This window comes from Dama dama, chromosome 10 (genome assembly GCF_033118175.1).
Source record: "Dama dama isolate Ldn47 chromosome 10, ASM3311817v1, whole genome shotgun sequence".
NCBI classification, from domain to species: Eukaryota; Metazoa; Chordata; class Mammalia; order Artiodactyla; family Cervidae; genus Dama; species Dama dama.
In genome coordinates this window covers 8,956,242-9,028,330 of record NC_083690.1, presented here as the reverse complement: position 1 = coordinate 9,028,330, position 72,089 = coordinate 8,956,242, and the positions used below count along the sequence as shown (strand labels likewise).

The window sequence follows — 72,089 nt, the reverse complement described above, 5'->3', positions numbered from 1 at the left end:
CATAGCCCCTCTGGGTAAGGCGCTAGCTCCTCCAGCTCTTTCAACCAGCGCTGAGGGGCTGCTGGGCAGTGTCTGAAGGGTCATTTCCAGCTTCAGATGATAGCTCTGGTTTAAGAGGCTTGAGCAATTCAGCCTCTGCCCTTGGCAATATCTTGAACTCAAGGATCAATAGTGTTTTATTTTGTTTTCTCTTTCCTCCGCTGACTCATCATCAGTGGTAAGAACCGGATAGCCCTAGAATTCTTGATCATAGGAATCTGTGATAGTCCTTCTTCCAAAAAAAAAGCATCTGCTTATTGACTCAAACTTGTATCAAAGTGAATTGTTGGAGACCTATTTCAAAAGGCAGGGAGTCTTCCATCTGTGCCCATTACCTCGGGCTTGATACCTATTTTGATTCATTCATATCTTTGTCTTGGGTGAGATCAACCCTGAATATTCATTGGAAGGACTGAGACTGAAGCTGAAGCTCCAGTGCTTTGGCCACCTGATGTGAAGAGCTGCCTCATTGGAAAAGACTCTGATGCTGGGAAAGACTGAAGGCAGGAGGAGAAGGGGGTGACAGAGGATGAGATGGTTGGAAGGCATCACCGACTCAATGGACGTGAGTCTGAGCAAACTCGGGGAGAGACTAAAGGACAGGGAAGCCTGGCGTGCTGCAGTCTATGGGGTCGCAAGGAGTCGGACACAACTTAGCAACTGAACAGAAGCAACAACCCTTGGTTTTGCCTGCACAGAGTGAATTCCCTCTTCTTTAGGTGACAGTCCATGGCTCTTCCCCAGGAGAAGTGTTCCGTTCCCTGTGGCCTCAGGGGGGCTTTCAGTTGAGTGTGCCCCATCCACCCCCAGCCACGGGCAGGCCCGTGATGCAGGCTGGCCAGCCGGAGCTTTCTCCATCTCCAGCCACAGCAAGTGATGCAGGGAGAGGACCAGGACCAAGTGTGACCCTTGGGGGTTTATACCTGCACAGGACAAAGGCAGGACTCTTCCTGCCAGATCAGAGGGTGATGAGTGTTTTCTGTAAAGATCCAAGTGTTAAGTGTTTAGGCTTATACCATCCCTGTTGCAGACACTCAGCTTGCTCTTGTAATGAAAAATACAATACAATACACTGACAATACAAAAATGGATGGGTGTGGCTGTCTTCCCATTAAACTATTTACAAAAACAGGCAGGCTACTGGATTTGGCCTGTTGCCAGTTTCTGTTTTAAACTAAAACCATTGGAAAGCAGGAATGTAAGACCCACTTTGTGAAAAGAGCCATGTTAAAACCAACTCAGAAGGGAACTTCCCTGACTAACCAGTGGGGAAGACTCTGTGCTCCCAGTGCAGGGGACCCTGGTTTGATCCCTACTCAGGGAACTAGATCCCGAAGGCTGCAACTGAGAGTTCACGTGTTGCAACTAAAGATCCCAAGTGCTGCAACTCAGAGCCGATGAAACCAAACAGATATTTTAAAAAGCCAACTCAGAGGAAAATAGAACTATGAGTCAGAGAGAACAAACTCCAAGAGCCATTACTGACCCCTAGATCTAGCCATGCCTGAAGGAGGCCATCCTTTGAATAGCCAGTTATGTAGTCCAATAGTACCCTTTACTGCTTAAGGCAATTTGATATGGGCTTTTGTCATGAAAGAAAATTGTTGACTCCTATAATTCTATCTCCAGTAGTCTGCTCTTGGAGCTCTAAAGTTGTAAAATGCCCGAGTTGGAAAGACTTTAGAAGCAGGAGGAGGAAAGGGGCTTTAAAAAATCTTAACTTGGAGACCTCCATGGAGCCCTGTCGCCTGCCAGAAGCAGGGAGGCTGATCCCACCCACCCACAGCCCACCCAAGCCCCCAAGCACTCTTTTAACCACTGATTGAGCAACTCGGTTTGCTAGAATCATACCCCGATCTAGAAGGGACAGGAGAATGGACACTGATTGTCTTATAACTTGTATGCGCAGTGTGTGTATAATATATGTGCTGGGGACATGTAGATAGAACATTTCATGCCATCCTTACAACAGCCTAGAAATAGGATCATTATCCTTATTTTGCACTTACGGAATCAGCAGTATAACTCATCAGGGTTAAGTGATTTGCCGAAAGTAACCAAGACAGTACTTGCAGGAGTAAGATCGTAATCTCAGCTCTGGGGGCGCTCCAAAGTCCAATATTTCCCCTCAGTACCTTTGCCATCTTCCCTAACAAGAGACTGAGTGTGGGGCTTTGTCCCTGGCGGAGAAGCAGCACGTTCATAATAAGCCCACACTTCACACGGATGAAGAACGGAATAAAGGAAAACCAGTGACACCTGCCATCTGGTTCACCAGCAGCGTTATAAGCCAAACCTGGCCCATTAGCTGTAAATACCCTCCCCAGCTCTCCTTTCAAGTAAATTGGTGGGGTTGTATTAGGAAATTTCTCTTTGCAAAATGCTAACAATGCAGTGGTGCTTAAGTTTTATGTGTGTGAGATTATGACTAGATACATAAAGCGGGAGGAAAGAGTCTGCAGCTGACAAGAGCTGGGTACACAATGATTCTTTTTTTTTTTTTTTCTCCCAGCCTCATTCCCAAACAGCTCTCAAGTGGAAGAGTTTCTTTATGGAGGAAGTTCACAGTAAAACTGCTGACTGTAAGCTGGTTCGTGGCACCTGGACGGGGACATGGAGAAGCCTGGTGGTCTCTGCTCTTCTGGGGAAAGAATCAAAGAAATTGGGAAGTTATTTATTGATGCTCAGTTGCTCAGTCTCTGAGACCCCACGAACTGTAGCCTGCCTGGCTTCTCTGGCTACGGGAGTTCCCAGACAAGAATAATTGGAGTGGGTTGCCATCTCTTTCTCCAGGGGATTTTCCCGACCTGGGGATCAAACTTGAGTCTCCTGCATTGGCAGGCAGGTTCTTTACCACTGAGCCATCTGGGAAGCCCCAATGGAAACACTGCAACTTCCTTAAAAATAGTGACGGTCCTACCAAATCCATCAGCAGCTTGGGTGTGCTTCCCTTGTGCTTAGGGCTGACTCTTGGCCCCCGGAGTTCTGGCTGCAGGGTGTTGCGTGGCAGGGCTGTGACGTGAACTCAGGTTCTGGGACTGATGGAGAGAAGAAAGGGAAGCGGAAGAGAGTCAGGGTGCTCTTTTTTCTCTCTCGCTCTTCCTTGGCAGACAGTGGAAGAAGGAGAGGAAGATCAAAGGCACACGCAAGAAGGAGGGAGACTGACGTGGAGTGACAGAAATGGGAGACGAATCAAGGGGCAGAATCAAAAAAGAGAGAAAGATGAGAGTGTTCAGACCAGAGTCCTGAGGACAATTGAAAGAGGCACAGAAATGCCCAAAGAGAGAAACAGATACTCAGACACACAGGGGTAGGCACAAACACAGACAGGGAGAGATGAGTGTGTGCATGCATGCACATGTATAATCAGGGAGAGAGAGAGAGAAGAGAAAAAGAAAGAGAGAGGGAAAATGCAAAGAGAAACATACAGTAGAAAGAAACAGGAACCTTTCTTAGTGACTGTAATTGTGACATCCAACCTGAGATAAGAAGGCAAGCCAACCCCATTTTCAAGCCTTTTAAAGCTTGTTATGCACCCAGAAGTTCAGCTGAATGGGAGAATGTTTGAACACTTACACACAGCCTGCCCACAGCCTGAAGAAGCTCTTCAAGGGGCAATGATGTCCCACTGGCATCCTGTCCACGGTCCAAGAATCTGGACCTGTGGCCCTGGCCCCGGCTGATCCATTCCAACTGAGAGCCGAGAGCCCTAGACTCCATTAGACAGACGCTCTGCTGACGCAGCATGAGTTTGCACCAACCCACTCATGCAACCGGGGTGTCCAGGAGTGCCTGCATTTCGGGACACACCAACACCCCACAGCTGCATCCCTGCACCTCACCTCAACCTCTGATGTGACAGTCATGCTTCCTTTGAACCAACATCCTGGTGGACCCACCATGGCCCCTGTTGGCTCTGTGACCACACAGCGGCCTGAGAGGACACCCACGACTGGAGAGAGTATCCTTCCTTTGACATAAGAGGGTGCAGGGTTTCTGTGTGCCTGAAAGTTTGCGTCATTCTTTTCCTACAAAGGGGATGCCGTCCTGGAGATTTTTCCATCTTTGTTCACGTGAATCGACATCGTTGAATGACACAGTTTAATGGGAAGATAAGGAAATCTTTTCACACCAAGCCCACTGCCATGCCCCCTTAGGAAGAGTCCTGGGTTCCTTGGTGAATGAAGAATTAAAAAAAGAAATTTATTCACTTCTATTGATTTTTTTGGGCAACATCTCAGGTGGCATGTGGGATCTTAATCTCCAACCAGGGATGGAACCTGTGCTGCCTGAATTGGAAGCAGGGAGTCTTAACCCTTGAACCACCAGGGAAGTCTGAATGGAGTGTCTGTGTGTGAAAGGTTACCTTGGTCAGATTCTCAGGTTCAAGAGCATCTCTGCATGTCCCATCCACCAGGAACCTAGTGGGGGAAGGAGCCCTTATGATACCAGTTTTCTCTTGATCACTGCTTTGCAAAAGCACTGTATCATCTCACCTTGCCCTTCTCTCTCCTTGTCTTGTTTTCCTTCTGTTTCACACATCCAGACTCTCTCACTTGCTCTCAAAATTAAAAGGGACTAGCAAATGCCTGGGCAGCCCTGACATGCTCGGGCAGCATCAGACACTCCAGTCAGTCTGGGGCAGCTTCTGCCAGGGGCAGTCAGCCTGGGAAGTTTGGAAGCCCTCACCCTCTGTAGGCTGCTGATAAGAATAACATCGGGTAGCATGTAGCATCTTTAGATTCATCAGAAAGAGAAAACACAAAAAGATGTTTCTGTTTGTAGAAATAAAAAGAGATCAGTGAAGGGCAGTGAACTGATAAGGTATCCGAGCAGGTTCAACAGGAAGATTTTGTCTTGAGTTAATTGAAGGTAGGGAATGAGTGTGTTAGCTCTGGAGTTGGGTGCAAATATGGGCTCCGTGACATTGAGACTCTTCCTTAAACACTGAGACTTGTCTTCCCCCTCTGAGAGAGATGAGACGTGAGATTCTCAGCCCCTACCCCAAAATTTGCAAGTGAGCACTGATGGATGAGAACCCTCCCTGTCCCATGTTCGTCATTTTGGAAGCTCTAGCTTTGGGATCTTGGACAAGCAACTCTGATATCTCTGTGCCTTGCTTTCAAAGAGCCCGCCTGCCAATGCAGGAGATGAAGGGAGGCAGGTTCAATCCCTGGGTCAAGAAGATCCTCTGGAGGAAGGCATGGCAACCTACTCCAGTATTCTTGCCTGGAGAATCCCATGGACAGAGGAGCCTGGTGGGCTACAGTCCATGGGGTCACAGAGTTGGACATGACTGAAGTGACTTAGTGCAGTCTCCTTAAATGTAAAATGAGATGACTGCTGGTACCTACCTCATTAAGTTATTTGAATTTAGCAATATTGAAGCACTTAGATTAGTGCCCAGCATATAGTATGGGTCCAGTAAATGTTAGCTAGGGCACTGAGGTTATCATCAGGACTCTTGTCTAAACTTGTGGAGGGCAGAAGGTGGTGGTGGGTTATGGGCTTGAGTAGCCTCACTCTGGGTAGGATGGGAATACAACCAGGGTTCTTTCTTTTTCCAGTTCTCAGCTTTTCCCTCTATGTCTGTCAACCTTTTTGCCTTTCTGAGAATGGTTTTCACTTGCCTCCATGTGACATTTTTGTAGCTTCTCCATCAGAGAGGGTAGAACTCTACCTCCAGCCCCAGGTAGAGATATCCTGGGAAAGAGTGATGATTAATTTGGCTTTCACCTTGTTCTCACCTCTTGTATCAATCACTGTGGCTAGAGTGGTGAGGTCCCGTGATTGGCTCAGCTATAATGACAAGACTGTTTGAGATCCTGTGATTGGCTCAGCTTTAATCACATGACTGCTCTTGGGGAGTGAATGTATGGTTGAAATAAAAGCAGTTATTTTTCCAAAGAAGGAAGGTGCTTCAGAGAGAAGTAATAGATTTCTGCCATCGTTGTTGTTTTTTTTTAAAAGATCCCTGCATATTTTCTGGCATAGAAATAGGTCCTATACCAACTGTCCTCTATCCATTGGCCTTAACCTCAGGGATCCTTATCTATAAAATGGGAATCTCATAATACCTGTAGTAAGGATTGAGTAATTTACATTTAGAACCTAACAGTGCAGGCACATAGTAGGTGCTTTATAAATGCCTTTGCTTCTCTCTTTTCCTGTAGCCAGAGATGCAGGAAGACCACCATCTAAATAACACAGAGCTCCATGAGCAAATCTTCAGGAGGGCTACCTTCCTCCAGGATCTAAGAAACTCTAAAGCAAATGTAACTGGAGAAACACTGCTCTTACCACTTAGTAATTAGGCCCCGATTGTTGTTTATCTGTGCGTTGTACTGTAACTCCCTCTGCCCGAGGCTGGTGCTAGAGCTTGGAAAATACAATTTCCTCCAAACTAATTTAGTTTTAAGAGGAAAATGAAAGTTTAAAGTAGTTTAATGTTTCGGCAAAACCATAATGGCTGGGGAAGATTGGACGATGTGAACCAATAAAGCACCCTAATTCTGATAATAACTCAAGGATTAACTCTTCCCCACATCAAAGCCCATCCCCACGCCGACACTCCACACAGATCCAGCAGATGCTGGAACAACCACTCGTCTTTATTTATTTTGAGTTATTTAAAAAATAAACAACTTCACTTTTGATTTTCGTGGAGCCCTAAGGACACAGCTGTTACTGTCATTTATGTAGCCCTGTGGTCAGACCCGAGGCGATGCCCCCAGGATTTATGCATTTTCATTCCATTCACATGCTTTCCTCAGACCAATGATTTGATTCACAGGGTAAGAGTTCCATCCTTGGGTTGAAGGTATTTGTTGAAAAGGCCTGAGTCACAGCATGGGCTCTAAAAGGCGAAGCCTCTGGGAGCCTCAGTTTCTTATTTATAAAATAGAGGCTGAGAAAGATTTGTAGGGCTGTTGTGAGAATTAAGTAGGAACCTTTATATGTACCTGGCCAATGAGAGAGACGGAGTACCAAGAAAACCAGCATCCCTTCGTTTGCTGAGTACACACCGTGTGGTTACTGTCCTTATGAAGTCTGAGGATTCATAAAGCGCTAAGGCATGGGAGGGCAGGTTTGAGCACCCGTTGACTTCTTTGTTTTTTTGGATGAGAGAGTTTTTAGGCTCCCCCCTCCATGTTTTCCAAGGTTTTCAAAAAATATATTAATTGGTCGTACCAGGTCTTAGTCGTGGGAAGTGTGATCTAGTTCTCCAACCAGGGATCGAACTCAGGCCCTCGGCATTGGGAGCATGGAGGACCACCAGGAAGTCCCTCAAGTTTGCTTGTCATTAGTTCCTTCCTCTAGTTTCCCCATTCTCTCTCACCTACACATGCATGGGTGCTCTCTCTCTGTGGGTTTTTGTTTTTGATCGTGTGTTTCAGTTGTTTAAAAAGAACTTCCGTTCTTTGCTGGTGACCTTTGTAGCTATGACTCCTGCCACCAGACCTGATATACTCTGTGTTTCAATCAGTTAACATTTTATTTTGTCTTTTATGTTATTTATTTTATTATTTGGCTGCCAGATCTCATTTGTGGCATGTGGGGTCTAGTGACCAGGGATCAAACCCTGGCTCCCCCTGCGTTAGGAGCACCAAGCCATAGCCACTGGATCACCAGGGAAGTCCCAACATTTTTATTTTTAACCAAATTCCCAAAAACCCTTTCTCTCTTTTATGCATGTTATCCTTTATTGTTTAGATATGTTTTCCCCCTTCATTCACCTGAAAACTCCTATTCATTCTTCAAGTTCAAACTCTTATTTAATTTGTTCTACACTCTTCCCTGACTGCCCAAAGTTCCTAATTTCCTTCATTGTCTTGCCATAGCACTGTGTTTGTATCTCTATGATAAACCATATTTTAGTTTTACAACCTCTCCTCACATGGTTTGGGTTTCCCAGGTGGCTCAGTGGTAAAGATTACACCTGCCAATGCAGGAGATGCAAGAGATGTAGGTTTGATCCCCATGTTGAGACAATCCTCTGGAGAAGGGAATAGCAACCAACTCTGGTATTCTTGCCTGGAGAATCCCCACGGACAGAGGAGCCTGAAGGGCTACAGTCCATAGTGTTAGTAGAAAGAGTCAGATACAACTGAGGGACTGAGCATGCATGCTCACATGTTTTCCTGCAGCACGAACTGGATATGTCTTCCTGGTGTTCAGGTGTTTGGTCCATGTCTGCTCAGTGAAAGATTAGAGTGTGGATGGGAAACCCATTACATGCATGCCACAGCCTTCCGTTCCCTTCTCATGGCAGACATCACTAATCGATGGGCCCAGGCTCAGGGCTTGTCTCAATCTAGGGCTTCAGCAGACACTCTCAATCAATTATGTTAACATGTGTAACATTGAACTAGAAGAAGGATGGATTTTGGGAAGAGGCTTACAAGAGTATTGGAGGATGTTCAACTAGATATATTCCATTACTTGTCTGGCTCTATAAACACTGTTCATCAGTTCAGAGATGGTCAGAAGCTTAGGGAACATTTCTGTTTTCATTTTCTTCCTTCCTTTCATTTTTCTTCCTGCCCATGCTGCTTGGCTTGTGGGATCTTAGTTTCCCGATCAGAGATCAAAGCTAGGCCCATGGCAGTGAAAGCGTCAAGTCTTAACCTCTGAACCATCAGGGAAGTCCTGAGAACATTTCTTTAGAGCATTTTCAGACTCTGTGCGGAGCTGGATTTACCCCCAGAATTGGCTGTTGTTGTTCAGTCGCTCAGTTGTGTCCAATTTTTGCAGCCCCGTGGCCTGCAACATGCCAGGCTTCCCTGTCCCTCACTGGAATTGGAGAAAAGTGATTTTCTGCCTCCCAATGGAACAGAAATGGAGAAGGAAATGGCAACCCACTCCACTATTCTTGTCTGGAGAATCCCAGGGACAGAGGAGGCTGGTAAGCTGCAGTCCATGCAGTCGCAGAGAGTCGGACTCGCCTGAGCGACTTCAATGGAACAGAGCAGCACTGTCCCCTTCTTCCTGAACCCAGCAGGTCTGCAAGCCACAGGGCTGCTGGGGAGAGGCTTTTCAGCATGAACATTGAGCTGTGGCTACAAGGAAGTCTTCCCATGTGGGTTTGTGGGCGGTGGGTGCAGATCACTGTCATCTGCAAAATGAGAGGAGGAATAGCCATGTTGAGTTTGGTAAATTTCTGGTTTGTGGGCTCAGGTGGAGAGTCCTCACTAGAGGTCACTTTAAGTGGAGTTAGTTTCCAACAATCAAGCTTGGGGGGAAACATTTACCATTGTGCATGTGTGTTTAGTTGTGTCCAACTTTTTTTGACCCCAGGGACTGTAGCCTGCCAGGCTCCTCTGTCCATGAGATTTTCCAGGCAAGAGTACTGGAGTGGGTTGCCATTTCCTACTCCAGGGGATCGCTCCAACCTAGGGCTCAATCCCTTGTCTCTTGCGTCTCCTGCATTGGCAGACGGATTCTTTACCACTGCACCACCTGGGAAGCTCTATGTACCATAACTTGATCATTAAAAGGAAATGTGTTTGCCATCAGGGAAAGGGAAACTGGAACCACAGTGAGACACCACTTCACACCCACTAGGATGGCTTCTATAAGAACAACAGACAATTAACAAGTGTTGGTGAGGATGTGGAGAAACTGGAACCTTACTATGTTGCTGTGGAAACGTGAACAGATGCAGCTGCTTTGGGAAACAGTCTGGCTGTTCCTATACGTATGCGTGCTCAGTTGTGTCCAACTCTTTGCAACCCCATGGACTGTAGCCTGCCAAGCTTCTCTTGTCCATGGAATTTTCCAGGCAAGAGTGTTGGAGTGGGTTGCCATTTCCTACTCCAGGGGATATTCCTGACCCAGGGATCAAATCCGTGTCTCTTGAGTCTCCTGCAATGGCAAGTGGGTTCTTTACCACTGGCAGTTCCTCTATAGGTTAAACATAGAGTTACAGCAGGATCCAGCCACTCCATGCCTATGAATACACCCAAGACAACTGAAAATATATGGTCACACACACACAAAAACTTGTATGTGAAAGTTCATGGAAGCATTACTCATAGTAGCCCAAAAGTGGGAACAACCCAAATGTCCAGTGATGAACGAAAAAACAAAATGGGGTCTATAAATAGGATTGAACATTATTCAGCCTCAAGAAGGAGTGAAGTACTGATACATGTCCCAATGTGGAGGAAGTTTGAGTACATTATGCTAAATGCAAGAAGTCACATGAACCCACATTTTTTATGATTCCATTTGTATTGGTCAAATCTATAGACCTAGATAGTGTATTCGTGGTTGCCTGGGGTTGGGAGCAGGAGGGGTTGAAGAATGACTATTGAAGGGTACAGGGTTTCTTTGTGGACCATACAAAATGTTCCGGAATGATATAACAGTAATGGAAGCACAACTTTGCAAATGCACTAAAAACCACTGAACTGTAGACCTTAAAAGGGTCAGTTTTATGGTATGTGAATTATATTTTTAATTAAAAAATTACAAAAAAGTAAAGGTGATCTAATTTTGTGGTCCAAGAAGCTGAGGTCTGAGATGGCTCTATGACATGGCAAGTCACTATTTCGAGGGGAATTCTTGACCTTCCCATAACAACCTGGCTGGAAGCATGGTCATACTCCAATAAGTGTTCTTGGATCCTGACTCATGGCTTCCTACTCAAATTCTTCTTTTCTATCAAGGCAGAGTGCAAACTACTTCTACTGGGGATTCAGATATTGTCTGCATCTTCTTCTGAACACATTATGTGTTTGTGTTAGTTGCTCAGTCGTGTCTGACTTTTTGCGACCCCATGGACTATACCCGCCAGGCTCCTCTGTCCATGGAATTCTCCAGGCAAGAATACTGGAGTGGATTGTCATTCCCTTCTCCAGAGGATCTTTCCGACCCAGGGATCAAACCCTGGTCTCCTGCATCTCAGGCAGATTCTTTACGATTCTACAGGGAACACATCATACATATACATATACATGTATGTGTATACATATATGTATACATATATATGTATGATATGTTATATATGTTGTATATATACATGTATGTATATACATATGTGCTTCCCAGGTGGCGCAATGATAAAGAATCTTTCTGCAGTGCAGGAGATGCAAGAGACTCAGTTTCGATCCCTGGGTTGGGAAGATCACCTGGAGTAGGAAATGGCAACCTGCTCCAGTCTTCTTGCCTGGAAAATCCCATGGACAGAGGAGCCTGGTGGGCAACAGTCCATGGGGTTGCAAAGAGTTAGACATGACTGAGCATGCACACACAAACACACACACACACACATATATTGTGTGTGACTGTATTTCCTATGACACTTGTACAACATTTTGCATTATTAACAAATGACCATGTTGGACTGTGTGCTCCTCAATGGCAGGGTATCTACTAAGACTCTGCAAGTGATACAAAGCCAGCTTCACTCTCATTAGGGAAAAAAACCAACCAACCAACCAGTTGTCTAGAGACTAAGGAACTTACAGATACAGCTCCATGGAGGACTCAGTTCTCTCTTTCCAGATTTTGGCTCCGTTTTCTCAGCTCTTCCTGCAGATTTATCCTCCATCCTCTCAGGTCAGCTCCAGTGCTGAGTGAAAGCATGGTCTTCTCTCCTGTGAGGCCCAGCTCGAGTCCCAAGGTCAGTTCTGAAACCCTCTTCATGAGCAAGAGGATGGGGGTGCCCTGAATTGCTGACCCTGGTGCTGAGGGGGATTCAGATGGACCCCAAGGTTTAAGAACAGAAAAATGGATGGTTTTCAGAATAAAATTGTGATAGTGTTGCCAAAAGAATGGGACATCTATATGGAACAATAAGAATTAACCAACGCCCACTGTGGTTCATTTCTTTCTTTCAGTTTTTTTAAAAGGTTTTTTGGATGTGGACCATTTTTAAGTTTTTGATGAGTTTGTTACAGGACTGTTTCTGTTTCATGTTTTGGTTTTCTTACCTGTGAGGCATATGTGATCTTAGCTCCCCGACCAGGGATCAAACCTGCACCCCTTGCACTGGAAGGCAAAGACTTAACCACTGGACCACCAGAGAAGTCCCTGTGGTTAATTTCTGTATTGCCAGAACTTAGAACAGGACAGGCATTGAGCAAACATCTATTAAATTAAAAAAAGAACCCTGGAATAGCAGCTTCCAAATAAAAATCTGCAAGACATAATGGGCTGAAGTGGGAAAACATGTGATATTAAATCCTCAGGGTCTTTGGGGTATATGTCTAAAAAGCTCAGGCTCTGATTGCTATTTGGGATATTTCTTTTAAACTATTGAAGGTGTTCTAGATACTCTGAAAGTCCAAATCAGTGGGTCCCAGTCTTTTTGTTTAGTGACATAGCTACTCTTTTAAAATTCAATGGGAACTATAGACTCTTTTGGGCTTACCTGGTAGTCCAGTGATAAAGAATCCACCTGCAAGGCAGGAGACTCAGGTTTGATCCCTGCGTTGGGATGATTCCCTGGAGAAGGGCATGGCTACCCACTCCAGTATTCTTGCCTGGAGAATTCTATGGACAGAGGAGCCTGGCAGGGTATAGTCCATGGTGCTGCAAAGAGTCAGACATGACTGAAGTGACCGAGCACACACACACACACACACACATGCAAAGATGCTTTCCTTAGAAAATTTTGCATTAAACAATAATTCACCTGGGATTTTGGGAGTTCCTGGACCCCAAGGAGCCTGGGAATAATTACTGACATTGGAATTTGTATATTTCTTGATTCCCCATTGTTTTAAAAATCGTTCCTCTTGGAAGTACCCTGAGTCAGGACTAGAGGGCATTGTATACCTAGAAAACACACCGGGCGCAGTGTGAAAGCTCCTTAGATTTTCACACAAAAAGGCATGTTCACTGCTCAGTTAACAAGTAAGTCCTCCCCTGCTCCCAGGAGGGAATGAAGTCTGCCCCCTGTGAAGAAAGGGATGGGGAGACAGGGAGAAGCACTGCCTAAATGTTTCCCTCATTTGTATGTTGATGAAATGTCGGCAGTCTCCCCAGAGTTCAAGTGCCTGGTTTGGATTGATTTCCCAGCAAGGATCCTGGTGTGTTGGGAGGTGCAGCATATTGGAAGCATACGAGGTTCAACATCCCAGCCTTGCCTCTGGCTCCCCGTGGGACCTCCGGGAGGCCCGTCCCTTCTCTGTGCCTCTGCGCTCTCATTTGCAAAATGAGGGAATTGGATTAGCCACCCCCAGATAATTACAGGATGTGATGCCTCTCAGGTTCAGATGTTTCAGGAGTGGTGGAGAGATGGGAGGAGAGAGAAATGCAGCCAAGGAAGACTGTGGCTAGACTCGGAAATGAACATATCAGGAGGTCCCCCGAGGATGGGGCAAAATGATAAATCCAGCGAGTGAGTTTGGAGAGCTAAAGGAGAGGACCTCGCTTCAATACTAAATGGTCGGTACATGAAAGCAGTCGGCTTATTTAAAAGGATAGCACTGCAGCAGGCAGCCTCTGAGATAGCCCCAGTGTAATCTACTCACCCTAGTGATTTACTTCTAACCAACAGAATAAGGAAAAAGTATAGGAAGCCACTTTGGAGACTGGGTCACAAGAAAATGGTAAATTCCATCTTGGACCCTCTTTCTTTGCCTCTAGCTTTCTGTTCTGATTAAGCCAGCTGCCATGTTGAGAGCTGCCCCAGGGAGAGGACTCTATGGCAAGAAATGAAAAAAGGCTTCCAGCCAACCATCAGTGAGAAGCCGAGGCCTACCAACACCTCCCTCCCCACCACCGCCACCCAGCAGCTCACAGGAAACTGAGGCCTGCCAATAACCACATGGATGAACTTGAACTTGGAAGTGTGTCCTCCTGCATTTGAGGCTTCAGCTCAGATTGCAGCGTTGACTCACAGCTTGATAACAGACTCCGAGAAACTTAAAGGCAGAGGCACCCAGATGAGCCATACCTAGATTCCTGACCTACAGAAACTTTGAAATAGTACATGTTTGTCATTGAATGAATGTCATTGAATGACGCTGAGATTTAGGACAATTTGTTATCTAGTGAGAGATAACAAATGCAAGTATTAAAGTAGTGATTTTCTAACTGTTCTCCTTCCTAGCAGGGTGACTTGGCATCTTTTCACTACTCTAAACCTTGTTCATCTGTAAATGGTACCTACGTCAGAGGATTGCTGTGAGGTCTAAAGGAGATCACACATCAAAAGTGCTTGCACGGAGTTGGGCACATGGGCAGTAAATGGCAGCTATCATCATCACCACTACCACCATAATCACCAAAGGAATTATTAGCAGAGGGGTGGAAGCTAGTAGGTATTTCCCATTCCTTTTCTAGTAACAGATAGTATCATTCCATGCAAGTGACTAGCCAGTCAGAGGGCCCTATCCTTTGGCAAAAATGATTGGCCCAAAGGGTAGGGGTTGAACTGAAAGGACCAATGAGAACAATTTCCCAAGATTTACACAAAATTACTGGGAGAGAGAGAGAGTCTGGGAGAAAGTTTCTGGCATGGGGCAGGATTTCTCGAGGCTCATTCCTTAGAGAGAAATCCTCTAACCTTTCTCCAAAACAAAAGCTATCAGTAATTTCCAGCAAAGCTCTTTGATATTTATTTTATTTCCATTAGAGTTAAATTCCAGTGATTAATGAGGTCTAAAAAAAAAAATCCCCAAAGAAATAAATACAACAACAGGAATGGAACCAGATGAACGCCCTCCTCTACAGTCTATCTGCAAATAATCTCTCATGGTTTAATTGGCCTTTTAGGTAAAACCTCTCACTGTTGCAACCGAAACTGGTTCTTTTTGCTTCAGAGAGCGCTCAGGGCTGATTACCTCTGAGGAATGAGACCTGAGGGCAGATCCTACATGAGGCCTTTTATCTGTCCTGGTCCTGAAAGCAGAGGTTTCACCTGGGATGGATGGGCAGGAAAATGTTCATCTCGCAGATACCCTGGGAGTCTCTTAGAGACCTTAGTGATACTCCCGATTGTCAGGCACTGATCTTTTCCTTCTGGGTGGCCAGGATGGGTAATGGCAGGCTGCCAAGAAACACACTGATTTATAGAATAATCCAACTACAAATTACCTCCTTGGAAATTAGAAAAAAACAATTTATTTGTGAGCAGTTTTTTTTTTTTTTTTTAAAGGGGTAAATCAGGAGTTTGAGTTTGGACACACTGAACTTGAGATACTGAAAAGAACTCCAAGTGTTATTATGGAGAGGCAATTGACTGGGTGAGTCTAGTCTGCAGGTCAAGGGAGAATCTGGCTGGATGGACACATTTAGGAGTGACCCAAATGTGGACCTTACCTGCCTCTTGAGAAATCTATATGCAGGTCAGGAAACAACAGTTAGAACTGGACGTGGAACAACAGACTGGTTCCAAATAGGAAAAGGAGTACGTCAAGTCTGTATATTGTCACCCTGCTTATTTAACTTATATGCAGAGTACATCATGAGAAACGCTGGGCTGGAAGAAACACAGGCTGGAATCAAGATTGCCAGGAGAAATAGCAATAACCTCAGATATGCAGATGACACCACCCTTATGGCAGAAAGTGAAGAGGAACTAAAAAGCCTCTTGATGAAGGTGAAAGAGGAGAGTGAAAAAGTTGGCTTTAAAGCTCAACATTCAGAAAACTAAGATCATGGCATCTGGTCCCATCACTTCATGAGAAACAGATGGGGAAACAGTGGAAACAGTGTCAGACTTTATTTTTTTGGGCTCCAAAATCACTGCAGATGGTGATTTCAGCCATGAAATTAAAAGACACTTACTCCTTGGAAGGAAAGTTATGACCAACCTAGATAGCATATTAAAAAGCAGAGACATTACTTTGCCAACAAAGGTCCATCTAGTCAAGGCTATGGTTTTTCCAGTGGTCAGGTATGGATGTGAGAGTTGGACTGTGAAGAAGGCTGAGAGCCGAAGAATTGATGCTTTTGAACTGTGGTGTGGGAGAAGATTCTTGAGAGTCCCTTGGACTGCAAGCAGATCCAACCAGTCCATTGTAAAGGAGATCAGTCCTGGGTGTTCATTGGAAGGACTGATGCTGAAGCTGAAACTCCAGTACTTTGGTCACCTCATGCGAAGAGTTGACTCATTGGAAAAGACCCTGATGCTGGGAGGGATTGGGGGCAGGAGGAGAAGGGGATGACAAAAGATGAGGTGGTTGGATGGCGTCACCTACTCGATAGACATGAGTTTGAGTAAACTCCGAGAGTTGGTGATGGACAGGGAGGTCTGGCGTGCTGCAATTCATGGGGTTGCAAAGAGTCGTACATGACTAAGCAACTGAACTGAACTGAACTGAAATGTGGAGGGGGCTTCCCAGGTGGCGCTAGTGGTAAAGAACTGGGCTGCCAGTGCTGGAGACAGAAGAGATGCAGGTTTGATCCCTGGGTCAGGAAGATCCTCTGGAGGAGGGCATGGCACACCCACTCCAGTATTCTTGCCTGGAGAAGCCCATGGACAGAGGAGCCTGGCAGATTACAGTCCATGGGGTCGCAAAGAGTCAGACACAACTGAAACAGCCTTGCATGCATGCACGCAAGGGTGTGGAGGTCATAGGGAGCCATGGCCCTGGCTGAGATCATGGAGGGAAGGAAAATGCTGCTCCTCCTGACCTTGACGTTGAGAAGGTCATACTTGCCTTTGGTAGGTAAGCTGAGCAGATCCTAGGATGCCCCATGGGCATCAGTTTTTTTTTTTTTTTTTTTAGGTTACCTAGGAAACAACTCCAGTCTTCCAACCATCACTGTGCTTCTGACTGTTAGGAGGGAGTATATCCCAATGTTAGGAGATGAGGAAGGACTCATCACTAGCTGTGATGATCAATTTTATGTGTCATCTTGACTAGGCTGGGCTTGCAGACTGCTAGGCTGCAGTCCCTAGGGTCGCAAAGAGTCGGACACGACTGAATGACTAAACAACAACAAGGTGACATCCAGAGAGATGGTAAAACAGTGTTCCTGGGGGTGTCTGTCTGGGGATGTCTCTGAAAGAGATTAGCTTTGGATTCAGTAGGCTGAATAAAGATTTTCCCTCACCAGTACAGGTAGGCATGGTCCAATCCACTGAGGACCCGAGGAAAGCAAAAAGGTAGAGAAAAGTTGAATTATCTTCTCTCTTCTTGAAGCGGACTCTCATCATTTCCTGCCCTTGGACACTGGAGCTCCTGGCTCTTGGGCTTTCAGGCTCCTGGAATCACTTTTGTCCCTGCCCCCTGTCCCCTGGTACTAAGGGTTTTGACTTTAGATTAAGTATGATACCCATGGGCTCTCTGCTGGTTCTCATGCCTTTAGACTTGGACTGAATTATACCATTGGCTTTTCTGGATCTTCAGCTTGCAGGTAACTCCATAACTGTCTGTCTGTCTCTCTATCTTTCTCTATATATATCCTATTGATTCTGTTTCTCTGGAGAACCCTGATTGATACAGATTCTGGTGCTGACAATGGTCCTAGTGCTTTCCCAGTGGCTCAGCAGTAAAGAATCTGCCTGCAGTGCAGGAAATGCAGATTCCATCCCTGCATTGGGAAGATCCCCTGGAGGAGGAAATGGCAACCCCCTCCAGTATTCTTTTTTTTTTTTTTTTTATTCTTGCCTGGAGAATCCCATGGACAGAGGAGCCTGGCGGGCTACAGTCCATGGGATCGCAAAGAGTCAGATACGACTAAGTATACACACACACATGGTCCTAGAAGAACAGGATTTCAAGGATGAGTTTTCTGAACTGGTTCGTGTTTTCTGGAATGGGCCCTCTAATCTGATTAGATTTAAAGATGCTAATATATTTTCTAAAATCTATACATATTTATTTATTTGTCTGTGCTGGGTTTTAGTTGCCTGGTTGCTGGGTCTTAGTCTGGGTATGTGGGATCTTCTTCCTTGACCAGGGATCAAACTTGCATTGGGAGCAGAGAGTCTTAGCCACTGGACCACCAGGGAATTCTCTAAAGATGCTAATGACTCTTTTTTTCTAGTAGTAAAGAGAACAAGGGTAGCCCATGGCTTGAACTGCTTATGTTGTTGTTGTTCAGTCTGTAAGCCATGTCTAACTCTTTGTGACCCCATGGACTGTAACCTGCCAGGTTCCTCCATCCATGGGGTTTTCCAAGCAAGAACACTGGAGTGGGCTGCCATTTGCCTCTCTAGATGATCTTCCCCACCCAGGGATCGAACCTATGCCTTCTGCATTAACAGGTGGATTCTCTACCACTGAGCCTCCTTGGGAAGCCCCATTCTTGCTTATAGAGACACACGGTATCTACATTGGCTGCACCTAATCAACCACTTGTAAGAAGCAAGAAGCTCAGTACTTCTGTGCACGATACTTTTGAATCTTTCTAGAAAACTAAGCAATATAATGACATTGGTTGGTTTCTCCTAATATTGCTGGACAAAGTGGTGAGAGAAAAGGATGAGCTCAGGGATTCCAATTCCCAGCTCAAGCCCACATGAATGACCGAGAGCTTCTAGGTGTGCCCTGAGGGAAAGAGTTAGCTCCTGTAGCTGCAGGGCTGAAATTGCTGAGAATCAAATACAGGACCTCATCCTGTAATTGGCTGAATTATAAAGCCAGTTGAATTCCCAGCCTCCCAGGGTGTCTACTGTTAAAGTGACGGCCATTGATTGGAAAAGAAGGGGATCTAATAGGTTGGGATGGGATGTGTGGGAAGACCCAGATGAAATTGGCGACATTGAACCTTAAATTCTGATGAAGTCCTTTTTTGCCAGTGGAAGAGGTCACTTCACCCTCCATGGCAGTGGCTTCCCCACCTACAGGGGCATGAACCTTTCCATGCCCCCAAGGTTTCCCAGACTTGACCCTGCATTGCCTGGGAAAATGGTGGTGGCCTCCCCTGAGGCAGTTGGCATGAAAGATCATGTTGATTCTCCTCCAGACCCCGCCCTCCACACCTCTAGGCTTCTAGACCTATTGTTGTTCACTTGCTAAGTTGTGTCCAAATCTTTGCAACCCATGACTGCAGCATGCCAGGCTTCCCTGTCCTTCACTGTCTCACTGAATTTGCACAAATGCATGTCCATTGAGTTGATGATGCCATCCAACCATCTCATCCTCTGTCACCCCCTTCTCCTGCCCTCAATCTTTTCCATCATCAGGGTCTTCTCCAATGAGTCGGTTCTATGCATCAGGTGTCCAAGGTATTGGAACTTCTAGAGAATCTGCCTGTGATGCAGGAGATGTGGGTTCAATCCCTGGGTCAGGAAGATCCCCCTGGAGGAGGAAATGGCAACCCACTCCAGTATTCTTGCCTGGAGAATCCCATGGACAGAGGAGCCTGGCGGGGGTTACAGTCCAAAGGGTTGCAAGGCATCTAGACCTATAACTAGATGCAAATCCCAACGGATTCCTAAAGGTAAGGTTTGCAGTGTGACCTATGGGGAGGTGTGTTATACTCCAAAGCAACAACCTGAGTTTTCTCATTTACAGGAGATAGATATGGGGAACATGTGTGGGGATGGGTATTAAGCGTGTGGTAGGATGATGGAGGGAAGATAAAGTTGGATCAGGTCGAATTGATTGATATGGGCACAGGAAGTGGAGATTCTACTGTGAATGCTGTAGCTCAGAGAGTAAGAAAAGATTCTGTTTGTTTATTTGGTTGAAATGTGGATCAAAAGATGAGCGGATTGGAAATGCCCCATCTCTTTTGGATCCACAGACTTAGGAAGATGAGAATGTTAGAGGGGATTTATCATTTAAGACCTACTCACTCACACTGAGGACAGACCTGTTACCAATATTTTAAGAAATCAACTTGTGAGGGGAGCCAGAGCATCCTTGACGAGCTTCGTGGTGGCTCTGCTCTGTGGTCCAGAGCCTACAGAGGGAAACACAGCCACTTGGTTGGAAGACCTAAAGGCAGTGGGAGTAGTTGGATATTGGTGTCAAGGGCCAGATGGCAGCACTCAGCTCTTACAGGAAACACTGACTGAAACAGCCCACCCTGGCTGGGCAAGATAGTAGCCACGAGCATGAGCTGTCTTACAGCAGGAGGTCCTGGCAAGGAACATGGACCTAACAAGCTACCACGAGTCAGAAGGACTCAGGAAAGGTCAAAGGGGAGAGGAGACGCCAGACCACATGTCCTACCAACCTCCCAGAATCCTCCTTGCTGGAATCCATGTTGGCTGAGTGATACACAAGCCAGCAGGAAGGAGCCTGAGTCACAGTGATTGGCCAGAGACAACCCAGAAACGAATCCCATCAGCATAAAACCCAAGACTGCGAGCCACGTGGCAGAGCTGTCCTCCTGGGTTCTCTTACCCTCCTGCTCTCCTCCCGTGCGCCTCTTCCTAATAAAGTCTCTTGCTTCTTCAGCATGTATGTCTTCTTGGAAAATTCATTTCCAAGTGTTAGACAAGAGCCCACTCTCAGGCCCTGGAAGGGGGTCCCTCTTCCTACAACACAACCACCGAAGACAAAGTGGGCATGGTTAACATAATGGGGAGCAGGATCAAAGCAGAAATCAAGGTGCTCTGACTCACATAGACCCGTGGTGTTGGCTAGTTAATCACGGCATTTCTCTCAGTTCACTGTTCATCTGAAACCATCACAATATTGTTAATTGGCTATACCCCAACACAGAATGTTTTTGGTGTTAAAAAAAAGCTACATCAAATTTAAAAAGCAATCATGGTGTTCCTGGAAGTGAAATAGGTAGGAAGTCTACTAATTATTACCTGATCTGTATAAGCAGGAAAGTTTTAGGTGAAGTAAACACAAGTGGAACTCAAACCATAAAATCAGAGAATAACATTCCCTCAATAATCAATGACCTAGCCTTGAGCAAGTTTACAGACTCAAAGCCCCTCAAATGAAGGGAAGGTCGGATCTTCCCAAGGGAGGACCTGGTACACTGAAAATTCATACTGTGTATCTTTCTCCCAGCTTGACCCAAAAGATCTGTGGCCCTTTATCAGGGTTGCTGTGCAACCCTGGGGCAAAGCAAAGAGATCTTTTGGGGGCTATCTCTTGGCTCTGAAATGCTTTTGATTCCAGGAGACCAAAATGTCACTGGGCTCTCCAGTAAGAGTCAGGGGACTATGGAGGTCATGTGATCAAGGTGTGTCAGCTCAGGTCTGGCTCACATGGGGTCCATTGTGTCCCCCAAACACCCTGTGGTTATCCCCAGTTCCAGGACAGGTGTATTCAGCAGCGGGCAGAACCCTACACTGGTTCTCTGATCTGTGCAGTGGGGACTATTATGGTAGAAAGACCCCCTGGGCTAAGACACATTGTCCTTGAACTTCAGTTTTCCGTCTATACGCTGGACCAAGCGATTCCCATGGACCCATTTCACTGTGCTGTGTGTTTTCTATCGATTCCAGCAGATTAAAAACCCGCGTGTGCTTGAGTTACAGCCAAGTCCTAAAAAATTCTGGCAGATACCATCTGGCCTCAATCTTTAGTAATTCCACAGAGGTTTCTAGCGCCTCCTCCCCTCCCCCACCCCGATTTCACTCTGTACCCAGGAGGCAAAGGAGGTGCTGAATTCTGTCATCTCCACTCACCAATCTTTTATAGTGGATCATTAGGATGGATTCGTCATGAATAAGAGAGAGAAGGGGATGCGTTCAGACATTAACGGAATCCTGCATTAGCAGTCTTGTAAATTCCACAGGAACATTTCATGTCAGGCAATATAGTGTAACTCCAGGGTTTCTGTGAGTGGAGGTTTGTTTAAAAAAAGACTGATCCCTTTGAGGACACCAAATTCAACTTTCTACGTAGCTGCCCTGGTCATCTAAGAAAAGGATGGCTTAGTTAAGAAACATTTAATGAACACTTATTATGACCCAGGTGGCACAGTGGTAAATAATCCACCTGCCAATGCAGGAGATGCAGTTTCGATCCCTGGGTTGGGAAGATCCCCTGGAGAAGGAAATGGCAACCTGCTCCAGTATTCTTGCCTGGGAAATCACATGGACAGAAGAGGCTACAGTTCATGAGGTTGCAAAGAGTTGGACACGACTGAGTACACCCCTCCCTCCTAGGCACCCCCCCCCCCCCAACACACACACACTATGTCCCTTGCACTATCTTCATGACATCAAACTTCTCAGGCAAGGAAATTACTCAGGAGAAAAAGACTATCCTTGCTTCTTGATGGCAAGGTAAATGTGGAGCAAAGTTCCTTTTTTTCAATATCTTTTTTTTTGTGGACCATTTTTTAAGTCTTTACTGAATTTGTTACAATATTGTTTCTGTTTTATGTTTTGGTTTTTTGGCCCCAAGGCATGTGGGTCTTAGTTCCCTGACCGGGAGTCGAACCTGCACTCCCTGCATGGGAAGGCGAAGTCTTAGTCACTGGGCCACCAGGGAAGTCCCTGCAGTAAAGTTCTTAAACTCGACAACTGGGTTTGCAGGTGTGTAAACTGAGCACAACCATATCATCTCATCTTGGGGTTATGATGAGGTCTAGAGAAGAAAGTGCTTGCCAAGTGGCTAGCCCAGCTCTCAGTGCAGAGAAAGTTCTTCAGAACTGGCTGTTACTATTACTTATTACCAGGTGCCCGGCAGACTGTTTCATGCTTTCTTTATGCTACTGCATTATAGTTTTTCTTTTCTTTTTTTTCTCGTCATCTCACAGCCATTGGATCCAGCTCCAATGTTTGATACAGGAGAAAACAGTCATGCTCACAATGTGTGATAGTTGGTCACGAGAAGTAATGGATGCCAAACTCAGGTGGGCTCCTGGGGCTACCTAGACATTCTTTTTTATTTGCTGTAGTATAGATGATCACCCTTACTCTACATAGCAAAGTTAAGTGGTAAGCATTGCTATGACCTCCGTGGTACCCATAAAGAAACAGAGGCCTTACAAGACCACGTGGTCTTACCTTCATTTCCATCATTCTGAATCCTCTCAACAGCCCCATCACAGGTGATATTTTCATCCTGCAGAGAGAAGCTGAGACTTGGAGAGATTAAGCCAATCTCTCCAGGAGAGTACAAGATAGTGATGGGATTCAAAGTCTAGCTCTGATTCTCAAACCCATGGAGGAGAGTGATTATGATTTTCAGTTTTAGAAAGAGATGTCTCGCGTTCTAATCTATTAAAAATGACCAATACTAAAGCTGGAGCATTCCTGGCTCCCCCATGCCTCCCTGCTTCCTCCCATTCTCAGCTTTGTTTTTCTCCTAAACACTTATCATCTTCTTACAGGTTGCATATGGTATTGCTTATTTTGTTTATTGCCTTCATTCGCTCTACTTGAATATAATCTCTGTGAATACAGATTTTTTTTTCTTCCTGTTTATCCATCACTGTATCTCCACTCCTGGAAGAGCCTGGACCAAGGTAGGCATATTCCTAATAATTCAGTCCGTGGGTAATCTCAGCTTCTCCTCTCTGTCACTTAGTAGCTGCCCACGTGCTTCTGTAAATTACTTATTTCCTCCTCACTTCAGTTTCCTCCATAGTAAAACTGAGAAAATGCAAATATCCAGCTCATTTGGTGGATGTGAGGATGAAAGCAGTTAATGCATGTAGAAGGTTTTAAACAGGGGCAGGAACACAATAGGCACTCAATAATTGCTCACTATGACATAATCCACTGCGGGCCCAGAACTGTAATGATACCAAATGTCACTTAATGACCTCTACCGTGTCAATGTTAATTTTATGTATATGATCAAATTGACTCCTTTAAATCACTACTATCCTCGATTTACAGATGAGGAGATAGAGGGACTAAAATGTGATGCCTTTCCTTAATCAGCCTCCAGAGAAGGCATCTTTATGGTACCTCCCAAAGTCAACCATTCCAGTTCTTCTATGGTAGCTAGCTAGCTGCACTGCCATGCTGGCATTTCAAGTTTCCATTCATTAAACTTAAAAGCTTTACGGAATCAGTGTTGGTTTGCGGAATGCCTCGGTGACATCCTCCCTTAATTAATGCCAGTCTTAATGTAAAACCACATTAATAAGACCATTGTATCATGAGGTCCTGGGTGATGCAATGCCCAGGACCATCTATTTATATCCAAAGCATTTAAAATAGTTTCTCCACTTCACCCTCCCCTCCCCCCACCAAATCAATTTATACTAAATGCTGTTGCAAAATCAGATTTATCACCCAGGGGATTAAGAAAAACGAAGGGCCAATTTAATGACAGGATTTAGTTCATTATTTATCTTCTAGCATGTAAATTATAGATTGTCATAAAATTTTCATTCTTTGGGTGCCCACTACCTAATTTCAGAAAAAAAAAAAAAATGCAGAAGCCTGCATTACAAAGAGCAAGTGTCTCTTCTCTGGGCGCAAGAGCCATCTCCTCTGCCTTCTGACAGACGATAATCTGTCAAAATGAAAAATTAATGGCCGCTCCCTTAATTCATCATTGCCTGCCTCTGTTCTATTAACGCTTTCCCCCCTCCTTCCGTCCCTCCTTCCTCCCATGCCTCCCACTCTCGCTTCCACCCACCCCCACGGCATGAGTCCGTTCACCAGCAGGGAGTTGGAGGCAGAGAACTGGACTAGCCATGGGGGCAAACAAAAGAAAAGAAAAAAATAGAAAACTAAGTCCATTGACCTCTGGACCCACTGTACATCTGTTAAAGTGGGAAAGGAATGGTTCTTCTCTACTCATTAAACATAGCAGCACCCCATGATGCAAACGCTGATACAGCTTGTGGGTACCACCCAGGGAGTCTTGAACATTCTACCCCATGGTGCCCCCCCCCCCACCCCCAAGACCTGTTGTAGGCATTGGGTGAGGTGATTATGTTGTGTGGAATTTCAGAGTCCTCAGATTCACTATGCTGATGGTGAATCTTGGAATTCGGTAGGGAAACTGAAAAGCCATTTGCTCCAACTCTCCTGTTTCACAGATCAAAAGACAAGAGCTTCAGAGAGGAGATGGTTTTTGCTAAAGGTCATGCAAGTACTGAGATTGGCGCTGTTTCAAATTATGGATGTCAAACCCAACTGGGCTATCAAGGCGAGCTATCGATCTGTTCATTTGTTATAAATCATTTCTCTCCTAATTCCCTTAAAGGCTCTCCCAAATCTCATCCAACGTCCCTAACTCTTTGTAGAGATCGCACCTCGCCATAATAATCCGGTGGGCCCTTTACCAAATATTCTGGCTCTTTCCTTTGTGGATAGATGTCAGGGTTGCACAGTTCTACTCAGCCTGAGGTTAGGTTTGCTCATGTGGCTCACTTTAGGCCAGTGAAATGTGAGTAGCAGCTTTGAATCAGTTTTAGCGAGGTGCATGAACCTGTTATACAGAGTGAAGTAAGTCAGAAAGAGAAAAACAAATATTGTATTTTAATGCATATACGTGGAATCTAGAAAAATGGTACTGATGATCCTATTTGCAGGGAAGGAATGGAGATGCAGATGCAGAGAATGGACTTGTGGACACAGTGGGGGAGGGAGAGAGAAGGACGAATAGAGAAAGTAGCATCGACATACATACATTCAGTTCAGTTCAGTTCAGTTCAGTTTACATACATTACCGTGTATAAAAGAGATAGCTGGGGAGAAGTTGCTGCATAAAGCAGGGAGCCCAACCTGGCGCTTTGTGATGACCGAGGCGGGTGGGATGCGAGGAAGAGAGGGAGGCTAAGACGGAAGTGATACACAAGTAACAATGGCTGAGCTGCATTGTATGGCAGAAACCAACACAACATTGTAAAGCAAATTTCCTCCAATTAAAGAATAAATAAATAAATCAAAGAAAACAAGAACAGCAACAAAAGAACAGGCGCAGAATTAACACATTCCCTTCTCGCTGCTGTGTCAATCATTTAAGTGTCAGAGTGCACAGCCCATCAGCCTGCATTCGCAAATGACCACGATGAGAATACACCTCTGCTGACCCAATCGCCATATGCAGTGTGAGTGAGTGATAAGCTCTGTTGTCTCAAGCCATTGAGATACTGGGCTCATTTAGTTCTTACAGGAATATTTAGGGCTTCCCTGGTAGCTCAGCTGGAAAAGAAACTCCCTGCAATGAAGGAGACTTGGTTTTATCCCTGGGTTGGGAACACCCCCTGGAGAAGGGAATGGCTCCCCACTCCAGTATTCTCGCCTGGAGAATTCCATAGACCATATGGCCCATGGGGTTGCAAAGAGTTGGACACGATTGAGTGACTTTCACTTTTCACTTTCATGGCAATATTTAGTTTATTCTGACTCTGAGATTCATGGAAAAAATTGAGGTCAACAGGTCCTGATTCTCTATCTTCCTGAAGATATATTTACCCATCACTCTCTTATTTCCTCCAGGCTGAGTAAATGAGGGAGCTCTTCTATAAGATACATCATCTTCTCCCAGACTTTCAGCTTCTCCCTTCCTTTTGTTTCTGCCTTGTCAGAAACAATGTCTCCTTTCACGGGCTCCTCCTTGCATGGCTTTTTATCCAGTCTCCTTTCATTTCTCACCCAACATCTTTGAAAGTTGTCTCTTTTTCTCTCCCATTTCTCACCTCTATTCCCTGTCAAACCATGATAACTAGGCTTCTCCTCTCAGGGTCCCAGGGATGCTCTTGACACTGCTCAAAGACATGCCTTAGGTCCAGTTAATTTACCATGCTTGACCCTGTTTACTGGTTTGCTACTGTTGATTCTGTCTCCTCCTTGAAATATTACTACCAGGACTCTTGGCTTTCATGACATCTAGTTCTCTTGGATCTTTGCATGTCTCTTGGCCAGTTCCTTATTGAAGTATCATTGACTTACAATGTTTTTGTCAGTTTCAGGTGTACAACAGAGTAATTTCACTTCTATCTATCCTTTTTCACATTATTTTCCATTTTAGGTTATTATAAGGTATTGAATATAGTCCCTTGTGCTATACAAAAGGTCCTCATTGGTCATCCACTTTGAATATAACACGGTGTACAGGTTCATTCCAAACTCCCTAACTATCCCTTCCCCCCATACTCTTCCCTGGCAACTGTAAGTTCATTCTCTAAGTCTGTGAGTCTGTTTCTGCTTTGTAAATATGAATGAACATCCCTTATTTTAAATTAAGATTCCAAATTAATAATTAAATTTAAATTAGAGATCAATAACACCCTTTTCTCAGGATTCTCTAAGTATTAAGTAGAGTATGTTTTGGGTTGCATCTGTTCATAGGTACCAAGAGAAATCACATTAAAATTAAAATTTGAGTTCTTGACTATGGCAAGAATCCTCTCCCAATAAATTCATGAATCCTCACGGTATCCACAGGGGTCCAGAAATCAGAGTTGTTTTTTCTCACTGCCCGTCCGGCTGAGCATCACAGGATGCTGCCGCTTCAAATGGCCCACATTCTCGATGATAGTTTTCCAATGTCTGGGTTTCAGCAGAACGGCCTTGTGTCACTCCTCAAAGCTGAGGTAACTGGAAATGCCCTTTAGAAGCCGGAAATGCCCCTTCTGAAGCCCAATGCCAAAGAACAGAGTCTTAACTCTTGCTAAGTGAGAAGGAGGATGCTCTTGTGCTACAAAGATAGGTGGCCCCCACAGTCTGTGGCTTGAGCTCCAAGTGTCACAAAAGTGTGAAAGTGAAGTCACTCAGTTGTGTCCAACTCTTTGCGACCCCATGGACTGCAGCCCACCAGGCTCCTCCATCCATGGGATTTTCCAGGCAAGAGGACTGGAATGGGTTGCCATTTCCTTCTCCAGGGGATCTTCCTGACCCAGGGATCGAACCCAGGCCTCCCGCATTGTGATTGTGGGCAGACGCTTTACCGTCTGAGCCACCAGGGAAGTCCAAATGTCACCAGGTTTGGTAATAAAACTTTTGCACCCTTTCCCATGCCTCAGTGGACCAGGAACCCACTTATGGTTTCTGGCCCAAGTGTTCACTGAGGGACCGCACGGAGGCTGGTACTCGGTTCCCGTCACATCACTGGTGCTCAGGGGCAGCGACCCTAGAGCCCGGACACATTCAGTGTTGGTGGATTGGAACTGCCAGCACGGAGACATAGATGGTAACTCAGAAAATGTGACAACTGCTTGGTTGGGGTGTCACATGACTAAATTGTTTGAGAGTCAAAGTACTACTGCATTGAGCAATGCCCACAAGTCCTTTTCTTGAAGCCTCAGGAAACACACATCTCCCTCTCAGTTGGAATTTGCCTTCTTTTTAAAAGAAATTCACTTTTTTTTTTTTTTGCATTTATTTAATTTTTTGGCCTTGCGGCATGTAGGATCTTAGTTCCCCAACCAGGGATCCAAACTACACTCCCTCCAATGGAAGCAGGGAGTCTTAACCACTGGACCACCAGGGAAGACCAAATTCTTCTTGATGCTTGTGCCTCGCTGTTGAATCTGACTTGCAGAGCTAGATTCTGTCTTCTCCTCAGTGCGTCTTCCCAGGAGTCCCTGTGTCCTTCCTCTAATCTGACCCCTGATACTGCACCCTCACTGATCGGATGTGCAATATTCCTGGATCCCTCTGTTAATTGGAACCCTTTTCAACTTTCTCCTTGGCTTCGAAGTTGCGAATAGCTAGGACTGCCTTCCCCCCAGCACCCACCAGAAGCACTCTGATGCCCAGCTTTGCCCACCTAAGACCCCTTCTATAAAGCTCACAGCACTGTGCAGGCACTCAGAGGTTAATTCTTTCTCCTCCTACCCCTCGTCTATCATGACCTTGAAGACAGAACATTAGGACTTTTGAACATTACATTCTTTCTCCGTTCCATCCATCTCACCAGTAATTTTCCCCCTCTCACTTGAACAAAATAACATCGAAAAATAGATTGGCTTGATTTCCCGATAAATTGCCATTGCATAAGTGTCTGTTGCTTTGCATGGTTGCAATATTCAGAGGGAGTAAATGATACCGTGCAGTGGCTACTAGGAAGATTTATGTGTGGATCCAGGGAGATTTGCTCACTTTCTTTCTATGTTTCCTCCCCTCTTCAAGTAATAATAAAGATTACAAAAGAGAAATAAGCAAGGCAAGTTCATTTGAAATGAATGTTTAATCAGGTTTCATCTGTTCCGAGCAAACGTCTCCTTTGTTTGAGCACCGCTGCGGAGGCGGGGCCCGGAGACACCATTTTGTAGATGTAGCCGCAAAGTCAAAGCCATTCTGACAGAAATCCAACGAGAAATAATTTCTCCCTGAAGGAATTCTGTTTTCGCTTAATGACGGCTGGAGTGTTCCTGTCGAAATGGCATAATGGGGATTTTTAATTATGATTCTTACTGTCCGGTTTAATGGCAAGAGTTTTACTTATTTGTTTTTTTCTTTTCCCCCTGAGCTCAGAAGCTCATTTGTGAGTGTGTACTTGCCAAATGCAGAGTTTATCCCAAGGTGAAGTAATGAATGAGCTACTAAAAGCTGACCTGTGCTGCCCAAATGTCCCCTTTATGGAGGAGGGGGAGACTGACCCTGCCAGTGGGACTCCATAGGGTCATGTTGGAGCTGGAAATTTATTTCTCAAGACCATGGGAGAGGTGCTCACTAAAGAAACAAAACTAGCCAATACAGTAAGAGCCCCAAGACCAAGAATCCCCATATCAGCCTTAAACAGCCACCTGGACCATGGTTCAGGCCTGCACCTAACACTTAAGGATGGAATGGTGTCACGTAGTGGAAAAAGTCCTTGCTGTCATATTGCTGGCATTGTGTTCCAGCTCTATTATGTTCATACTGGGGTTATTTAACCTTGAACTTCAACCTCCAATGCCTCAGATGGAGACCTGAGAAACCTATCACAGCAAAAAGTGAGTTGAAATCCACTCCTTGCCTCCCGCCCATTTTCAGAGTTCCTTAAGCTTTCTGAGTGCCTATTGCAACATGGACATAAATGCAGAAACTATTGGGTTGGCCAAAAACTTCGTTCAGTTTGAAGTACAAATAAAAGACACATCTCTCATTTTTACCATGAACTGTGTCGAACAACCTCCTCACTAACTGAACGAACTTATGGCCAACTTGATTTTAGGCATTGTAGAATGTTCTCATACTAAATTCCAAGGAGTTCAAGCTCTTCAAACACAGTTCTGTTCCCCATTTACTGACAGAGAGAAAGCTGACATTGTCTTTAGGTCCCTTGGCTTGGAGATTTCTCCTCTCTGGACCTCAGTCTCTCCATTTGTATTTACCAAGGGGCTGGAAGAGACATTCTGGTTGGGATATTCCTGCATGCTTTTGTGGGCAGTGATTCTACCCACTCTGCACATTTTAATATTTACTGCACTAGGCTGAACCTAGGGCTTTCCTGGTGGCTCAGACAGTAAAGAATCTGCCTGCAATGCAGGAGACCCAGGTTCGATCCCTTGGTGGGGAAGATACCTTGCAGAAAGGAATGACTACCCACTCCAGTATTCTTTCCTGGAGAATCCCATGAACAGAAGCAGCTGGCCAGCTATAGTCCATAGGGTCACAAAGAATTGGACACGACTCAGAGACTAACACACATACACACACACACACACACACAGGCTGAACTCACAAAGCACTTTGTAAGGAGGTCCTTCAAAAGTTGTATGAACTCCACTCGGGTTCCTGAAAGCAGTGATAAAGTGAAATCAACAAAGAGTTCTGAGTCTTGGGGGAGAGCCGTGCTGAAATAAAAAAATCTATTGTCCTGTTGCTGCTGTGGCCAGCCAAAGACTATATGGCAGCAGAGATGCAGAGTTCTGTGTGAGATGACAGGCCGAGTCTCCACTGTAATTGGCTAGGAGGAATCAGCCAGGGGTGGGCCTTGGGGGGCAGAGGTGGGGAAGGGGTCAACCAGAGACTGGAGGCCTGCAGGGAGGTGGTTTGAGCCAGGCTGGTGGACACCGGGAGGTCCCCGAGTTAGTGCTGGGCCCTTTGTTGCCATCAGCCCACTTAGTTATCCTAAGAGCCGTGGAAGTGTCAACTGGGAAAAAATGCACAACCTAAAAGTTGAGAATTATGTTTTATTTGCAGACAAACTGAGGACTTAAGTCCAAAGGCAGCCTCTCAGATTTCTCTGAGGGACTGTTCCGGACAGACAAAGGAGGAGCCAGGATATATCATGAGTTTTTGCAACAAAAAGCCAGGTAGCCGGGGCATCAAAACATGACTATTAATGTAAGAAAACCAGATATCTCAAGTAAATGAATTAAGCACTTTTCTATGTGTTGGAAGATGCAAGAGTCTGGGAGCATTGAAATCATTCCTTTGATATGCACCTCAGCTATTTAGGCTCAGGATCCTTGAATCCCCTTGGGGTGCACAGTTGGGGGGCGGCTACAGTGACTGAGAGCTTGATGGTCACAACATCCTTTGTTTACTGATATGGCAGGGGACAGTTTTCATCCACAGAAGGAAGGAATTCTTTCTGGTAGATGAAGACATTGAAATGCATGGAAGCTAAAATATTTGCTGTTGCTCGGAGTAGGTTAAGCCAGTATTACAAAGAGGTCCCCCCACCCCAATTCAGAAGCTTAAACAACAAAATGTTGAAAATTCTCTCTGCTGATTGACTCCAAGGGGAATGTTCCAGGCAGGTAGGTGGCTTGGGTCACACGATCATTCGTGGTCTCAAATTCTTTGTACTTAATAGTGGCTGTGCCATCTCCTGGGGCCATATTGTCATTCCCGGTAATGAATCATAAATATCGAAAGGTCACACTCTCAAGAGGTAATGCAGGGTTGAGAGCTGTAAACACACACACGCATGCATGCACACACAAGCATACACATACCCACTTTTATTCTTTTGGTGAGAACTTCCACCCCTTTTCTGAGGGGCTATAGAATGTAGTGTATGAATCCCAGGGGCTTCCCAGGTGGCACTAGCGGTAAAGAACTCACCTGCCAATGCAGGAGTCCTAACAGGTGCTGGTTTGATCCCCGGGTGGGGAAGATCCCTTGGAGAAGGTCATGGCAACCCACTCCAGTATTCTTGACTGGAGAATCCCATGGACAGAGGAGCCTGGCGGGGTATATAGTCCACCCGGTTGCAAAGAGTCAGACATGACTGAAGCGATTGAGCATGCGCGCAGCTTGAGTCCCAGGCGGGGCAGTCGTGTCTCTGCTACGAGTCTGTTGCCGGGACAGAAGGTGTTGATGGGTGTTGGTGGACACCCAGGGCCCTCACACTTTTACATTACTCTTTGCCCAGTCTTTGAATGACCGGTCCTTTCCTATCCTTCGGTCCCAGGTCAGATGTCACCTCACAGAGCTGGCCCCTTTCTCTAGGCACGACCTTTATCTAGAGTTATGTGTCTTCCATCTCAGCCAGGTAGGATTCATCCGTCGGAACCAAGGGACATTCCGAGATGGTGTCCTGGTTGGATTTCCTCCCCAGGCTGCTGGAGGCCACAGAAAGGAGAGGAAGCATGCAGCCGACCCTCCTGCTAATCTTACTGAAGAAGAGGATGTTGAGCAAGAGGCTGCTGGCGGGAGCAGCGCTGCAGCCATCGATTGGGTAATTGGAAGCCCTCGGGTGTGAGTCCTCATTAAGGCCGAGGGGTATAGATCATTTTCTAATGACACCTCTTTGATCCCAGCAGCTCAGCGGGGCAACCTGCCTCCGCGGTTGGGCTGCACGTCAGGAGAGCCGGCGGGGTCTGCAGTCAGGCTGCCTGCCATATGCTGTTTCTTATAATTAGCAGGTGCTGGGGGTGTGGGCTGGGTGCCCAGAGGGCAAGGTGGCTGCATGTGCCAGGGAAGTGCTTGTGAGCCAGACCGGGAACTTGGGAAGAGGGTGGGGATGGGGCAGTGGAGAGCCCCTGGGGCCCTGCGATGTGGTGGTCAGGAGGGAGACCTCTGTGTCCAGATGGTTTTATTCCTGGATTTAGGACTTACTGCTGCAAATAGATGAATTTTCATTTCTGAAACTGTAGTCATTCCAGGAGGTCATTGAGATATTTTTGGGACAGTTCTTTTGATGGCTATTATCATACCATGGGAAGGCCTTCCATTATGGCTCAGCGGGTAAAGACTCCACCTGCAATGCAGGAGACACAGGAGACGCAGGTTCAGTCCCTGGATCAGGAAGATCCCCTGGACGAGGAAATGGCAACCCAGCTTACTATTCCTGCCTGAAAAATTCCACGGACAGAGGAGTCTGGCAGGCTACATCCATGGGGTCGCAAAGTGCCAGACACAACTAAGCAATTAAGCACACACACATTAGACAGTGGGAAGAACCATAAAAATATTAGCCCTCCTTTGAGTCATCAGTCTTTAATCTGGTCCAGTGGTTAAGACTCTGTGCTTCCAATGCTGGGGACGCAGGTTAAGTCCCTGGTTGGGGAACTAACATTCCCCCATGTGGTGTGGCACAGCTAAAAAAGAAAAAAAAAGAGGGTAAGTCTTTTGTACAGTGAAAACTAGCACAACATTGTAAAGCAACTATACTCCAATAAAAATTAATAAAAACAGTATTTGTTATATTTTATTTTTCCCAACTTTTGGTTTGCAGATTTTTGTTTTGGTGCAAAATTTTCAAACAGTGAAATAAATGCATGAATCTTAAAATGTATATTAGGCGAACCTTGATAAAGGTGTACCCCAAATTCTTATCTTAATATGGAATATTGTCACCACCTCAGAGAGCTCCTTCAAGCACCTTCCCAGTAGTTTCCACTTTGCCCGCTGGAGGCAAATACTGTTCTGATTTTTCTATCATCATTAGTTCTTTCTGTACTAAGACTTCATAGAATTTGGGTCACGCACTGTATACTGTTTTGTCTATGATTACTTCCCTCGAAGTAATGCTTCTAAGAGCCATCCATGTTGCTTCATGTATCAGCAGGTTTTCCCTTCTTCTTGCTGAGTAGTATTCTATTATGTAGATATACCACAGTTCGCAGATGCCTTTTTCTATTGAGAGACATCTGGGATATTTTCAGTTATCAGCTATTACGAATAAAGCTGTTATGAAACATTTTTCTTTGGAACAAGACCTTGTGTGAATGGATGTTTTCCTGATCCTGGGTAGATATTTGGGGATGGAATTGTTGGATCGTGGGGTCAGTATATGTTTAGTTTTCTAAGAAACTGCTAGGCTGCCCCCCACCACTCCTTGCCACAGGAGTTGTATAAACAGTGTATCTGCAAAGTCACATTTAAGAGTTCCCATTGCCCCACGATATCATTAAGATGTGGTGGCGTCAGTTTTTGTTTGTTGGTTTCAAATTTAGTCATTCTGGTGGGAATGAATGGTGGTCCTGGTGGTACTTCATTTAGTTTTAATGTGTTTTCCCTGATGACTTTTGACGTTCAGCACTTTCCCTATGCTTACTGACCATTTTAATATATGGAGTTTTCAAAAAAAAAAATCATTGGCCTGCTGAAAAAAAAAGGGTTATTTGCTTTTTATTCCAGATAAAAGCATGGATTTCATTCAGTGAGTGCTGTGTGCTCAGGTATGTCCGACTCTGTAACTCTGTAGCCTGCCAGGCTTCTCTGTCCGTGGAATTTTCCAGGCAAGAATACTGCAGTGGGTAACCATTTCTTCCTCCAGGGGATCTTCCTGACCCAGGGATCAAACCTGGGTCTCCTGCATTGCAGGTGTATTCTTTACCACTAGCGTCACGTGGGAAGCCATGATTCCATGAGATCAGAAGGCAATTTCTGCTCCTCCACTTAACTGTATGGCCATAGTTAAGTCACTTTAACTCCCTGGTGTACAATTTTCTCATCTTTAAAAAGGGGATAAATACTTGAACACAGTTAATAAGGTTGTTTAGAGGATAAAGGGCTTCCCAGGTGGTGCTAGTGGTAAAGAACCCGCCTGTCACTACAGGAGACTTAAGAGACGCAACTTCAGTCTCTGAGTCAGGAATATTCCCTGGGGGAGGGCATGGCAACCCACTCCAGTATTCTTGTCTGGAGAATCCCATGGACAGAGGAGCCTGGCGGGCTGCAGTCCACAGGTCGCAAAGAGTCGGACACGAATGAAGTGACTGAGCACGCATGCACGAGGATTAAGGGGATGTTGTGTTGAAAGGACAAGTCACAGCGCCTGGAACACTTCAGGAGATCCACACACGGGAGCATCGCTACTGCTCTTGTTTGTAGTCGAGGTGGCAAAGCCAGAGCTTGGAACTTTGCAGGGGTCTACTCTGTGTTTGCAAACTGAAACTACCTCCACTACTCTTAAATGCCTTTGTGCTGATACAGCAGTGGCGAAAAGAAAAGATGCTGGAGGTGGTCCTTGAGAGGACAAGGCCATGGGTTGATCCACAAACTGGACCTGGTGCATTGGAGGGTCCTCACCCACTCCCCCATCCGTGAAATATATAATCCACACATCGTTCCCGCAGTGGGAGCTGTTCCAAGGGTGCAGCCGTGAGAGAGGGAGGTGCTGAAACCACCCAGATGGGGCAGTGACTGAACCCCTTAAAGGTGTCTCTATAAACTGCTAAGATTCTGTGGTCAGGTGCAGAGCTCTGCTGACTCTGCAGGCACCCGAGATAAGCCTCGGATACAAGTTCCCTTGTTTATTATCATCGACCAATTTGGCTTAAAGCTCAACATTCAAAAAACTAAGATCATGGCCTCTGGTCCCATCACTTCAAGGCAAATAGAAGGGGAAAAAGTGGAAACAGTGATAGATTTTATTTTCTTGGATTCCAAAGTCACTGCAGCCATGGAATTAAAAGATGCTTGCTCCCAGGAAGGAAAGTAATGACAAACCTAGACAGCGTATTAAAAAGCAGAGACATCACTTTGCTAACAAAGGTGCGTCTGGTCCAAACTATGGTTTTTCCATAGCTTTTTCCAGTAGTTTCCGTAGTTTTTCCAGTAGTCATGTATGGATGTAAGAGCTGGACCATAGGAAGGCTGAGCGCCAAAGAATCGATGCTTTAGAATTGTGGTGCTGGAGAAGACTTTTGAGAGTCCCTTGGACTGCAAGGAGATCCGACCAGTCCATCCTAAAGGAAATCAATCCTGAATACTCATTGGAAGGACTGATGCTGAAGCTGAAGCTCCCATACTTTGGCCACCTGATGTGAAGAACCAACTCATTGGAAAAGACCCTGATGCTGGGAAAGATTGAAGGCAGGAAGAGAAGGAGGCAACAGAGGATGAGATAGTTGGTTGGCATCACTGGCTCAATAGACATGAATCTGAGAAAACTCCAAGAGACAGTTAAGGATAGAGAGGCCTGGTGAGCTGCAGTCCATGGGGTCACAAGAGTCAGACACAACTTGGCAGCTGAACAACAACCCCCGATCTGGAGTGGTCTGCCTCTCTCTTTGGTCTTTCCTCACCTTCTCTGTACAGGGGCCAGCTTGTGTTGCAAATGAACAGACTTGAGAGGTTTCAAGTACTTCTACAGATTTGATTCCACTTCATTCTCACCACCTGTTCTTTTAGGTGACCCATGGAATTTTCTCATTCCATTTATACTACTTAAAATATTGATCTGTGTCATTTATTGGCACCAACTCTGTGCCAAGTGTTAGGGGCTCAGTCGTGTCCGACCCTATGGGCTGTAGTCCACCAGGCTCCTCTGTCCATGGAATTCTCCAGGCAAGAATACTGGAATGGGTTGCCATTCCTTTCTCCAGGGAACTGGCTTAAATAAATTAAAAATATTAATCTGTGTCATTTATGGGCACCAACTCTGTGCCAAAGACCATGTCAAATATTTGCCATACATTTCTAACCCTATAGCAATGCTCCAAAGAGGATTGTGCTGGTCCATTTTGCTAATTAGGAAGCTGAGACTCCAAGAGGTGAGATGTACATTAGGTGTGACTAGATGGGGTAGGGGCTATATCAGGGTCCACATATCTTCAGAGTCTACGTTTTCCCCACTTGTCCCTTGCTGCTTGCACCTTGGTGGGAGGTGGGGGGTGGCCCCCATTAATCTGCCCACGTTAAATTTGATTCAAATTGCTTCCTAATGAAAACTGTCCAGCCAGGATCTCAGCAAGATTCGTTACGGAGTAACTGACAGCCAGAGATTGCCAATGCAAAGTAATTAATATGGAGTAATGATGAGTGATAAGAGATGAAGATCTAAAGTGAACTATTAAATGACAATATCATTTTCTTGTCTTCTTCCTTTATGCACAGTGACAGGAAGAGAGTTGACATGGTAATTTTATAAAGCTCTCTGACACTTCCTGTTAACTCCCCTCCATTAGCGTAGTGTGATAATTGGCAAGAACAGGCACTTGGAAATAGGAAACACACGCTCGGTAGATGGAGAGGTGCCTCACAAAGGCATGTGGTACCTTTGCGTCTCTCAGGGCTCAGAATCCCAAAGCAGATCTGAATGGTGCACTCAGAATGATGAGTATTTCCTTGGGTACATCTGTGAGTAGAGAATGTGCTAGAACAGCACAGACAGAGGGAACAGTGGACTTTCTTCCTCCGATCCTTTGCTCACGTTCTGGCTCCATTTGGTACACATTTCCACCTCTCTTCCGTTCACCTCAGTGTTACCCATCCTTCAGAGCCCTCTGACTCTCCTGTAGCCAGACTTCTCCATCACATTCTTGTGTACCTTGACTTTGAATATACTCTTGGGGACAGGAGTAGACTTTAGAGTTTGTCTAAGACTGTGGGTAATGTGTGAGCAGGAGTCTCCAATTCCTGGAGAATGTCTATAACCCAAATTCCTTTACTTTTTAAAAAATTTATTTTTAATTGGAGATACAATTGCTTTACAATGTTGTGTTGGTTTCTGCCATACCACAACATGAATCAGTCACGTGTACACACACACACACACACATCCCCTCCTTCTTGGACCTCCTTCCGACCTCCCACCCCATCCCACCCCTCTAGGTCATCACAGAGCACCCTGAGCTGAGCAGGCTGAGCTCCCTGTGTTATGCGGCAACTTCCCACCAGCTCTCTATCTTACATATGCTAATGTACATATCTCAATGCTACTCTCTCAATGCGTCCCACCCTCCCTTTCCCCATGCTGTGTCCACAAGTCCATTCTCTACGTCTGTGTTTCTATTCCTGCCGTGCAAATAGGTTCATCAGTACCTTTTTCTAAATTCCATATATATGCACTAATATACAATATTTGTTTTTCTGACTTATTTCAGAAAGAGAAGGCTCTAGGTTCATCCACCTCAGTTCAACTGACTCAAATTCTTTCCTTCCAAACTCCTTACTTTTATTTATTTTTTAAAAAATTTATTTTATTGAAGTATAGTTGATTTACAATGTTGTGTTAATTTCAGCCGTACAGCAAAGTGATTCTGTTATACACACATATATATTTTTTTCATATTTTTTTTCCATTTGGACTGATCACAGGATTTTTTTTTTTTAAATAAAAAAATTTTTTTTGCTACACTGTGTGACTTGCAGGATCTCAGTTCCCTGACCAGGGATTGAACCTGGGCCCTGGCAGCGAAAGCATGGAATCCTAACCACTGGACTACCAGGGAATTCCCTGCATGCATGCTAAGTCACTTCAGCCGTGTCTGACTCTTTGTGACCCTATGACTGTAGCCCACCAGGCTCCTCTGTCCATGGGATTCTCCAGGCAAGAAGACTGGAGAGAATCGCCATGCCCTTCTCCAGGGCATCTTTCTGACCCAGGGATTGAGCCTGAGTCTCCTGCGATTCTTTCCTGCTAAGCCACCAGGGAAGCCCGAGGAATTCCCTACAAGATATTGAATGCAGTTCCCTGTGCTCCACATAGGACTCTGTTATTTATCCACCCTATGTGTACTAGTTTGGATCTGCTAATCCCTAACTCCTAATCCACTCCCCAATTCCTCACTTTTATAGAGGGGAATCTGAGCCCAGAGAGGCTCCAGGGATCCCAATGAATGGAGCTAAAGTTTGCTGAGTCAATGGAGTTGTTTCTTGATTCAAAATCTTTGCCTGGGATCCCCATATTGCCAATAGAAACAACAGAGTTATATGGGATGAATTGAATAGTGTTCTCTCTCCCTGCCCCCTGCCCCATTGATATCTTGAAGTCGTAACACCCTCAGTAACTCAGGTGTGAGTACATGTGGAGTGGTGTCTTCACAGATGGATGGGCCCTCATCCGATCTGACTCATGTCCTTAGAAGGAAATGTAACTGAGCGGGACCTGATGGGGCCCTTCCTGGGGACAGGCCTTCCCCCACATCCTCTGCTTTAGTTCCTCTCTGAACTACTTAGATGATAGTACTTGAGGCACATTTACTGAGTTGTTTTGCAGGTGTGAACTCCCCACTCCCATCTCCACAACAAATGGAAGATGTTAGCTACTTGTTGACCCCGCACATACAGCCCCAGGCCCCCAGGAACCTAAGGACTGAGAATCTGAACCCCTGTGTCATCACCATCAGCCAGTTAGGGAATCCTGCACAAGCCGATCACAGTTCCTGTGACCACCGCCCCCACCCCACCCCAACCTTGTTTTTAAAATGCTATGCTGAAACTCTTCAGGCAGTTCAGGGTTATTTGGGTTTGAGCCATCCATCTCGTTGCCTGACCCTGCAGTTAACCTTTCTCTGCTCCAAATGTCGACGTTTCAGTTTATTTGGCCTCACCGTGTGTCTGGCACATGAACTTGTATTAACAGGAATAAGGAAATAAGAGGAAATTTGGACACAGACACAAACGGGAAGACACAGGGAGAAGATGGTTCCCTACAGGCCAGGGAAGAGGTCTGGAACAAACCCTTCCTTTAAGACCAGCCCTGCAGGCACCTTGATCTTGGATTTCCAGCTTTTGGAGAAAATAGGTATTTGTGGCTTAAGCCACATAGTCTGTGGTACTGTATTATAGCACCCTAGCAAACTAATACGACAGTAATATTATTTCAGTAAATACAAATACTTCTGCTACTCTTAATAGCATTCTCTTAACTTTTTTTATTGGACTGGAGTTGATTTACTATATTGTGTTAATTTCAGGTGTATAGCCAAGTGAATCAGTTTATATATATATATGCATATACATATATATACTCTTTTTTTTTTTTCTTTTTAAGATCCTTTTCCCATATTGGCCATTACGGAGTAGTGGGTACAGTTCCTTGTGCTATACAGCCAGCTGTTATTGGTGATCTATTTTTTTTAACTTTTTTTTTGCTACTTTATTTTTTAACTGAAGGATAATTGCTTTATAGAATTTTGTTATTTTCTGTCAAACATCAACAAGAATCAGCCATAGGTACACCCATGTCCCCTCTCTCCCGAACCTCCCTCCCGTCTCCCTGCCCGTCCCACGCTTCTGGATTGTCTCACAGCCCCTGTTTGAGTTCCGAGCCATACAGAGAATTCCTGTTGGCTCTCTACTTGACATACGGTAGTGTGAGTTTCCATGTTACTCTCTCCATACATTCCACCCTCTCCCTCCTCCCCTCCCCTCCTCCCTCCCCGCCCCCCGCCCTGCTGTGCCCATAGGCCTGTTCTCTATGTCTGTTTCTCCATTGCTGCCCTGCAAATAAATTCATCAGTACCATCTTTCTAGTTTTTTTAAACTTTTTATTTTATATTGGAGTACAGCCAATTAACAATGCTGTGACAGTTTCAGGTGGGCAGCAAAGGGACCCAGCCATACATAAAAATGTATCCATTCCCCCAACTCCTTTCCCATCTGCCACATAACACTGAGCAGGGTTCCTTGTGCCATACAGTAGGGCCTTGTTGGTTATCCATTTTATTCTGTATATAGATAGCATCACCGACTCAAGGACATGAATTTGAGCAAACTCCAGGAGATAGTGGAAGACAGAGGAGCTTAGAGTCCATGGGGTCTCAAAGTCAGACATGACAGCCACTGAACAACAATGCAGTAGTGTGCATCTGTCATCCCAACCTCCCAGTTTATCCCTCCCCCACTGTATCCCCTCGTAACCACAAGTTTATTTTGTATATTTGTGACTCTACTTCGGCTTTGTAAATAAGGTCATTTATACCCCCTCCTTTTTTAAGATTCCGCATATAAGCCATATCATATGATATTTATCTTTCTCTAACTTCCTTCACTCAGTATGACAATCTCTAATTCCATCCATGTTGCTGCAAATGGCATTGTTTTGTTCTTTTTTCATGACTGAGCAATAGTTAATAGCATTATCTTTTGGGGACTGGCTATATTATACATGTGGGCCGCTGTGTTATACACATTAGCCCATTTATTCATAGTTTCTTCTCTTGATGGCAGCCCAGGTTTCTCTGGTCCTAAAAGTAGAATATTACTGTGGACCAGCCACAGCAGATGAATGACAGGAGGCGAATTAGATGAGTCATGGGGCGAGGCTGAGCCCCGACATCTGTTTGGGGGAGAAGGAGAGGATAGGACAGAAGGACTATTTTTAATCAGGTGGCTTGACACTTGAAGAGATTGGATCCTAGCTCAGAGCACTGTGATTGTATTTCTGCCAAGACCTGGAACAGATGGGTGAGTGAAGCAGTCTTTCTGTGTTTTTCCAGACTCCCAAACATTTCCAGGAAACCCTAGAGGCTACTATATGTGTGACTGACTAGTTCCTTCCTTCCCTCATTCATTCACTGAAATAAACGTTTAGAACAGCATTGCAGTGTCGTTGAAAGAGCATACTTTTGGATTAAAATCTTGGCTCTGCTGTAGGCTAGCCATGTGACCTTGGTTAAACCACTTAACCTCTCTGAACCTCAGTTGGGGTGAATTGAGGTGGCCTGTTCCCATCATTGTCAGGGATCTTAGGTAGGGCTAAGAAGACAGAAACCCATAGGACTTGCCAATTTTGAATTCCTCAGTCCTTGGTGACAATAGATATATTGTCAAAGTAGTAAATGTCTGCAAAATTTTATATAAATTGAACTCCCTTCCATGTTGCAATATCTCTTCTTCTCCCTTCCCTCCTTCCTCCCTTCCCTTCCTTTCCTCCCTCCCTCTCTCATCCCTCCCTCCCTCACTTGACTTCTCTCCTTTTCTGCAACTAGCCTTAACAATCTGCTTCCTATAATGGGTTGAATTATGTCTTTTCCAAAAGCTGCCTTGAAGTCTAACCCCTGGTACCTATGAATGTGACCACCTTTGGAAATGGGATCTTTGTGGATGTAATTAAGATATGTTAGGTCTCTGGTGGCTCAGTGGTAGAGAATCCGCCTGCAATGCAGGAGATGCAGGTTTGATCCCTGCTTTGGGAAGATTCCCTGGAGGAGTGCATGGCAACCCACTTCAATATTCTTGCCTGAAAAATCCCATGGACAGAGGACCTGACAGGCTATAGTTCACGGAGTCACAAAGAGTTGGACATGACTGAAACGACTGAGCACAGAAGTCAGATTGGAGTAGGGTGGACCCTTAATTCGATGTGACTAGCATCCTTATGGCCTGGAGAAGGGAATGGCAACCCACTCTAATATTCTTGCCTTGAGAACCTTATGGACTGAGGAACCTGGCGGGCTACAGTCCATGGAGTCACAAAGAGTTGGAAACGACTGAAGGGGTTTAGCACAGTGTCCTTATGGGCTTCCCCTGTGGCTCAGTGGTAAATCTGCCTGCAATGCAGGAGATGGGGGTTCGATCCCTGGGTCAGGAAGATCCCCTGGAGAGGGAAATGGCAACCGACTCCAGTATTCTTGCCTGGGAAGTCCCTTGGATGGAGGAGCCTGGAGGGCTAGAGTCCATGGGATTGCAAAAGAGTTGGACATGATTTAGAGACTAAACAACAACAAGCGCCCTGATAAGGAGAGAAGCAGAGACACAGAGACAGACATACACAGAAATGAGGATGCCATGTTACAATGGAGGCAGAGATAGGAGTTTTATGGCTTCAAGCCAAGGAATGCCAAGGATTGCTGGCAACCACTCAGAGCTAGAACGATAGCATGACCCTGCTGACACCTTGACATCAGACTTCTGGCCTCCAGAACTGTGAAAGGATACATTCCTATCCTTTGAAGTCACAGAGTTTGTATTACTTTGTTATGGCTGTTGTTTAGTTGCCCAGTCATGTCTGACTCTTTTGTGACCTCATGCTCCAGGCTTCTTCTGTCCATAGGATTTCCCAGGCAGGAATACTGGAGTGGGTTGCCATTTCCTTCTCCAGGGAATCTTCCTGACCCAGGGAGCAAACCCGTGTCTCCTGCATTGGCAGGCGAGTTCTTTACAACTGAGAAACCAGTAACCTCAGGAAATGAACACACTCTCCTCAGGCAGAATTTTACCCACACAATGCTGATGTTGGGGTCTTGGCTTGCCTGCCATCTTGGTTCTGGGGTTGGTCTCTTACTTACCTGCTCTATCACCACCTCAAAGCTTTCCTACCATTAAGACTGTCTTCACAAGGCCTAGAGGAGAACTTTCCAGTGGGCCACTATGATGGTGCCTTGCTCCAGGGCTGGAGGATATTAACAAACCAGGGAAAAGATGCTCTGAGGGACACTTTCTAATGAGATGCTTCAAAGAAAGAGCTACCATAAGGAAAAGACAGCTCAATGCTTCCTTATGTGTGTGTGGCATTGCTTGACCCTGGGGTGGAGGAAATTTACTCCTAAGCCTTCCTTCTCTAAAGTTCACAAAAATCATCTTTTGGCGCCTCTCCTGGTTGTGGCTTCCTGTCCAAAGCCAGCCAGGCCTCAGGCAGGCCTGATTCCAAATCGTTAGTGGGACAAGGCAAGGTTGTACCTTGTCTCGAGTCTTATTTATTAGCACATTACGACCACTAATCACAATTAAAAATAACGATGCCATCAAGATTATTCAAATCAGGGACAACCAATTTCAACTACCATTACTTGCAGATGGAATTACGGGTCCTGCTCTCTCTTCGGCACTTTTAAAGGACTCCTCTCTTTCCATTATTCCTCCATCCCCCATCAGACCCTTGAATTATACTGGGAATTAACTTAATATGTAAAGTCACTTCTAAATGAACCCAGTTCTGCTCCTCTGCCTTTGCCGGTTCCCACAGCTCCCTTGGTAGCCTTCAAATGTCAAGGCAGGGCATTCTGGCCCAACACCTGGCATTGTTCATGTAAACAATATTTTTTTTCCCCAGGTAGATGTTTCTTGGGGTGAGTCAGTGTTTTGATCATCTGGGTCATTTACATGGGGGAAATGGCATTTTTCACTTGGTCCTTGTAATAGGTAGGATGCTCATTCCTAAAGCAGTCAGGGTTTTCCCATATTATCAGAGACAGAACAGTCCTCCCCTCCTCCTTCTCCTTTCTCTCCGGGTCACTGGGGGGTGGTGGTGGGGGACCTCAAGGGAAACTTCTCTACAGACATGAAGATTTAGCTGAGATATGAATCATGGGAAGAAAGCAGCTTGTAAGGAATTTGAAAATTGCATGTAAGACAGAAGGAGGAACAAGGGAAAAATGCACAAGGTGGGAACGCCCTTGAAGTGTTTGAGGGGCAGAGAGAAGGCTGGTGAGGCTGGGGCATCGTGAGAATGTTGGGACAGGGGTGGGGGTAGAAGCCCCAGTCAGAGGGGCAGGCAAGGCAGAGGGAGCAGGACTTTGTAGGCCCGAAACGAACTCTTTTTTCTTTTTTAATTTAAGCCATAGTAAGTTTGATCCCTGAGTTGGGAAGATCCCTGGAGGAGGAAATGACAACCCACTGCAATATTCTTGCCTGGGAAATCCCATGGACAGAGGAGCCTGGTGGTCTATAGTCCACAGGGTCACGAGCTCTATAGTCCGCATGGCTGTGAGCTCTATAGTCCACGGGGGTCTCGAGAGTCAACAAACTGAGCACGTGATGGATGACGATGGCTGATAGTTGCGTTACCATGTTGTGTTAATTTCTGCTGTCTGATGGAATGAGTCAGCTGTGTGTATACACATATCCCCTCCCTCTTGGACCACCTTCCCCTCTCTAGGTCGTCACAGAGCACCGAGCTGGGCTTCCTGTGCTACACAGCAGCTTCCCACTAGCCATCTATTTCACATGGTAGGGTACATATGTCAATCTAGATCTCTCTGTTCATCCCACCCTCTCCTTCCCCCACTGGGTCTACTTCTCCATTCTCTACGTCTGCGTCTCTATTCTTGCCCTGCAAATAGGTTAATCTGTACCATTTTTCTAGATTCCACATATATGCATTAATATACATTCTTTCTCTTTCTGACTTGTTTCACTCTGTATGACAGCCTCCACGTCCATCTATGTCTCTACAAATGACCCAATATCATTCCTTTTTATGAGTAATATTCCGTTGTATATGTGTACCACATCTTCTCTATCCATTCTGTTGTATATGTGTACCACATCTTCTCTATCCATCCCTCTGTTGATGGACATTCAGGTTGCTTCCATGTCTTGGTTATTATATAATAAATAGTGCTGCTATGGACATTGATATTGGTTCCTGGAATACGGAGTGCTGGATGGTTCCTGGTCTAAAAATGGACACGCAGGGGTCACCCTTCCTGCTGATGAGCACAGTGGAGGACAAGTGTCCCCTGGGGACAGGGAGGAGTATTCTGAGACGGTCACTTTGGCTTCTTCCCCTTACTCCCATCAGTCATTTATCAGGTCCATTAGTGGACAGCAGCAGTGGGTCCTGCTCCCATCCTTCTCTCCATACTCAGCACCACTGCCCTAGCTCTGGTCCCTCAGATAGGGCTGTCACACTGGCTTCCTTCTGTCCCCATCTCCTTCAGCCTACAGCTAAAAGCTATTCCTCATGCTGCCTGGAGCAGCAGAAGCTCAGACAGTAGGTGCCTCCCTCCAGCAGAATGGAATCCACTCTGTCGACTCAAGACAAAAGTCACAACCTCAAAGTTGAGAGTTGTGGTTTATTTGGTGTGAAGTTTTAGGACTTCAAGCATGGGAGACAGCATCTTAAGTGACCCTGAGAGATCTGCTCTGAGGAGGTAGGTCACATGGAGGAGTCACATTATTTAGAAACGTGCAACAAAGGGCAGGTCGTCTGAACATAAACAGATTATTGTGAATTAGAGAAAACAAGATTTTCCAAGTTAAGGAATTTAGCACTTTTCTCTGTGTGGAAAGATGCAGGAGTCTGGGCTCACTGAAACCATTCCTTTCATAGGCATCTCAGCTATCTGGGGCCAGCATCCTGTGTTTTCCCTCAGTGCTCACTGCAGGGAGTGGCTGCAGCCTGATGGCTGCTGGATAGCAGATATTGTTCTCCTTCCTGGTTGCCCTGGAGGGCTGGAAGCTTCTGAGGATTTGTGGCGTCCTTGTTTATTGATATGGCGGGAAATGCTCCATTTCTGAACTCTGAGTTGGTATTTCAGGGCCACTGATATTGGAACATATCTGTCTTCATTAAATCCTACCTCCCTCTGTACACACACACTCTCCCCTCCCTTAGAAAGCATCGTGTTTAACAGGAGCCCAACAAACATAAAGGAAATCAGTCGTGAATATTCATTGGAAGGACTGATGCTGAAGCTGAAACTCCAACACTTTGACCACCTGATGCAAAAATTGACTCGTTGGAAAAGACCCTGATGCCAGGAAAGATTGAAGGCGGGAGGACAAGGGGATGACAGAGGATGAGATGGTTGGATGGCTAAATGGACATGAGTTTGAGCAAGCTCCGGGAGTTGGTAACGGGAGCTGGTAATGGGAAGCCTGGCGTGCTGCAGTCCATGGGGTCGCAAAGAGTCAGACAGGACTGAGTGACTGAACTGAACTGAATAAACTTATGTTGAATGAATGAATGATGTCATCAGCAGGAGTAATGGGTGCAACTATGTGACAGTCCTGAGAATCTGTCCTTGTGGTTATTTCTAAGACAGAATCTAAGCAAGAAGAGGCCACCTCTGTCTGACTTTGCCCTAATTCTTTCATTCTTCCATTTTTTTTTTTTTGTATCAAATAGATTTTGAACACCTTCTCTATAGCAAGTGCTGGACTGGACTGCAGAAACCCAGCAAACAAGACAGAGTTGGTGCCTGGCTTCAAACAACTTCAAACTTGGGGGCTTATTTTGGAGGTTCTTTTAAAAAATATTTTTATTTTATTTTAATTGATTGTTTGTCTGTGCGGGTCTTAGTTGTAGCATGTGGGATCTTTAGTTGCCCCATGAAAACTCTTAGTTGTGGTGTGTGGGATCTAGTTCCCTGACCAATTAAACCCCAGCCCTCTGCTTTGGGACAGAGGAGTCTTAACCACTGGACCACCAGGGAAGTCCCTGGGGGTTGGTTTTTATTCACTATTGTATCACCAGGGGCTATCACAGTTTTGGACATTCAATAAATACGCTAAATAAAATTAAAAAGGAAACAGTTTTGGGACATACACACACCCGAGTGGGCTTATACAGAAAAGGCAAATGGTCTTGCACCTAGAGAAGGAGTTAGGGTTTTTTCGGAGGAGAATGAGGCAGGTCCAGGGACACAGGGGCGGAGGCAGCAGGGCCACTGCGTTTGAGCGGCAGGATCTGCCTCCATTCAAGTCTCATTTCTAGCATGACATCATCTTTAAAAATATATATATAGTTTTTTAGTAAACTTATGTGGTAAAAGTCACATAAAGTAAAACATACTATTTTAACCATATTTAACTACAGTTCAGTGGTATGAAGTATATTCACAGTGTTGGGAAACTCTCACCATCATCCATCCCTCGAATTTGTCACCTTCCTAAACTGAAACTCTGTCCCCATTAAACACTAACTCCCCATTCCCCCTACCCCCACACCCAGGCTCCCGGCATCTACCAATATACTTTCTCACTCTATGAAGTTGACTCTTCTAGGTCCCTTGTATAAGTGAAATCAGTATTTCCAGCATCACGTCATCTTTGACAGTCGTTTAAATTTCTGTACGCTTCCTTTTTTGCACCAGGAAAGTGGGGATGATAACAGAATTAGCCTCATTGGCTTTGCGTGATAACTCAATGAGTTAATCCAAAGATTCTGGCATCAAGGGAACCATTTGTTAAATGTTGTTGTTGTTGTTTAGTCACTAAGTTGTGTCCAATTCTTTTGTGACCCCCCCATGGACTTTAGCCCCCCAGGCTCCTCTGTCCATGGGATTTCCCAAGCAAGAATACTAGAGTGAGTTGCCATTTTCTTCTCCAGGGGATCCTCCTGATCCAGGAATCGAACCCACGTCTCCCACTCGGCAGGCAGATTATTTACAATTGAGCCACCAGGGAAGCGTCTTGTTAATTGTTAGCTTATTATAATTAAGAGTAGAGGCTTAAAATGATATGCTGAGCTTGGGAATGGCAGACAGTGGAGTGTGTTTATACAGGGTGACATTAGGGGGTGCTTTTGAATTATTGTGCCGGAGAAGACTCTTGAGGGCTCCTTGGACTGCAAGGAGATCAAACCAGTCAATCCTAAAGGAAATTAACTCTAAATTGGAAGGACTGATGCTGAAGCTCCAATACTTTGGCCACCTGATACGAAAACTGACTCGTTGGAAAAGACCCTGATGCTGGGAAAGATTGAAGCAAAAGGAGAAAAGGGTGGCAGAGGAAGAGATGGTTAAATAGCATCACTGACTCAATGGATATGAATTTGAGCAAACTCTGGGAGACAGTGAAGGACAGGGAATTCTGGTGTGCTGCAATCCAGGGGTTGCAAAGAGTCGGACACAACTTAGCAACTGAACAACAGCAATGACAATTAGGGGGTGAGGTTGAACAGTCAGCAGGGGTCAGGCTATCATGTTTCCCATGCCAGGGGACTTGGTTGGCCTTAGTGGGGAACCAGTGAGGATGACAAATGGTGGAGTGATGTGGTTGTGTATGTCCACATGAGAAGTGGGGGCTGTCTTACCCTACGCAGTGGTAATAGGGATTCTTTGAGGAGAAGGAAAGGGATTAGGGAAGGAAGGAGGGAAAAAAACTTAGAAAAGACAAAGGAAACTAGTGGATGGGGAAGAGGAAGAGGAGAGGAAAGGCAAGAAAATTGGTGGAAGCATCAGTTTGGTCCCAGGATTCAGGGTTTGCATCTAGATTATCTGGCATCTCAGGGTGGGTACCAGGGTTGGAGAAGGGGCAAGGGGTGTTGTCATGGTGATTTACAGGTCTTCAGCTCATCTCCTGGTTGAGTGGGAGGGGTGAACTCTCAGCGTTCCCTAGACCTCGCTGTCAGGATCTGCGGGTGAACTCCTGTCCTGGGACACACCTGAGGCTACAGGCTGCCTGTGTTAATTATGAGGGGCCAAAGCTCAGAGCAACTTGTCCTGGGATGTGCTTTGTAGCCTGTGGACATCTAGCTGATCTTGCAGGCGTGTGTCCCTGCAGATGTCAAAGTCAGGCTGATCATCACAGCCCCATCACCTTTTCCTTCTGGTAATAAATCTGAGGACATTTTTCTAGCTTTATTTTTTTTTAAAGTAGCTTTATGAGCCTGTTAATAAAAGGAAAACTTGCTCCTCGCCTGATTGTCACTCAGTCTCGGTTTGTCTCTTGCTCCTCCCACTCGCCCCCCATCTGGGAAACTCATTGGAAACAATGCTGGCTTCTCTCTCCCCGCACATAAAAAGGTTTATAGATCTCCAGTTCCCTACAACTCAGCCCAAGGTAGCTCTCGCTTGACAGTCTTCAGAAATCAACGCTGCTCCCCCTTCAACCAAGCTGCCGGTCCTTGCAAGGTCAGGCTTCGCTCCAGGAAGGAGCCAAGTGTTTGAATCACACTGGCGGGGGGTGAGGGGTGGGGGGAGGGGGACGGCAGGGGAAGGGAGGAGCTGCCTGTCCCCCCTGCCTCCCAGCTGGGATGTTTCTCCTTCAGATAACACCTCTGTCTTCGAGAGGCTTTGAAACTGTTCACAGCACTGACAAGAAGTTTACAGTTGTCAAACAGGCTGTGTTCCCCGCTGAGCTGCAAGCCAGGGACATGGATGTGAGAAAAGGGTCTGGGATACTGGTTCTCCCCATCCACTCTCCATTGTATTTTCGTGAAAGATTATGGGGAGGATGACTTTTTTGTATCCATGCTGCCTGCCTGGTGACGAGTCCAGTGGCCATGACAGGTAGCCTTTGGATAGGTCCATACTTCATACAGTACAAAGGTCTGTATAGTCAAAGCTATGGTTTTTTCAGTGGTCATGTGTGGATGTGAGAGGTGGACCATAAAGCAGGCTGAGAGCCAAAGAATTGACGCTTTCAAACTGTGGTGCTGGAGAAGACTCTTGAGAGTCCCTTGGACTGCAAGGAGATCAAGCTAGTCCATCCTAAAGGAAATCAGTCCTGAATATTCATTGGAAGGACTGATGCTGAAGCTGAAACCCCAATACTTTGGCCACCTGATGCGAAGAACTGACTCTTTCCCCTGATGCTGGGAAAGATTGAAGGCAGGAGGCGAAGGGGAGGACAGAGGATGAGGTGGTTCGATGGCATCACCAACTCAATGAACATGAATTTGAGTCAACTTTGGGAGATGGTGAAGGACAGGGAAGGCTGGTGTGCTGCAGTCCGTGGGGTCACAAAGAGCTGGACTTAGCGACTGAGCAACCACGACTGTGCAGTAAGAACTGGCCTAAAACTGGGGTTTGCAGCTTGCGCATTGTTTGAATTTGGGATGTAGCGTTCTTTGTTGCGGAGGCCTTTCCCGTGCATTGTAGGATGCCTAGTGCATCTCTGGCCTCCACCCACTAGATGGCAGTAAGACACCCGCCTCCAGTCGTGACAACCCAGGGTATCCTCAGACGTTGCCAAAGGGACCAGCCGAGGACCACTGGTTTAACTCACACATTCTTTACTTCCTTAAGATTTTGTTTTGAATCTTTATTGAATTTCTTACAACATTGCGTCTGTTTTATGGGGGTTTTTTTGACTTTGAATCGTGTGGGGTCTTAGCTACCTGACCAGGGATCAAACCTGCACCCCCTGCAGTGGAAGGCAATGTCTTAACCCTTGGACAGCCAAGGAAGTCACTAAATTACACGTTCTTGACGGGAGTGATCTGGTGCCCCGTGGGGCCCACAATAGTCTTGTGTGGTGAAAAATCTTATTCTTCTTAGTCATAAAGTGCAGATATGTATATGATAAATGCACAAATATACAGTGTATCTGTGGTATTAAAATTTCATGGAGGGTGTTGGTTAGGGAATAAACAAAGTCTAACTAAAGACTCTTTAGGGGAGTGATAATGAAAGAAAAAGATCGAGAGACACTGGTCTAAAGGAGACACAAATTGAGGCTAGTGTAGGTATATTTTCCCACTTCTCTAGGGAGCTGAATTCTCCCTGTTGAATGTATGTGATGTGCCAGGCTCTGTGTGGGGAACTTGACATCACGTGTGCGTGCTAAGTTGCTTCAGTTTGTCTGACTCTTTGTGACCCTATGAACTCTAACCTGCCAGGTTCCTCTGCCCATGGGATTCTCCAGGCAAGAATACTGGAGTGGGTTGCCATGCCCTTCTCCAGGGTATCTTCCCAACCCAGGAATCGAACCCAGGGCTTCTGCATTGCAGGTGGATTCTTTACCACTGAGTCACTGGGAAAGCCCAAACTTGACATCAGTCTGACTATTAACTCTCTGAGGAAGAGTTATCATCATTGTCATCCTAGGAGAGGCTAAGAAAAGTTCCCAGCTAGCAAGTGGTGGAGGTAAGATTTGGATTTGAAGATGAGATAACTGCAGAGGTCATAGTCCTTAACTCTGAGCAAATGCTCCAATAAATACTAAAGCATTTATCTTCTGGGGTTTTCCCTTTTTTAGTATACCAACTGAATTGGCTATAATTTACAAAAGAAGAGCAAGCAAAGTTATGATAGGTTGGTTTAAATCTGTCTCCTTTCTTCCATTCCCCTGGTATTTATTGAGCACCTACTATATTTTATGCTGTCTGCTAGGTGAAGAAGACAAATAGGTCCCATCCTATATGATGCTTATAATACCGATCTCTTCTGTCCAATATGGTAGCCACTAGCCACACATGACTCTAGGACTTCCCTGTTCCTCAAATGGTAAAGAATCTTCGGGGAATGCAGGAGACCAGGGTTCGATCCCTGGGTTGGGAAGATTCTTTGGAGAAGAGAATGGCAATCCACTCCAGTATTCTTGCTTGGAGAATTACATGGACAAAGAAGCCTGGCGGGCTACAGTTTGTGGGCTGGAGAATGCAGGAGACCAGGGTTCGATCCCTGGGTTGGGAAGATCCCCTGGAGAAGGAAATGGCAACCTACTCCAGTATTCTTGCCTGGAGAATCCCATGGACAGATGAGCTTGGCAGGCTATAGTCCATGAGGTCGCAAAGAGTTGGACACAACTGAGTGACTAACACACACACAACCAAGTGCAACTGAAGAATGGAACTTTAAATTTTGCTAAATTTAAAATCTGGTGCACAATTCAGTTATCAAAAAAACTTTCATATGTGCATGCAATATCTTGTGAAGCTTTCATTTCAATGGTAAAGTTTATTAGCTCTAAATAAAGATAGATCATTTGCCGTGAAAATTTAGTGTCTACATTGAGAGATTCTGAAAGTGCAAAATACACACTGCATTTCAAATATTTGGTACACTATTTCATGATTAATTTTGAAAATGCTGACTACATGTTGAAATGATAATATTTTGGATATAGTGAGTTAAATCAAATACATTGATTTGAATTTTGCCTGTTTCTTTCCTACTTTTAAAATGTGGCTATGAGCAAGTTTGAAATTGTACCTTTGACCTATGTTCTATTTCTATGTTGTGACACCAGTCTAGGAAGTTATGGGTTCATTTCCCTTTTACCACAGGCTTCTTGCATTGACTTGGGCAAGCTATTTCTTCTCTAGGTTCTCACTGCCACATCTGTGAAATACAGGCAATGATAAGACAGTAGAGAAACAGTCCATAAATTGAATGAGATAACGCATGCGAACTTCTTGGCATGCTGATTGGCACATAGTAGGAACTCAGTAAATGCTTGTTAAATGACTAAATTAAGTCACTAGTCTAATTGCATGTGGCTGAATAATATTTTATTTCCTCTCAAATGAATAAATAGTTCGTGTTTATAAAACTATTTGAATAAAATATTAAAGTTTTCATATGTGAAAAAGGTTAAAAATTTCTTGGAGTCCCACTACATACTTTTATACAGACAGCAGACATCGTGCTGTGAGCCCAGAATCTGGGGTCAAATTCCAGCTTGACCCCTCACTCAGCTTACCCTGCTGCTGCTGCTAAGTCGCTTCAGTCGTGTCCGACTCTGTGCGACCCCATGGACTGCAGCCCACCCGGCTCCTCTGTCCATGGGATTTTCCAGGCAAGAGTACTGGAGTGGGTTGCCATTGCCTTCTCCGCAGCTTACCCTAGTGATGACTTAATTTTCTGTTTCTCAGTTTTCCCATCTGTTCAGTTCAGTTCAGTCACTCAGTCATGTCCGACTCTTTGCGACCCCATGAACTGCAGCACGCCAGGCCTCCCTGTCCATCACCAACTCCCAGAGTCCACCCAAACTCATGTCCATCGAGTCAGTGATGCCATCCAACCATCTCATCCTCTGTTGTCCCCTTCTCCTCCTGCCCTCAATCTTTCCCAGCATGGGATAATACTAGAACATATATCAGGTAGTTGTCAGGGAATTAGCTGACTTAATATTTTTTTTTAATATCTCTTTAACAAGTGCTGCTGGGAAAACTGGTCAACCACCTGTAAAGAAATGAAACTAGAACACTTTTAAATACCATACCCAAAAATAAACTCAAAATGTATTAAAGATCTAAATGTAAGACCAAAAACTATAAAACTCCTAGAGGAAAACATAGGCAGAACACTCTGACATAAATCACAGCAAGATCCTCTATGACCCATCTCCCAGAGTAATGGAAATAAAAGCAAAAATAAACAAATGGGACCTAATCAAACTTAAAAGCCTTTGCACAAAGAAGGAAACTATAAGCAAAGTGAAAAGGCAGCTTTCAGAATGGGAGAAAGTAATAGCAAATTAAACAACTGACAAAGAATTATCTCCAAAATATATAAGCAGCTCATGCAGCTCAATACCAGAAAAATAAATGGCCCAATCAAAAAATGGGCCAAAGAACTAAACAGAAATTTTGCCAAAGAAGGCATACAGATGGCTAACAAATACATAAAAAGATGCTCAACTTCACTCATTATCAGAGGAATGCAAGTCAAAACCACAATGAGGTACCATCTCATGCCAGTCAGAATGACTGCTATCAAAAAGTCTACAAACAATAAATGCTGGAGAGGGTGCGGAGAAAAAGGAACCCTCTTATACTGTTGGTGGGAATGCAAACTAGTACACCCACTATGTTCTCTATGGAGAACACTGTGGAGATTTCTTAAAAAACTGGAAATAGAACTGCCATACAACCCAGCAATCCCACTGCTGGGCATACACACCGAGGAAACCAGATCTGAAAGAGACACGTGTACCCCAATGTTCATCGCAGCACTGTTTATAATAGCCAGGACATGGAAGCAACCTAGATGTCCATCAACAGATGAATGGATAAGAAAGCTGTGGTACATATACACAATGGAATATTACTCAGCTATTAAGAAGAATTTAAATTCTTCTTAATATTCTCAAATGCATTCTCAAATTCTTCTCAAATGCATTAAAAAATGCATTTGAATCAGTTCTAATGAAGTGGATGAAACTGGAGCCTATTATACAGAGCGAAGTAAGTCAGAAAGAAAAACACCAATACAGTATATTAATGCATATATATGGGATTTAGAAAGATGGTAACAATGACCCTATATGCAAGACAGCAAAAGACACAGGTGTAAAGAAAAGAATTTTGGACTCTGTGGGAGAAGGCGAGGGTGGGATAATTTGAGAGAATAGAATTGAAACATATGTATTATCATATGTGAAATAGATCTCCAGTCCGGTTCGATGTATGAAACACGGCACTTAAAGCCGGTGCACTGGGACAACCCAGAGGGATGGGAAGGGAGGTAGGAGGGGGGAGGGGGGTTTGGGACAGGAGGACACATGAACACCCATGGCTGATTCATGTCAGTGTACGGCAAAGACCACCACAGTATTGTAAAGTAATTAGCCTCCAATTAAAATTAATAAATCAATGTAAAAAATAAAGATTATTTTTAATGTGGACTATTTTCAAAATCTTTATTGAGTTTGTTACAATATCGTTTCTATTTTCTGTTTTGTGTTTTTTGGCTTCGAAGCCTGTTGGATCTTGCTCCTTGATCAGGGATCAAACCAACACCCCCTGTGTTGGAAAGCCAAGTCTTAACCACTGAACTGCCAGAGCAGTGTCAAGATGAGTTAATATTCATGAAACACTTAAAATCATGTCTGGTATCTAATAAGTGTTATGTAAATATGTATTAAATCTTAAAAAAATACGTTTGTGGTCTCCCTGCCCACCCCTACACCCACCCCAATGTTAGCCAATATTAGGATCAGTTGTGGATCCTTCATGCTTTTTTTGCTGGCCCATAAATCATGTATGGTTGTTGGCAATTGCTTATTTTATTAAAAATATGTTCATATTACATACATCTCTCTGGAACATGACTTTTTTCCCTTACAATATTTAGATTCTGGAATCTTCACCAAGTTAATTGGTGTCAACAAAATGACTACATAATAATTCCATGACAGAGATGTAAATGCTTTTATACAACCATTGCCCTATCCATGGTCATTTTCTTTGTTTGCTGGAAATTTCTGAGCATTAAAACTCTATGATGGAAAAGCAGGGAAGAGGCCAACCTGATTAATTACGCTTCCAAACTTGAGTAAGCTTTGGGGGCTGAGCAATGGATTTGATGCATATGGCAAGAGGTTCATTTTGAGTTAAGTAACGATATGAAATCACCCAACAGTTAGATAATTGACCCAATTTAATTTTCCTATAGAAGGACAACCGCTGGTTTGTCTCTTGATCTATCACAATGTCACCACACATATTACAAGCCGGTTGGCTAAGTATGAAGCTATTATTACTAATTAAAAGCCCTTTCCTGCAGTGTCCCCACCCCCTGCCTCGCTAGCCCACCTGCCCACTGTACCCAGGATTCACCCCTTCAGGAACGGTTAACGTGAGCCAAAATCAATAGCTCAATTAACAATCAGGATTGAGGCTTCCAGGTAACAGAGATCAGGATCAATAACTTATGTTCAGTGAAATTAAAGGAAGTTGTTAAGTCAAGTGTTTAAAAGCTGCACACACGGACTGTGGGCTATCCATCAAAACCCTTCGGGTTCTTTCTCTGGAGAGCCTGGGAAGTACATCTTTCTTCGGCCCATCTTCCACATGGATGCGCGCCTAATGAAGCAGATACGCCCTCACCGATTCTTTTCTGAAATAAATCCCAGGCCCTGGACGCCCTGGAGCATCTGAGCTGTCTTGAGGGTGAGACTCTTCTTTCACCAAAGATGATATGGCAGAGGCAGGGATTCAGAAGTATCTCTCAAGGTCCCCTTCAGCATCTTTTGGAAGGGTAGAAGGGATGAAGTTTGCCTTCCTCTTTGATTTTGTTCGATCTGCTCAGCATCCTAAACATTTGATCATCCAAGCCATGTTTAATGAGCACTTACTCTGTTCCTCTAAGCCTGACTTTTTAATTTTAAAAACATTTTAATTTTTAATATTTATTTTTAATTGATTGATGATTGCTTTACAGTATTGGTTTGATTTCTGCTACACATCAACGTGAATTAGCCATAGGGACACATCATTTAAGAAATTATTTATTTTTGGCCGCCCTGGGTCTTGTGAGGGCTACTCTCTAGTTGCAGTGCATAGGCTTCTCCTGTGGCAGAGTCTGGGCTCTAGGGCTCGAAGTCTTCAGGAACTGCAGCACGTGGGCTCAATAGTTACGGCACACAGACTTCAGCTTCCCCAAGGTGTATGGGACCTTCCCAGATCAGAGATTGAACCCGTGTCGCCTGCACTGGCAGGCAGATTCCTCACCATCACCAGGGAAGTCCTAAGCTTGACTTTTTAATCTTTCATGAGTTGAGCCCTATGTATTGTTCACATATTATTACTCGGATGAATGAGGGTAGGCTAGACTGAAATAACAAATAGCCCCAGACATGTGATGGAACCACACACCAGAAGTCCGGGTCTGGTCTCCTCTGAAACAGTCCTCAGTGGGTATTCAAGTTGAAAGGCAGCTCTTCCGTAAGTGGAGGCTGAAGCTGTTTCCACCTTGTCCTTGTAGCTCCTCTGTTCTCTAGGACCTAATGATTGTCTCCATCCAGCTGATGGAAGGGACAAGACAGTGTGGAGATGTTACATGCCACTTCTTAAAAGCCTGGGCTCAGAAGGGCCTTCAATATACCTGCTTTTAAGCCTCTGAGAGGGCTTCCCAGATGGCACTAGTGGTAAAGAACCCACCTGCCAATGCAGGAGACGTAAGAGACGCAGGTTTGATCCCTGTGTCAGGAAGATCCCCTGGAGGAGGGCAGGGCAACCCACTCCAGTATTCTTGCCTGGAGAATCCCATGGACAGAGGAGCCTGGTGGGCTACAGTCCGTCGGGTTGCAAAGAGTCGGACATGATTGAAACCACTTAGCATGCAAGCCTCTGAGAAGTTAAGGGAAGTGTTGTGGGTTACACAGAACTATGCTTTGAACTCAGGCAGGAGGAATTCTCTGAGTGGGTGATTTTGGTAGAGATCTCCTAAAAGTGGAAAGTGGAAGTGTTAGCCACTGAGTCATGTCTGACTCTTTGTGACCCCATGGACTATACAGTCCATGGAATTCTCCAGGCCAGAATACTGGAATGGGAAGCCTTTCCCTTCTCCAGGGGATCTTCCCAACCCAGGGACAGAACCCAGGTCTCCTTCACTGCAGGCGGATTCTTTACCAGCTGAGGTGCCAGGGACTTAAAGCTTTTCCTCTACCAATTAGCCAAGGCCTGCAGTTTCTCATCCAGGGGCTAGAGTCACGCAGGTCCCAAACGAAAACCAGAGTGTCAAAACCACTGTCCCTGGGAGAGAAGACAGTAACGCCAACCGAGGTAACAGCAACTGAAGAACCTCAACAGTGATTAGAAAACCTCAAATGAACCTAGTTTTTTCTTCATCCATTAAAAAAGTGGAAAAACACATAAGCTACCTGTGCTCATTATATGTAAGATGGTCAGAGAGAAATACACAGCAAATACAATGAAAACCAATAGGCAACAACTGGTAATACTTAAGTGTATTTCCCTTATTAGTAATATTACTGTTAGTAACAAAATCGGGAGATGTCTTTGATGCAAAATTTTGGCTTAAACACATGCCGTAAACATTTCTGTCCACCATTAAAAGCCCACTGCAAACATTAGTTCCAGCAGTTGCATAATAGCCTCTCACACAGGAAACATCTGTGCAGGTAATTCATTTGACCAGTCTTCAACTGAATATTTATGTTGTTTTCAGCTTTTCACTGCTAAAAGAATGCTGGTATTAACCAGTTTTATGTTCATATATTTTTTCATTACAAATGTGACAAACTGCTGTACATAAAGTTTTCAAAAAGGAACAAAAAATATCAACCATCCACCACCATCATAACTACTTCTAATATCTTTCTGTATTTTCTTCTACTGTTTTCTCCCACACTTAATTTAGGTTCACCTTTTCCTGACCACGAAGTAATGTAGGGACTACCCTGGTGGTCCAGTGGCTAAGACCCCATGCTCCCAACGCAGGGGGCCCAGGTTCAATCCCTGGTCAGGGAACTAGATCCCACATGCTGCAACTAAGATGGAAGATCCCATGTGCCTTATCTAAGACCTGCCACAGCCAAATAAATAAATAATGAAATAAACATTTAAAAAATTATGAATATATAATGACTTTCTAAGAATTTGAAAACATAGCCACTAAAAGGCAGGGACGAAAGTCACCCCTAAGTCACCAGCAACAAGCAATCACAGCTAATTCCTTGACTATTTTCTCCATTATTATTATTGTCCTTGTTATACTTAGTTTCAATTATTTATTGTTTTCAGTTCAGTTCAGTTCAGTCGCTCAGTCGTGTCCGACTCTTTGCGACCGCATGAGCCGCAGCATGCCAGGCCTCCATGTCCATCACCAACTCCCAGAGTTTACCCAAGCTCATGTGCATTGAGTCAGTGATGCCATCCAACCATCTCATCCTCTGTCGTCCCCTTCTCCTCCTGCCCTCAATCTTTCCCAGCATCAGGGTCTTTTCAAATGAGTCAGGTCTTCACATTAGGTGGCCAAAGTATTGAAGTTTCAGCTTCAATATCAGTCCCTCCAATGAACACCCAGGACTGATCTCCTTTAGGATGGACTGGTTGGATCTCATTGCAGTCCAAGGGACTCTCAAGAGTCTTCTCCAACACCGTAGTTCAAAAGCATCAATTCTTTGGCGCTCAGCTTTCTTAATAGTCGAACTCTCACATCCATACATGACTACTGGAAAAATCATAACCTGGACTAGATGGATCTTTGTTGATGAAGTAATGTCTCTGCTTTTTAATATGCTGTCTAGGTTGGTCATAACTTTCCTTCCAAGGAGTAAGCATCTTTTAATTTCATGACTGCAGTCACCATCTGTAGTGATACTGGAGTCCCCCAAAATAAAGTCTGCCACTGTTTCCATTGTTTCCCCATCTATTTGCCATAAAGTGATGGGACTGGATGCCATGGTCTTGGTTTTCTGAATGTTGAGCTTTAAGCCAACTTTTTACTCTCCTCTTTCACTTTCATCAAGAGGCTCTTTAGTCCTTCTTCAATTTCTGCCATAAGGGTGGTGTCATCTGCATATCTGAAGTTATTTATATTTCTCCTGGCAATCTTGATTCCAGCTTGTGCTTCATCCAGCCCAGTGTTTCTCAAGATATACTCTGCATATAAGTTAAATAAGCAGGGTGACATCTACATTAATGAAATTGTGCTAAACCTGCCAATTCTTTTTCTCCCCACACCTTAGTTTGCTTAAAACCATATCATGAGCACTTCTCCTTGTGATTAAAAGTTTTAAAAGATATTTTAGAAAAGCATTAAATATTACAACATAATCTTTTAGTGACTGCATTCCATCTCTTCAAATAGATCTGCCATAATGAATTTAACATTCTCATTGGGGTTGGCAACTTTAGCTATCATATTTTGCTGCAAGAAGCATCCTTATGTTCACATTAAAAAAAAAGTCATTATTTTAAAAATATTCTCTTTTATTATGGTTTATCACAGAATATAGAGCATAATTCCCTATGCTATACAATAGGACCTTGTCATTTATCCATTCTATATTTAATAGTTTCTATCTGTTAATCCCAAACTTCCAATCCTTTCTTCCCCTACCTACCTCCCTTTTGGTAACCACAAGTCTGCTCTCTACATCCATGAGTCTATTTCTGTTTTATAGACAGGCTCATCTGTATTATATTTTAGATTCCATGTGTAAGTGGTATTTGTCTTTGTATGCTGTTTGTCTTTATGACTTAATTCATTTGGTATGAAATCTCTAGTTGCATTCATGTTGCTGCAAGTGGCATTATTTCATCCTTTATCATGGCTGAGTAATATTCCATTATCTCTCTCTCTCTTTATCTATCTGTATATCACATCTCCTTTATTCATTCATCTCTTGATGAACATTTAGGTTGTTTCTATGTCTTGGTTATTATAAACAGTGACGATTTTACCCATACATTTTGGTCATATTGTTGGTGATTTCTTCAGGAGAGATTGCCAGAAGTGGAATTACTGCCCACGGACAGAAGTGTATGAACACTTTACAGACATCTCTTGCACATATTTTTACACAGTAGACACAGCTAATACACAGGGCATGTCATGCTGTATCCTGGTTTTGACTTATCTTGTTAGCATAAGAGTTCCTCTCAATGTTGATTTCCTTGATGGAATCATACATTTTATATCTCCAGGCCAGTGATTGCACAAAAAAGAGGCATAACTGTAACTTTAGACGTCGTGAGGTTGTTGGTTGTCAATCCAGGCAGCCAAGGTTTGTATCCGGGATGTGTCACTTATCAGCAAGTTGATTAACCTCTCTACCCTTTAGTCTCCTCATCGTTAAAGGGGGATGGCTTCGCTGGTGACTCAGTGGTAAAGAATCTGCCTGCAATGCAGGAGATGTGGGTTCAATCCCTGGGTGGGGAAGATCCCCCTAGAGAAGGAGATGGCAATGGCAACCCATTCCAGTAATCTTGCCTGGGAAATCCCATGGACGGAGGAATCTGGCAGGCTATAGTCCATGGGGCCGCAGAGAGTTGGACACGACTTAGTGACTAAACAAGTTAGTACCAATCTCATAGGATTGTTGGAAGGATTCAATACACCCCTCCCATCATGTGATAGGCACCCTGTGAATTTCGTTCACTCACGAACGAAATTGGAGGGTGCTGTGTGTTGATTACCAACACAAACCTTCAGAATCATGCATCCTAAGGTCTGAGCTGCTCTCTCTGCCATGAGATGCTCAGAAGTCGTTTTACCTCCTAGCCTTACTCTCTTCATTGGTAAAATGTCTACCTTATGATGTGATTGGTATGTGAAGATGAACTAAGGTGATATGAGTTAAGCATTCAGCACCCTGCCTGGCAGCGAGGAAAGCTTTAATAATTGGGAGCTATAATACTCTGAATATTCATTGGAAGGACTGGTGCTGAAGTTCCAATATTTTGCCCACCTGATGCGAAGAGCCAACTCATTAGAAAAGGCCCTGATGCTGGGAGAGACTGAGTGCAGGAGGAGAAGGGGGTGACAGAGGATGAGATGGTTGGATGGCATCACCGAGTCAATGGACATGAGTTTGAGCAAGCTCTGGGAGATCGTGAAGGACAGGGAAGCCTGTCATGCTGCAGTCCACGGGTCACAAAGAGTTGGACATGATTGAGCAATTGAATAGCAACAACAATAGCGGGAATACAGGTTTGCTGTAACGTATTCTGATTCCATTCTCAGTGGTAGCCAGCATTAGGAATTTGATATGTCTTTGTAGATACTTTTTTCACTTAATGGTCATCAGTATCTGTGTGTGTGGACATATCACTGTTGCTCCTTTGATCCTTATTTTTCTTGTTCTTTTTTTAAACCCACTGATAGCTTAGAGCTTCTCCCTTTAATTTCTGTTCTGGAAGCAGGTCCTGGTAGTAAGATGAGAGGAGAGTTCTTTATAGGCTCTATTCACCTGCACATTGGCAACACTGCCTCAAGCAAGATGGGATGTTTAGAAGCAGAAGGTTGGAGAGATCACCGCAATAGCACATGACCTCTTTCTCCAGCTGGTTCATTTGTGTGGGCTCTTCACTTCCAGGCAGAGCATTTGGGGGAGACTGGTTCCCTCAATTATTGAAAAGCGTGTATTTCAGTCTCTAGATGTAACGGTGGCTTTGTCCATTTCTCCTTGAAGTTCTATCACGTTTTACTCAATGTATTCTGAAATTCTGCTATCAGGTACATACACATTTAGGATTGTCACGTCTTCTAGATTTTTTGATGCCTGTATCATTATGAAGGGCTTCCCAGGTGACTGTTATGGAAATAAAATTAAAATAGTCTTGTTCAGGCTTCAGAGGCAAAAAAAGCAGAACCAGCCTCTGACCTTGCTTCTAACCTGCCTGGACACTGCCCTGACTGAGGGACAGTGAGTAACTGCCTGCCGTGAGTGCGAGACTTGCAGCCCCTTAGATAAGATGCGGGAGGAATCTTGAGATGGTTGGGATCCTAGATGGGTCTGGCCAACCAAGCCCCAGGCGTTAACTACGTTCTAAAGTTCGCATAACAAAACAGCGTTAACAGGAAACCAGAGCTGCAATCTGGTTACAGGTTGATGGTGATATCAGTTGGCAACCCTCCTGGGATTTTAAACGGAACTTCGAACTGCAATCTTTGAAGTCTCACCCATGGAGCAGACACGCTGCCTAGTACCCATTCCCAGTTGGGACTCCAGATGTGCTGTGACACGGAACTTACCAGCACTGTTTAAGTCTGGATGTTGGTCAAAACCCAATTTGGTGATGTATTCTCTGCTCTGTTTTTCCTTTCTTTTAATGTTGGCATATTGAAAGTACGCTAGATAATTCTCCAATAAATATTTGTATTACTTATCTGTATATAACAAGTGGCTTATTTTGTTAACAAATCCTTTGTACCTGAGATGAAAGTGAAAACTTCCAGCAAAACAGTGACTCAGTGGTAAAGAATCTGCCTGCCAATCCAGGAGACTCAAGTTTGATCCCTGGGTCTGGCAGATCCCTCAGAGAAGGAAATGGCAACCTGCTCCAGTATTCTTGCCTGGGAAATCCCATGAACAGAGGAGCCTGGCAGGCTACAGTCCATGGGGTCGAAAAGAGTTGGACACCACTGAGCGACTAAACAACAACAAGTCATTATGAAATGACTTCATTTTTCTCCAGTGATATTGTTTTGCTCTAATATCTACTTTGTCTGATATTGATATAACCTTTAATATAGCTCCAGCTTTCTTGGCTGTAATATAATCCTGGTATATCTTTTTTTCATCCATTTACTTTAAACCTATTTTTGTCTTTATATTTGAAGTGCTTTTTATTTATCCAATTTTTGGTAAGAAGAATATAATTGGATCTTGCTTCTTTTTTTTTTTAATTCATGTGAAAACTACAAATTGGTAAAAGCATTGCCAATGGCTGAACAACAAAGGCATTTGCCATCTGCCTCTGTGGGGACTGAACCCTATGCTGCTATAGCTCTTGACCTTCAACAACCCCTGAGGGAGTTCAGGGTGGAGTGAGGCACTCTATGCTCCAGGGAATCTGGTGGGACAGGTCTTTAGATCAGTTCAGTTCAGTCCCTCAGTCGTGTCCGACTCTCTTCGACCCCATGGACTGCAGCATGCCAGGCCTCCCTGTCCATCACCAACTCCTGGAACTTGCTCAAACTCATGTCCATCCTTAAGTGAAAGTGAAGTCGCTTAGTCATGTCCAACTCTTTGTGACCCCATGGACTATAACCTATCAGGCTCCTCTGACCACGGGATTTTCCAGGCAAGAATACTGGAGTGGGTTGCCATTTCCTTCTCCAGGGGATCTTCCCAACCCAGGGATCGAACTCAGGCCTCCTGCATTGCAGGCAGATGCTTTAACCTCTGAGCCACCAGGGAATCCAGTTGGATGTTTTTAGGAACAGACTTCATGATCTCAATCCTGGCATCTCCTCATATCTAGAGAAGCACTAAGTCCTTTCATGGTGACATCAGATCCTTATGAATAACAAAAAACCTTTTGTAAAATGAGTGCTTCATGGCATCGAACTCCCCCTTCACCTAAACCTTATATATTGACCTTCCCCCACTGCAGCTTTGGAGCCATCTCTCAGAGCTGTCTGAGTTGCTGCCTCCTGGGCTGCAGTCCTCATTTTGCCCCAAATAAAACTTAACTCACAACTCTCAAGTTGTACATCTTTTTTAGTCAACAAATGTGATAATCTCTGCCTTTTAATTGATGAAGTTCAGCCCATCTAGGTTTAATGTGACTTTGGATACAATTAAGTTTACTTCATTTTGTTACTGTTTCCTATTTGTTATGTCTGTTCTTTAGTCTCTCTTTCTCTTTTTCTTACTTCTTTTAGAAAATTTAATTTTATGATTTAATTTTATCTCCCTTGTTGATTGATTTTCTTGACTGTTTTGTTAATTTAGTTGACTGTTCCAGGGGTTGTCGCTTGCTTAGTCGTGTCCAATTGCTTTCGATTCCATGGACTGAAGCTCGCCAGACTTCTCTGTCCATGGGATTCTCCAGGCAAGAATACTGAAGTGGGTAGCCATTCCCTTCTCCAGGAGATCTTCCTGACCAGGGAACAGATCCTGGGTCTCCTGCATTGCAGGCTGATTCTTTACCTTCTGAGCCACCACGGAAATCCAATTATATTAAGGTAGTGAATAAAGATGTGTGATATTTTAATTAATACTTTGAATATATTCAGTGGATTGAATGTTACTTCATAATTGTACTATGATTATATTAAAATATTTCTAGAACAAAGAAAATTTTTTTAAAATTTCTAGAACAAAGAAAAAATTTAAGAAAAATTTTTTTCCTTATGGGCTGTATTATTTCTGTTCTTTGCATGCCCGGTAACCTTTGATAGGACGCCAAATGCTGTTGGCTGTTGAATATTTTTGTAGTCCTATAAATATTCTTGAGCTTTTATCTGCAATGTAGTTGTTGTTGGAAACAATTAGATTCTTTTGGGTCTTTCTTAAAGAGTTGTTAGGTGAGACAAGAGAAGTGCTTAGTCCATGGCTAATTGGTGGCTCAGATGGTTAAGAATCTGTCTGCAATGTAGGAGACCCAGGTTTGATCCTTGGAAGATCCCCTGGAGAAGGGAATGGCTACCTACTCTGGTATTCTTGCCTGGAGAATCCCATGGACAGAGGAGCCTGGTGGGCTACAGTCCATGGGGTCACAAAAATTCGGACACGACTGAGTGACAGACTATACAACACAATTGTTCCCCACCCCTGGGGCAAGATTTTCTGAATAGTCTGAATTATGAGGTTTTCAGTCTGGTTTGTAGGAACGGGTATTATTCCCAGCCCTTGTGAATACTTGCTACTGTTCCTTTTAACCCATCAAATGGTTCTTTCTTTGTCCTTTTAATTTTCCCCATACATACATACCATTAGCACCCTGCTGAATGCTCAAGGAAGACCTTTTGCAGATCTTCAGGGTTCTGTCTCTGTGCAGACCTCTACTCTTCCAAACTCTGTCCTGCAAGTCCTAGCTGCCTTGGTCTCCGTGGAACTTAGCTCCTCAACTCAGGAAGTCTGCTGGGCTACTCGTGGATTCTGTTTTCCTGTGTTGTGGCCTGGAGCATCCCTTAGGCAGTATTCTTGGGAAGTCCTATGGCTCACTCATTTGTCTCATCTTTCAGGGATTGTCATCCTTCGTAGCATGATGTCCTGAAAATTGTTGTATATTTGTTGTTGTCATTGTGTTGCTTTTTGGGTGAGAATGTACATCAGGTCCCTTTTACTTCATCTTGTCTGGAAGCAGATATCCTCTACAGGCTAAATAATTTTGCAAGGCCATACGATTAATTTGTTTTACAGCTTGGGATCACATCTCTCTATCCTCTGTCATATTTCAGTTCTCATTCCACTGTTTTTGAAGATTCCTTCCAGTGTGAGTTCTTCATAGTCTTTTTTTCTGGTTCATATTTTAAGAGAATATAACCTATTTTTCCTACAAGAATTTTGTTTTGAGATGAGAATATATTCCATTTTGTTTTGGGTTTTTGTTTTTTGATTTACAGTAGGTCCTTGTTGGTTGGTTATCCATTTAAAATATAGTAGTTTATACATGTCCATCCCAAACTCCCTACCCATCTCCCCCAACCATGAGCCTGTTCTCTTAGTCTGGGAGTCTGTTTCTTTTTTTAAGTAAGTTCATTTGTACCGTTTATGCAACCATGCAAATTGCAAGGACTGAGTAAGATATCAAGGTGATAATTTTATGAGTCTCAGGCATTGGAGAGGTCTCTAAAACACATTAGAAAATATGCTGAATTCTTAGCAACCATATCATGTTCCATGTTGCATTGTTCTTTTCATAATTGCATTTTAAAAATATATACATGATGAATAAATACTCCACCTCCTACTTTCAGTTATATTTACTGTACAGCATTTCCTGAGGGAGCTCTGAAAAACATACACACTCATTAGCTCCAAGTATTTTCACAGAATAAAATTGATATCTCTTTTGCCTGAGATTTTTTTTTTTTTTTTTTTTTTTTTTACTTAGGGATGAGAGTCCTTCCAACAGCATGACGGAGGCAATAAAAGAGTTTGCTGAACAATCTTAGAGTGATAAAATTTTTCCTCTTTTAATTAATTTTCTCCTTAAACAGACTGACTTTGCTGAGTTTGAATTTAAAATTTTAAACATTTTCTGCTGAAGGGTTAATTGCCCACTTTCAAAGGCATCACCTTGGGATATTTCTGCAGGAAAATTTATAGCTTTAATGATTACTTAAATTGTTCTTTTCTTAATAAGAGGCTTAGACTACTAACTTGTAAAGTGATCCTCATCTCTTGCAGTGGTTCTCAACTCTGTTTTCACATCAGAATCACCTGGGAGCATTTAAAAGCTGTCAGTGCAAAGAGCCCCTACTCAGACCAATTAAATCAGTATCTCTGGGCATAGAGCCTGGGCATCTGTATATTTTAAAACTCCCCTGGTGGTTTTAGTTTGCAGCCAGCACTGAAAACCACTGAAAGAGTAAAAAAGCCCTCATTTTAGAGATGAGAAAATGGAAGCTTAGAAGTGCTAGCTGGTTGTCTAACGTTATACTGAGAAATTACACACTCAGTGCCCTGCATGCAAGTCACTGCAATAGTGCTTCAAAGTCACTTTCTTCAGGCCTTACAATGACCTAATGATTTTTTTTAAATCCCATTTTGTTTTGTTTATTTTTAAATTTATTTTTAATTGGAGGATAATTGCTTTACAATATTGTGTTGATTTCTGCTCACAACAATGTGAATCACTTATTTTCGTTGCTGTTTATTCACTTAAGTCATGTCAGTACCCATATATCTCCTCCCTCTTGAGCATCCCTCCTGTCCCCTATCCCACCCCTCTAGGTCATCACAGAGCACCAAGTTGAGCTCCCTGTGGTATATAGCTGCTTCCTGCTAGCTCTCTATTTTACAAATGGCAGTGTATGGATGTCAATGCTGCTTCTCGATTTGACCCACCCTCTCCTTCCCCCACTGCATCCATGAATTTGTTCTCTACATCTATGTCTCCATTCCTGCCCAGCAAAAATGTTCATCAGTACCATTTTCTAGATTCCATATATATGTGTTAATATATGGTATTTGTTTTTCTCTTTCTGACTTACTTCACTCTGTGTAACAGGTTCTAGGTTCATCCACCTCACTACGATTGACTCAATTTTATTCCTTTTAATCATGAGTAATATTCCATTGTATATATGTGCCATAACTTCTTTATCCATTCATCTATCAGTGAACATCTAGGTTGCTTCCATGTCCTAGCTATTGTAATCAGTCCATTGGTTTACTCTATTTTATAGTCAAGAGAACTGAGGTTCACAAATGCTGAGTAACTTACCCAAGGTCATATTGCTAGAACCTTGGATACATACCTGCTTCCTGATCCTCAGTGTAATGCTTTTCTCATTAAACCTCTCTGAGTATGTCGCTGGAATTTCTTTGTAACCCTGTTCATAGACAGACATCTTGGGATTTCCTGCACTGGGTCCAATTCGTGACATACCAGTGGGGGAGCTCTCATCGGGCCTGTTTATATCAGTTGGTTGATATGTTTATTAAATAAATAAACAAGTAAATATATGAGCTTGTTATGCTCATCAGATATGTTGATTTAAAATAAACAAGAATGTAGATCCAATGGCCTTAAGTGAAAAAATAAAAAAGAGTATATTGACTTCCATCATTTTTAAGTCTAAGTATCCTGAATCTAGGTATTCAAATCCTATAGTAAGGAGTCTTATTTGTCCCCATTTCTTGTTTTGGCTTTTTTTGCCTTGTAGCTGTGAGCTCAGGACTGATATTCATAGGCTCTGATTAGCTTGGTTGGAGTCATGTGTCTGCTTTTGAACCAATCATTGTGGGGAAGGGAATGCTGTCATCTCATTGGCTGAGTTTGGATCCCCTGACTGTGCTGGAGCCAGAGAGATGGTGGTTAGATCTCTGAACCATCTGAACTCAAGAATGGGAGGAGAAGGTCATTTCCAAGAAGGTAGAGGTTTGGATGCTGAACAAACAGATTCTAGAGAGGCCAAACAATAATGCCCATGACATTGGACTTGGAGGGGTCTGATTAAGCTCTGGAAACTCACTTGAGAGGATTGGATGTCAAAGCAGAGTCCAGTCACTAGTAAGCTTCCATCCCCTCCCGAATTACACCCCAAGGCCTTGGAAATCCACATCCCCTCCCTTCTGTGCCAAGGCAGAGCTAAGGAGCCACGGGAAGACCATTTTCTGATGTAATGTTGTTAGAACAAGGTTTACTTTCTGTGTGTAGATTTCCATAAAACCAGAATTAGGGACTTCGCTGGCAGTCCAGTGGTTTAGACTTTGCCTTTCAATGTGGGGTTCCATACCTGGTCAGGGAACTAAGATTTCACATGCCTTGTGGTCAAAAAACCAAAACCTAAAACAGAAGCAACATTGTAACAGATTCAATAAAGACTTTAAAAATGGTCCACAGAAACAAAACCCTAGACTTAGGGTGTTAAGGGCCCTTCAAGTAAATGGAAATCAGTGAAACTCGTCCATCTCCCATGTGACCTACCAGCAATGTTGCTGATTCATGTGGCTCTTAAAACAAAGTAAGAGAGAGAGAGAGAGACAGAGGGAGGTATTGGGGCTGACTTCTGAAGAATCATTAAGAACCTAGGGGGACTTCCCTGGTGGTCCAGTGGCTAAGACCCTGCACTCCCAATGCAGGGGACCTGGGTTCTGTCCCTGGTCAGGGAACCAGATCCCACATGCCACAGCTAAGAATTCACACACTGCAGCAAATGATCCTGTGTGCTGTAACAAAGACTGAGGATTCCACAAGCCACAACTAAGATTCAGGGCAGCCAAACTAAAATATATATATACCAAGACCAAAAGGTGCTGGGAGTTCACCCAACTGACTCGATCACTCTGCACATTTGATGACTCACAGCAGCATCATCATTTACTGCTCCAGTGATGAACATTCACAGCTGCTAGAAAAGTTTTTACGAGGCCCTGCTTAAAGAGAAATGAGCAGTGTGGTGACAATGCTGTTTCTAGTTGAAGCGCCAGAGGGCTGGGCCTTCTAGAGGCTGGGCTGGGACTAGAATGGGCTCCGGCTCAGAAATCAGAACACGGGATTATGTAGTGTCAGTGATGGGAAGCAGGTGGGGAGGCAAAAAGCACTGAGGATATTTAGCAACTGGTTATAGAGTGTTCCAGAAAGTGAGAAGAGTAAATGGCAAGACATTTAGCTAATCAGAGGACCAGGCATGTAAAAATGTTGATGGGGATGGATGAGATTTACATACAAAAATGTTCACCACAGTTACCACTCATAGGATGAAAAATGGAAATAACTCAATTATTTCTCAATTATATAATGATAGAGGATTAAATCAATTATGATTCATTCATTTATAGCCATCACTAATGATACTCTGAAGAATTTGCAGTAAAATGGGGAAAATACTTTTGGTCTGTGGAATATGAGCAGGGTACACAAGCAGAACATTGTCTCAATCACACTCTTTTTTTTTTTTTTCATGTTACGGTTTCACCATTTTCTTCATTCTCATACACTTAATAGAAACATATTATGCTTTTATGTTTATGAAGTCAATATATCTCTATCATGGAAACTTGGAAAGCACAGAGAAGTATAAAAAAAGGACCCACAATCCCTTTACATAGTGATAACTGTTGCCAAGGTTTTGGAGCATTTCCTTTTTGTTATTTGTTTAATTGCTAAGTCATGCTCAACTCTTTGTGACCCCATGGACTGTACCCCTCCAGGCTTCTCTGCCCATAGGATTTCCCAGGCAAGAATACTGGAGTGGGTTGCCATTTCCTCCTCCAGGGGATTCTTCCTGGCCCAGGGATTAAACCTTGGTCTCCTGCATTGGCAGGCGAATTCTTTCCAGCTGAACCACCAGGGAGCTTCTCTCTTCTTCCTAGACTTCTCATATCATCAGAATTTTTACCAACACTCTTGTCTTTGCAGTTAACATAGCTAGTGTCTCTGTTTCTTAATCTGGGGGCGGTCCAGTGCCTTATTGCAGTGAATTCACTCTATTTTTTCCCACTCTGCCTCCAGGGATCTATCACCCCAAAGGGTACATTGGCCCCTTTCCATGTATCTTCTCAAAAAGGCTATGATGTGAAAAGGTGCTGGGATAAGCTGGGGATACTTACAAAAAAGGTTGAACATCACTCTTCTTGGACTTCACTGACAATTCTGTACCACCGCGAATTTCTCACTGTCACACTCTTAGGTTCCAGCTTTCCCCCATCATGACTGCTATCTTGGTCAACTAGTAGGTAAAGAATCCTACTAGTATATTCAGAGGTTTAATTCTCCCATCATTTCACTCCATCTAGATATATATGAAGAGCCTTGAACTTCAAATTCAAAAATCACTGTCCACTTGTACATGCTTAGTTGCTCAATCATGTCTGACTCTTTGTGACACTTGGGATTGTAGCCTGCCAGGCTCCTCTGCCCATGGGTTTCTCCAGCCAAGAATACAGGGTGGATTTCAATGCCCTCCTCCAGGGGATCGAACACGCATCTTCTGTGGCTCCTCCTTTGTAGGCGATTCTCTACCTGCCGAGCCTTCGGGGAAGCCCACTGTCCACTTGTACTCCCACACTAAAGAGAAATTATTTTCCTAAAATAATTATTTGTGTCCTCTAGAACAATCAAAATTTACTTTTTAAATGACACACATGAATATACACACACACACGTACTCATAGACACACACAGACACATAAAATAGATACCTATAAAACACACACGAGGGTGTGGGATGAATTGGGAGGTTGGGATGACACACACAGTACTGATACTACGTATGAAATAGATACCTAGTGAGAACTTACTGTAGAGCTCGGGAAATCTACTCAGTTCTCTGTGGGGACCAAATAGGAATGAAATCTGAAAAAGAGAGGATATATGTGTACATATAGCTGATTTGCTTCACTGTACAGCAGAAACTAACATTGTAAACCAACATACTCCAATAAAAAAGTAAATAAAGTATGTATGAAGAATATACGTGTATGAGTGAATTTTGATGACCAACCACTATATACATTAATTCACAACTGCTTTTTCACCTATTATTTTTCATAACATCTAGGATGCTATCAAATAATAAATACCATTCCTTTACACACCACTAAGAAAATACAAAAAAAAAAAAAAAACCTTTGCCAAAAAAATTCATGGCATGTCACTCTTTATAAGACATAACCTGACTTCGATGATGTCATCGTGTGAAAACAAGTGGTTCTAAGAATAAGTGTCACAGGATATGTATCAATCAACTGAAGTTACAATAAAATGACATAAAAGGCTACCCCAAACTCAACTCAGTAGCACACAAGTAAGGAATTGTTTGTTGCTCAAGTATCTGTTGGTTTGCTTAGGGACAGGAAGGAGTCAGCTCCATATTTGCCCTTTTGGGGCCCTGGCTGAAGGGAAAGTGGTGGATCGCTGGAGAATAAAAGGGCAAGTCAACAAAATAAGCAGATTTTGCATCTTTTTTTCAATGCCATATTTGCCAACGTGACATTAGCCGAAGCAAGTTACATGGCCAGTTCCAAAGCCAAGGAGTGTATGTGGGGGATATAT

At 44.2% G+C, this 72,089-nt stretch overlaps 1 non-coding gene across 1 annotated transcript; it reads right to left on the bottom strand.

Moving 5' to 3' along the window:
- Nucleotides 1-38,262: 38,262 nt before the first annotated feature.
- On the bottom strand, nucleotides 38,263-38,334 carry TRNAR-UCG (transfer RNA arginine (anticodon UCG)). Its single transcript has one exon. It is a non-coding gene; the product is annotated as a tRNA-Arg (tRNA).
- Between the last annotated feature and the right edge of the window lie 33,755 nt (nucleotides 38,335-72,089).